Source organism: Euphorbia lathyris, chromosome 4 (assembly GCF_963576675.1).
Source record: "Euphorbia lathyris chromosome 4, ddEupLath1.1, whole genome shotgun sequence".
In the NCBI taxonomy this organism is placed as follows: Eukaryota; Viridiplantae; Streptophyta; class Magnoliopsida; order Malpighiales; family Euphorbiaceae; genus Euphorbia; species Euphorbia lathyris.
Window position 1 is genome coordinate 42,814,749 of NC_088913.1, and position 72,089 is coordinate 42,886,837.

Sequence of the window (72,089 nt, forward strand, 5' to 3'; positions counted from 1 at the left end):
ACTACTGTGATGTCGCATTTGTGACGAATTCATCACAAATGCGACAAGAGTTGTCGCATCTGCGACAACAGTTGTCGTATGTCGTCACAAATGCGACAGCTGTTGTCGCATTTGTGACGAAATGCGGCAACTATTATCGCATTTGTGACGACATGTGACAACTATTGTCGCATTTGTGATGAAATGCGATAAATTTAATCACAAATGCGACAATAATGGAAGAAAATTGAGAAAAATGGAGGAAAATTGAGGAAATTGAAACGATACCGTTACAGATGAAGAAAGAGGCAAGACCAGCGAGAAAAGCAGGCGTATAAGCTAAAAACATACAATTTCTACGGAAAATTGAATATAATACTTCAATAATCTCAAAAATCGGTAACGATTGGTATCAGAAATTGAAGAAGTTGAAAAGAAGAAGAAGAAACAGAAGAAAAAGAAGAAAGAAGAAGAAGAAGAAGAAGAAGAAGAAGAACAAGAAGAAGAAGCGGATGAACAAGAAGCGGGCGCATGAGCATGAGCAGATGGATCGATCGAATGGAACTAAAGGTAATTTTGTCCAAAAAGTATCTAATTTGGTGAGATGGAAGTAAAGTGGGTTAGATATGTAAATGGACTCCTTTAGTTGGGCTATATTTGTAATTTGTCTCAAAGTTTAAGAGCATGGGTGGCGTTTTTCAATCTAATATTTAGGTATTTGAAAATTTTCAATATTACAAATAATTTTTATTTTCTTCCTACTTTCATGTGTAAAAGAGTAATTATGGAAGAAAAAAATATCTATCATGCTCCTCTTTCAATTTGGAGTGCAATAAAAACTACCCGATATTCACAATCACCCACCTTCACTTACTATCTCCTTCAATTATACCTCAGAATAAATAAGGTTATATAACTACACTTATCTTCACTTACTCTAAAATACCCCGTTCAAACAAGCTATAAGGATGAGCGACAAATACAAGATTGGTCTGTTGGGGTCGATTTTACACTTGCGTACCTTTTTTTTTTTTTTGCTAAATCGAACTTACGAAAAAAAAATTCAAAATATATACATATCATCTGAGCGTTGCAGAACCAATTTTTACGTACCAGTATAAAATTTCTCAAAATTAAGATAGATTTAAAATATAAAAGTAAGATTGAGCCGTTTTTAACAAACTTTGAGAAATTTGTCGTCTATCATAAATTAATCTAGTTGAATATTGTAATTAAATACAAATTTAATGAGTTAATTAACCAATATGAATTTTAATTAAATATAACCTCAATAAGTTACTTTTGTATTAACAGGTCGGTTCCAGTATTTTAGAGGCCCTATGCAGGGTCGGTCCTAATATTTTTATGAGTTTTAAGCGAAAAAGGAGATAAAGAAACTTTTAATAAAAAAATTGTACTTGAAAGTTTAAAATAGAAGTTTTGGCCTATTTTAAACCTAAAATATCATATTATTTGATCATTTTCTATACCTTTAAAAAATTATTATATATACAGTAAAAAAATAATTTGGACCCCTTTTGGCTCATGCCCTAGGTAGGGATGGCAACATGAATATCATACTATCCGACCCTAATGGGACTACCCGTACCCTGTATAAAAGGGTATGTGACGAGTATGGGTTCAAAACCATTACCCGTTAGGGTAATGGGACGAGTATGAGAATACCCCAAGGGTACCTGGTACATCTTATCGGTCATAAATTTTTTATATATTAATAAATATCATTGTTTTTTAGATGTAAGATGTGAGATTTAAACCCCAACCTTTTTTTTTTCAACCATTGAGTGATACCACTAAGCTAATTTATTCTTATTAATCAAGGTTCAATTTGTTCCATTTTTAGATAGATGATTTATTAAATTTATACTTTGTTAAATTTGTAATATTTTTTGTTTTATTTATTGACTCTTAATGGGTAAGGGTACCCGCGGGTACCCGTGAATTAAATGGGACGGGTATGAGATGCGAAAAGCATACCCGTTAGGATAATGGGACAGATACGGATAATTAAAAAATAAAAGGGTAAGAGTTTGAGATTGACATTACTCGCGGGTACCCTACCCGTTGCCATCCCTAGCTCTAGGCGGTCGCACTCCTGGCCTATACTTAGGGTCAGTCCATAAATATTTGGACATTCTTATGAATTATTATCCTATTAAACTATAATTTTCATTTTGAAATTGTAAAAATACTCAACATAAAAAAATTGATCCGTACAAATTGTTATGTAGTTTTTTTTTAATAAAGATTGTTATGTAGTTAACTCAATATGTTATATTAAAAAAATCATTTTTATTAAATCACGTCATAAAATTTAAATACCAAGCACAACCCATATAAACCCACAAAACATACATATATTATTTTTAAGGATAATAAATGATTTGCGGTGGTCCACAAATAATCAGAAATTCTTATAAATATATTGTTGTCCTATAAGATTATAATTTTCATTTTGATTTTGTAAAAATACTTACTATAAAAAATTGATCTATACAGGTTGTTATGTAATTAACTCAATAATATAACTAAATTAGTGAATATTAATTGTGTCCTAAAAAATATTTTAATAAGTAAATCAATATATAATAAATTAGTTATTTTAGGTTGAATATATATTAACATTTTGGTTTAAAAAAAATTAAGATCATAAAAAATAATTATTAAAATTATATAAAAGTAATAATTATAAAAATAAAAACAAAACATATATGAAAAATAAAAAGTAAAGAACTTTATATAATAATAAGAATTATATTTTTCTTTATTACGAAAAAAATAGAAATAAAAGAAAATAAGAACAAATATCTTAAAGATTGAACTTCTTCCCTCACAAACAACTCCACTATATTTTTACTATCCAATTTAACGCTATATTTTACTATAAATCAAAGTCTACATACTTTTTAACTATATCAATTTTAATAATGATCAAATTTGAAACAATTTTGATCGGAGACTTTTATAAATCGGAGGTCGTAGGACGGCCATCTATGCGATCTGCTCCTAGAGCCGGTCCTATATTTATTAAATATTCAATCAAAATTTAATCAAATTACTAATTTAATATTGTATACCTTTAAAATTTATGGAGATAGAAGACCGAAACTACCCCTCTCACCGTGGTTCCAGCAGTCGGAGGAACCGGGTGCAAAAGATAAGAAAAACCTGGCCGACCCATCACAAAGATGACCCGACAAAGGTACGGCATTTGGCTGCTGGTGGCGGTTGAGTCTCGAGTATGAATTGTAGGCGGAGATTTTAAAGGTCGATAAAGACAAGAAATTTTCAACGAATAAAAGGCAGATACAAATATTATTATTTTTATCAATTAATTAAACAATAAATACATATTTAATCCTCAGGAAAATCATATTCAGTTTTCTCACACACAAAACACTTCCTCCCTAATCTCCTTCCTTCTCTTCTTTCCTCGGTCCAATTGCAAAGACTGTTTATCTCTTCGCCTACTCTTCACAGGCAATCTCTCTTTATGTCTCTACTGATTAAACTTCTGTTTGGTTTCCCTTTCTTATTGATTCGCTGAATCGCCTCTGTTTAGGCGTTTGATTAAACCGCTGGTGGAGGATCAATATTGACTTTTGTCTTCAATTTTTGGTTGATTCCAGAGATTGTGGTTTAGTTGATTGATAACTCTGTTGATGATCAGATAATTTCTATCGCCTTTTACATTCTTCTGAGTAGGAAAAGAACTTAGGTTTTTAGGTCGAGTTTTGTAGGCCGACAACTATAGACTTTTGAGGTTGGTGGGTTTTTACCGGTATGGGCCTGAGGTTTTCCATAGTTGATTCGTTTTGCTTTTCTTTGGTTTAGACCGCCTTTTTCCGATTTTCTTGAGGAAAAAGAAAACCACAAATTTCTTTGTATGACAAATAGGTTTCAGAAAATGTTGTGGTGATACTTGCTTCAGCGTATGTTATAATTATATTTGATTGGTTGGTTGATTTTGACTGGTGAAAGTTGTTTTTCACTCGAAGAGTGTTTACTCACTGAAAAGTACATAGTTCAGAAAGAAGCATACGAATCTCTAATTGCAGTGTATAGGGAGGGCTATTTCAAGGAATTAGGTATAGATTTTCTTTTTCTTGTGATGATGATGATCAAAATCATCAAGTGAGAGTTCGTGTGAATTTGGAGATACATATAATTTTTTTGAGAGATTTTGGTTTCGGCCTCTCGGTTTGTGAGTCTGATTGTGAAGGGAATTGAATTGATATTATTGGATTTTTTTTTTTGAAGAAACACTTCTTGTGGGTATTTGAGGAGCTTAATACAAACAGAAAATAGGGTTTTCTTTGGATTCTTTCATCTGATCATGTTCAATTACATTAATGGATAAAAGTGAGCCCGAACTAGTGCCACAATGGTTGAAAAGCGGTGGCAATGCAAGCCACCTATCTGCATCAGCGTTATTGCATTCAGGTAATAATGGTCGAATTGACACTTTTGTTGTTTTCCATTGTTGAGAGATTGTAGGAGTACAAATAATAAATGAAACCTTAAAAACTCGTCTTGTGTAGTCATACTTTTTTACATATGTTTCTGTTTGCCAGCATCTTTGATCTAGAAGTCATTTCAGATGAATAGATATAGCTAGTGTCTCCTAGTGATTTACCTTATTATTATGAAAAGGGGAAAGAGGCAACCGGGGGCTAGCTTGCTTTTTGAGAGAATATGTGGGTCTTGATTTCTGCAATTTCATTCTGTGGCCATTTTTAAGCCATAGCAGACCTTTTTCCCTCTTTTTCCACATCTCTTTATTTTGTTGGAATTTGCTCTCTGTTCCCTTGTTTTCGAAGAAGCTCTTTATTTGAATTATCTAATCCAACTTAGTAGAAACATTTTAGATTATTTAATGATTCTTCTAGTAGTTTTGTTCTGTTTTCAGCACCAAAACTAGTATTGCGTAAGGAGTCTTTGCTATCAAATCTATTACTGGATTCATTTCTGTTTTGTTTAATTAGAACTAGAAAAATTAGCTTAAGAAATAGGGCAAATCCACATTTCACGGTTTCTGCTATTTTTGCTATCTGTTTTTCTAAAAGTAACTAAAATAAGCAATTTTAATTGAATTAAATTTCAAATTGTGAAAAATCCAAAATAAAACAACAGGAAACAGGTCCTCAAATTACCAGATAAAACTATGTGTGATTTATTTTCTTCTTTTTTGCTGTAGATGATCATGCTTTAGCAAAGAAAGCACAGTACAGATCATCTCTTAATGGTAGTGACCGCTTATCAGTTTTGGAGAGAACCACTTCTGTCTTTTTTCGCCGGAGTTCTAGTAGCAATGGTTCTGCAAATTTGCGTGCTTCCAGTAGTTTTAGTAGAAGTCAACGTGATAGGGATTGGGACGATGTGAATGACTACCTTGATAAAGAAAAGTTGGTCCCAAGTAACTATAGGCACCATGAGCATTCTCATCTGCTGAGTAAATTTGACAAAGATAAGTTGCAACGTTCACAGTCTGTGAATGCAGGAAAGCAAGATGACACGTGGTCCAAGAAAGTAACTGGGAACTTGACTAATGTCAATAAAAATAGACAAAGCAATAGCGATGGCAATGGTCTACCCTTTAGGGTTGCTGGTATTGGTACTGCACATAGTACTGCGTTTGAGCAGGACTTCCCCTCTCTTGGAACTGAGGAAAAACAAGGCAGCATAGTAAGGGTATCTTCTCCAGTATTAAGTACAGGCATTCATACTGGAAATTCAGATATCGTTGACAGTGACAACCGGAAATTGCCTGTAATAGAGGTGCCAGCTGTTACAGGAAGTAGTACCGCTGAAGTTCCATCACCTCAGCAACCTGTTCCTCCAGCCTCAGCTACACCATTGCCAAACATCATGACAGGACTCAATATGGCTGAAGCATTAGCACAAGGCCCTTCTCGTGCTCGCACTCCTCCACAGGTGACATCGATGTTCCGCCTAAAACATTTAGCAATTCATTAGATTGAAAATCAGGAACAGAAGTTGATATCTCTTTCTATTTCCTATTGCAGTCAACTGCTGGGATACAGAGGTTTGAAGAACTGGCTATTAGGCAGGCAAAATTGATCCCCATGACTCCAACACCAAAAGCACTTGTAAGACTTGTTGCTACTTTTTTTTTTTTGCGTAAATTCGTTAATGAATGTGTAGATTTGCAGTAATCAGTACCTAATCTTAGTGATTGGCAAGACTTACTGCAGGATTTATATTTTCTGTTTTAGATGGACTTCTCTTGGCTAATCACTGATGCATAGAGTTTTGAACTATTATTGAGGAATGTTATTTTTAAAAGAAAATCTAAGCTGACATTTTTTGCCATCATTTGCATATTGCTTATTAAGTCTAATAAAACCATCCTGAAGATTAGTAGTGTGTATCTGGTTATGTTAACACGAGAATCTATATAAGTGATTTGAGTAGAAGTGATTGTTAATGTGATGAACACGTGAGGCTCTTATATAATATTTGCTACTTTGGCTGTCTTTCATGAAAATTGATCAGACAACAGTGTGTATTAGCCAGGCTGTCTGGGGGAGCTGTGATATTTGAGCCCTTTATAAATATTTTCTTGTCCTATGAACTCATTCTTTGTTCAATAAAGAAGTTAAAAGTAGCCCAATTCATCAGACAAAAAAACCCATTTAACTGGAGTATGAAGCTTAACTGCCACCAGAACATTCTATATTTCTGAATCAGAGGAAAGGAATATTACAACTATAGTTATCAATTTCATTGTAACCACACAAGGGTTATTTGAAAGTGTTTTCTTATTAAGTCTAAAGGTATTACAAGTATATATATATATATATATACAAACAACCATTAATACCCAACTACTTACTTCCCAACTACTTACTTAAATGCTAGCTACTAACTATATCTAATTAATATTGTAACACTCCCCCTCAAGCTGGAGCATAGATATTTATCATGCCCAGCTTGTTACAAATATAATTGACTCGAGTTCCTGGTAAAGCCTTGGTGAACACATCTGCTAATTGACTTCCGGTTCTGACATGTGGAGTTGTGATTGTACCATCCTCCAACTTCTCTCGAGTAAAATGACAGTCAACTTCTATATGCTTTGTTCTTTCATTAAACACATAGTTCTTTGCAATATAGATAGCTGCTTTATTATCACAATATAACTTCATCGGTTTTATCTGGTCAAACCCAATTTCGCCAAGTAGACGACGTAACCACACAAGTTCACACGTAGCCTGTGCCATAGCTCGGTATTCAGATTCTGCACTGGATCTAGAAACTACACTTTGCTTCTTACTCTTCCATGAAACTAGATTTCCCCCAACAAATACACAGTACCCAGTAGTAGAGCGTCTGTCTGACAAATCTCCAGCATAGTCTGCATTAGTGAAGCCTTCTGCGATGTGATGTCCATGATTTTGATATAACAAGCCTCGTCCAGGAGCTCCCTTTAGATATCTCAGGATGTGAGTAACAGCATCCCAATGCGTTGTCCTAGGTGAAGACATGAATTGACTTACCACACTCACAGGAAATGAGATGTCAGGACGAGTAATTGTGAGATAATTCAGTTTGCCCACAATTCTTCTGTATTTCTCAGGTTCTTTGAGTAAGTCACCATCATCAGACTTCAACTTCACATTGGGCACCATCGGAGCATCACAAGTCTTTCCCTCAATTAGACCTGCATCTTCCAACATATCTAAACAGTATTTTCTCTGATTTAAACAAATTCCTTTCCTACTGCGAGATACCTCTATTCCCAAGAAGTATTTCAAAGGACCAAGATCCTTTGTCTGGAAGCAAGTACCAAGGAACTTCTTCAACTCCTTAATCCGATCAACAGCATTTCCTGTAATTATGATATCATCAACATACACAACCAGAAGAATGCATCCAGAGCTAGAACTGAAGTAGAAAACAGAGGGATCATATGCACTTCTGTGTAAGCCGAATTCCATTATTGCGGCACTGAATTTACCAAACCATGCACGAGGAGATTGCTTCAAACCATACAGAGACTTTCTTAATCTGCACACCTTTCCAGACTCCCCCTGAGCAACAAAGCCAGGAGGTTGCTCCATATAAACCTCTTCATTCAGGTCACCGTGCAAGAAAGCATTTTTAACGTCCAGTTGATGAAGCTCCCAATTGTAAGTGGCAGTTAAAGAAATGAACAGACGGACAGAAGTAAGTTTAGCAACAGGAGAGAAAGTATCGAAATAATCAAGACCATAAGTCTGAGCATAGCCTTTAGGAACCAGGCGAGCCTTCACTCGAGCAACAGTACCATCAGGATTCATCTTAACAGTCCAAATCCACCGAGCACCAATTTTCTTCCGATCTTTTGGTAAGTCCACAATGTCCCAAGTGTGATTTTGTTCGAGTGCCTTCAGTTCTTCTTTCATTGCCTCTAGCCAATCAGGATGATTCATAGCCTCTGAAATGGATTTTGGAACTGCAATGGAATCTAAGGTAGCTACAAAACACTTGGAATGGGGTGATAAGGCATCATAAGAAACAAAGGAGGAGATAGGGTAAGTGCAAGACCTTGTACCTTTCCGAAGAGCAATAAGGAGATCAAGACTTGGTTCAGAGGAAGGTGTAGGATCTGGAGCCGAAACAGATGAGGTATCATTAGTGACTGGTCCTGGAGCAGGTGTCGTAACCGCAGGCTGCACACGCCTAGAATAAACGTGACGAATAGGAGGACGAGGGACAACCTGTTCACTTACAGTATAGATCAAAAAATCATCATCAGATGTATCAGCAGGAAAAGAGGGTGAAGGGGAAGATGGACGGAAGAAAGACGTATTCTCAAAGAACGTGACATCGGCCGACACAAGATAGCGCCCCAAGGATGGAGAGTAACAACGGTACCCTTTTTGACTTCGAGAATATCCCAAAAAGACACACTTGAGAGATTTGGGGTCAAGTTTGGAGACTTGAGGACGAATATCGTGTACAAAACAAGTACACCCAAAAATACGAGGGGCAAGAGAAAATAAAGATTGAGAAGGAAATGGAATCTGACCCTGAAGAACAGCGGACGGCATACGATTGATGAGGTAACAGGTAGTGGAAACAGCATCTGCCCAAAACACTTTCGGGACTTGCATTTGGAACATGATCGCCCGAGTGACTTCAAGTAAATGGCGATTCTTCCTTTCAGCTACACCATTCTGTTGTGGTGTAACAACACATGACGTTTGATGAATAATACCATGTTGTAGAAGGTATGATTGAAAAGTACTGGATAAGTATTCTTTGGCATTGTCACTTCGCAAAATACAAATATTTTTATTAAATTGAGTTTTAATCTCAGCATGAAAAGCACAAAAAACAGTAAATAAATCTGAACGGTGCTTCAAATGATAAAGCCATGTAACTCGAGAAAAATCATCCACAAAAGTCACAAAATAACGATAACCAAGTTTAGAAACAATAGGACAAGGACCCCACACATCAGTGTGAACTAAATCAAAGACAGACTCAACACGTTTATTTATTCGAGGAGAATATGGGACTCGATGGTGCTTAGCAAACTGACATGCTTCACACTCCAAAATAGAGTTCCTTGGAAGACTCGGACACATTTTCTGCAAGACTGGAAGAGATGGATGACCAAACTGACAATGAAGCTGCAACAGAGAGGAGCTTGTACAGGCAATTGGTCTTAGCACCGCTTCAGTGGAGTCAAGAACATACAACCCATTCACCAGTTTCCCTCTACCAATATTCTGTTTCGTCCCAAGATCCTGAAAAAGGCAATAATTTGGGAAGAAAACAACACAACAATTAAGGGCTTTGGTGAGTTGACTAACAGATAACAGATTAAAAGGAAATTGAGAAAGACATAAAACAGAGGATAAAGAGATTTTGGAGGTAGGATGAGCAGTTCCATGACCATTTACAGGAGCGGTGGCTCCATTAGCTAAAGTAACAGATGGCAGATTGGTATTAGAATCAAAAGAAGAAAGAATACCTGTGTTACCAGTCATGTGATCGGTAGCACCAGAATCAATAACCCAACTACGGGATGAGGTGGAGAGACAAGCAGCCCGATTACCTGTATTAGCCAAAGCAGTAGTAGCGGACTGGGAGGCACCATGATCAAGAGACAGTTGCTGAAGTCGAGCATATTCATCAACAGAGATAGTGACAGTAGGAGTAGAACACGAAGATTGAGGGGATGGTAGGATACCATCACCAGCAGCAATGTGAGCAAACTTCCGATTGTTACTTTTCTGCGGCCGACCATGTAGCTTCCAACAGTTCTTCTTAATATGTCCTTTACCGCAATGATGGCATACCTGAGGACCACTTTGAGAGATACGGTGAGTAGTGGAATTCTGAGGACCACTTTGAACTCCATGTGTCGCATTGCTCACCAGAGCCATTGTCTCTTGAGACATCACATAAGACGTCTTTTCAATATCCTTACACACAGGAAGAAGTCGACCATAGAGGTCAGCAAAGGAGGGAAGTGTCCCACTGGTCAATATCTGGCTGCGTGCTATTTCAAATTCAGGACCAAGACCCTCCAGAAATCCAAGAACAAATACACGATCATCATCCTCTTGCATCTGCTTAACATCGGCTGTCATAGGAAATCGAGTCCGCTTCTCCTCACAAATCTGCTTACATTCATTATAATACTGAAAGAAGGTGCGACCCTTTCTCTGAGGACGATAATATGAAGACAACAAGTTATGAATATGAGTCAAGTCTTGTTTACTAGCATACATAGACTCTAAGTATTCCCACATTTCTTTGACAGTATCACAATGAGTCACAATGTCATCAATAGTAGAGTCCAAAGTATTCTGAATCAAATTAAACAGTTTATAGTCTACCATCATCCATTTCTTCCTACTTCCCTGATCATCTCTAGGTGGAGGATTATTACTCAAATGATCTCCCAAATCAACACTATTAATGTACCGAGTAATAGTACGTTTCCACTGAGTGTAATCCTTAACTCCAGTCAATTTTCTGTCCGTAATTCGAGTGGTACCAACAGTAATTTCAGTCATGACTTTCTTATCCCTTTCCTCACTCATTGTCAATCCAAGCAAATGACAATTACCACCAAAAAATCAAAGAACACTAAAGGCACTACTAATAATTCTAACAAGACCAAGATAAAGTAGAGCAAATATAGCAGCCTCAATTGAACAGAAAAAAATCAGATCAGAAAAAATGGGACAAACCGAACACAAACCGGGGTAGCCACAAAGAAGGAGACTGACCGGAGTTACCAAAATCAGAAACTGACCACACAGACGGGCCGGAGATACAGAGGCGAGGCCGGGAGAAGAAAGACGGCGGCGATCGGAGCCGCCGCGCGTCGGACTTATGATCGGCGCGTGAGGCCTACGCGCGGCCTTTCTGGTTGGCGGAGTTGAGCGACCCGACAGATCGGCGGCAGAGAAATCCAATGGAGGGGGCGGTGAGATGAACGGAGGTGTTTGAAAAAACGACTTCCAACCCGGAGCGACCTTTACCGTTCAAACTCAGAGAAACAATTTCCTAAGCCAAAATGCTTGGCTCTGATACCATGTAACCACACAAGGGTTATTTGAAAGTGTTTTCTTATTAAGTCTAAAGGTATTACAAGTATATATATATATATACAAACAACCATTAATACCCAACTACTTACTGCCCAACTACTTACTTAAATGCTAGCTACTAACTATATCTAATTAATATTGTAACAGTTTGTAATTAATTTTATTAGATAATACATAGTGAAATACAATGTGCCTATGCATTCTGTTATGTAGTTCTATCTTGGAATACTCTTATGTTGCCAAATATTACATTCAACATAGCTCTTATTTTCTATTTTGATTTGTGCACATGCATATTTGTTTCATGTGTGTGAATCGTGAGTTGATGTAAATTAAAGGAAAATTAAACGATGAAGTTTTGGGAGTTTTACCAGCTCGATATGGGCTTCTGTACATGTAAATGTATACATCTGTTACAAGTAGCAACCCCTCTTCTCTCTATTCATGAAGCAAGTCAGATGAGTAATTTTGAAAAAAAAAATAAATACTATTGTTGTGATGCTATTGTTAGCCGACCCCGAATCATTTGGAGGAGGGTGATCGAGAGTGATAGGACGAGGGTGATCGAGAGTGATATGAGTTTACTGGGAATTGAGGAAAATATGGTAGTGGATAGGACGGAGTGGAGGGAGCGAATTTGTGTCGCTGACACGACTTGATTTCACGGTTTTATATAATGGTTCATGTTAGCCGACCCCGAATCATTTCGGGACTAAGGCTTTGTTGTTGTTGTTGTGATGCTATTGTTAAGATCAAGGGGCATTATTTGTGCACAATTTACAATCAGATATTCACTTGAGGGAGATGATCTTGTATAGAATATCCCTAGCTCTTATTTATCTGAAGTTGGTAATACTCATCTAATTGGGTGGATATATGTTGGTCGAAGCCCACTTCTATGTGAATGTAAACAGGTACAGTATGTGGAAGCAAGTTCTTCACTAAAACTTAATCACTATACTCACCTGATACTGTAAATAATTTAATTATCTGTTTTCTGGTTCCAAGACTTTTGATTAATATATAGAGTACAATAAATTTAATTTCATGTGTTTGCAACTTTGCATGTCTACTTGTAAACAAACTCTTTGTTCACTTAGCCAAATATTTTATGAATGATAACTGCTGAAAAGTAATTTTGGAAGTCATAAAGGACGTATCCTTTGTTATGTGAGGGTGTAGTTGGACTCTACACGAAGAAATACATACTTGAAAAGTATTTTGATAATTAGTATTGTCAATCCAGAAAGATATTTTTGGGTATTTTTCTTTAAATTTCAATTATGTGTTGAAAAAAGAAGGAACATAAAGAACCAATTAAAATGGCTAATTCTGTAATCAATTTGAGCCGTATATCTGATTTGCGTAGGTTTATACTTGTATGTAACGATGTTTTCATTTTGTAGGTAGTCAGTCCTTCAGAGAAATCAAAACCAAAGATTGTGCTGCAGCAAAATTCTCTCCACCTTTTGAATCATACCAATTCTCCTGCAAGACCCGACAGTACAAAAGTTTCTAATGAGAGAAGGCTTCAGGTTCTCAAACCAATAAGAGAACTAAATGGCGTTTCTTCAGCTTCCAAAGATGGCTTGAGCCCTACAAATGGAATCAAAACAGTAAATAGCCCTGGTGGGAGCTCTCCATTAGCCAATGCCGTGTCTGTTCCTGTGAGGAGCATTGGCAACAATACAAACCATGCTGCTGCTGAGCGTTATCCATCTGTTTTTCGTCCAAGTATAGAGAAGAGATCAACATTTCATGCACAGAGTAGGAATGATTTTTTTAACCACCTGAAGAAGACATCCTCTACGAACTCCACGTTGGTAGTTACATTGGCATCCTCCTCAGAGAAGTCTGGTGAATCAGTCTCACAAGTTACTGCAGCTTCAGTTTCTGAGCATGGAAGAGTGTCCTCATCATCTGATTTGTCTGATGTTGATAAAAGAGGCAAATCGGTTGATAATGGCGATGCTTATCATGCCCTTCATAAATTTGGCAACGAGGAGAAGGATTCAAGCCGTGATGTGACTCCTAACCTGGATGAGGAAGAGGCTGCCTTCTTACGTTCGCTCGGCTGGGATGAAAATGCTGGAGAAGATGAAGGTTTAACAGAGGAAGAGATCAGAGCTTTCTGTGAGAAGGTATTTTCTTTTGTTGCCTTGGATTATAGTGAAATGAAATGGTTGAAAAAGCTCATTTGTTGTTTACCATGTGCAGCACAAGTCAAAAATGGCTTCATCTAAAGTTGTTGGCAGCATCCAGCCAATAATTTGGTCGGGTTCCTGCAATAGCAATAGTCGCGTTGGTGTTTCTTCATGCACTCCAAGTTCATCTGACTCGGATTCTTGATTGGCAAGTGAAAATTGAATGGTGTTTTGTTGTGAAAATGAAATGTGATGTTGTTGGTAGGAAGTGTAAATGGTCCATTCCTGAAGATAATGTGATTAATTAAATTTTTCTAATCTTAGCATTTTCTGATGTGTAAAAGGTTGAGAAAAGAAGGTAGTAGTAGCTTTGTAAAAGGGTCTGGTCTGCTTGGGAATTATAGGGTATATGAAATTTAGAGATTGATTCATTTTCTCAATGGAAAAAGAAAAAGGAAGCAAGAAATTACTTATTATTTTCTGTTTCATTTTTTAAGTTTGAGGTTTTTCATCACCTGATACTCTCCAATTCATTAACTAGATAATTGTGTTAAAAAAGCCTTTTACACCGTTAGTTTGAAGAAGAAGGAGGAGGCGGAGAGAGAAGGGAGAGAGAGAGAAAAATAAAAAATAAAAAAAAAATTGGTTTTTTCCGTTTTACCTCTTGCCATGTCATCCAAACTAATGGTGTTAAGCCATTATTCGTTTTTCGGGTAACGACGTATAACATAGCCCTTTTCAGAGGTTTTTTTTGAAATACATGAAACCACGTGAAATTTTTTTTAGAATTTATCCCATCGTTTTATATATAAATAAAGTAAATAATTTATTAGTTTTTAGGCTTGTATATATTATACTAGTTATAATTTTTTGTTTGAGTTTAGACAAAATTAACTATAGAAATCATTCACTATTATTAATTAATTTACATTATCGATTAAATGAAACATTAAATAAAAGCCTAAACCATTTCAGAGTCTTTTAAAATAGTGCATTTTAGTCACTTTGTCTTCCAAATTTAAAGGGCAACTTATTAACCATCCAAACTCTCTAAAAATGATATAACATGTCTTATTTTTTTTAGTCGTGAAGATGTTGATCCATGAGAACCACTTACCTTTCAGTTGACTTTGCGGTAACGTGTCTTTCAGAAGAACGCTACATTGCATATAAGAAGTCAATCGAAAGACCATCGGTCAAGATCTTTTCCAACTAAGAAAAAAAATAAAGGGACTCTTATGTCACTTTTGGAGGGTTAAAGTGAGTAATGAGTTGCTCTTAAGTACAAAGAAGTAAAGCGACCAAAACTGACAATTTTAGAGGTTTCATATGGTTTTTACCTAAATCAAATACTTCTTAATTATTTTTTGTAATGTAATTCGTAAAATTAAAATTTATGAAAAAATTAATAATTAATTTTAATACATACTCTTTTAATAAAAAAAATAGTTAAATATTACATGAGTAAATAATTTATTATTCTGCACTTTTTTACGTAATAGACTGTTTAATCCTCTTATTTTGAAACATATTATATATCTTTTGTCACCTTTAACCCTTTGAACTTTTTTTTTTTTTGTAGATTTTTAACCAAATATATCTTAGCGTTTGGGATAGCTATAGTGCGATAAAAAAGACCATATTAATACGTTATTTTATGTCTGTCTATTTATGCCTAATATAATGGTTAAAAATCCTAAAAAACAAACAGAAGGACCAAAAGATTAACAATGACAAAATATATGGACATTATAATGTGTGTTTAAAAATAGGATGACTAAACAATGTGTTAGGTAAAAAAGAGATGACTAATAAATTATTTAACCATGTTACATTATTGATTTTTTTAAAATGTAACATGATAAGAGTGTTCAATTCTTTATATATATTGATAACATCGGGATATTATCCAAGGGATTAAAGGAGATATTTACCCAAACGACTGCGTATTCAACCGGTCTAAGAAGGCCATGGCGTATCAAGCAAAGACATCCGATGGGCGGATCACCGAGACTCCGCCACACGAGATTCGTAGTCAAACCTACGTTAGATCCGCCATCACCCTTCGATCCTCCAGCTGAACAGCTGAGCCGATTCCTCAATAAAGGCAATTAATGAGCTATTAATGAGCTAACGGACATACTTAAAGGAAACCAGTAACCGCCATTAATGAAGCATTAATGGAGACTTTCTAGTTACTAAGGGTTACAACTTCATGACTATATATAGCTTGCATCTCAAGCTATCAAGGTACACATTCTCACAATCCTAAAAACCCTACTTTGTCAATTCAGTTTATTCCTCCATACTCTATACTGACTTTGGCATCAGAGCTTCCCCCCGTCGAACCCAACGACGCCCCCACAGGGACGGAAGCTAATCGGAAATTCTCCACTAGTCATCAATTGGTGCGGTGAACGTGGAACCCTAACCAAATAAGGGTTTCGTTCACATTGTAAGACATGACGAGTGGAGGGTCAGATCCCACAAAAGGGATTGAAACACCATCGGTAACTCCATCAACCAATCCCTTAACAAACGCTGGCTGCGTTGATTCTGAAGCTCCTATGGTGCATGGTGAAGGAAATATGTCACCTGACTCGTTTCTTGAAATATGTGCGGGATCCATAGGAAGGGAGTTTGGCCCGGAGATGGAAAGCCGCTTAAGGTCGTACATAATTCCCCACTTCGACGTACGACACCAACTCCTGCGGCATCCCAATGGCAGAATGTAACCATAGGACCAAACGCTCGTGATTCTTCGTTTTTTCACTCCCAACTTGCAGATTCCACGGTGATTACTTCCATGGCAGCCAGCGACCTGCCATTGAATCGGCGACTGTTTTCTGACGGAGCAGAGGGGAGTCAGAGGAATGATCAAACTTTTCCTGAGGGATCAACCAACCCAAGGATTAACATTGGCGGGTCTCGAGCTCTTAATAACGCCAGGTCTAATCCCCCAGAAGGCGGACCAGAGGGTCGGAGACATAAAAAACGCAGGAAGACGAATGGCAGGGGACGATCAAAATCTCCATCTCGCTTAAAGCATAGAGCTTCCTGACGAGGTAGATCTCCTCCGCGCCCAGAGCGTAGGAATAGTAAGCGACCAGTTGAGGAACCTCGTCAAGATAGGCAACACCCGCCTCCGAATCAAAGAGCTAATGGTCAAGCTCCACCAGGAGGACGTGATGGGAGTGGTTCGCCATCGGATCCTTCATCTAATTCCAGTTCTTCATCTTCTCCGAGTAGATCCCCACGTAGAGGACGCTCCAGGGAGAACCCCGGGAATATAGCGGATCTAATTAGAGACGAAGTGCGCCGCCAGAATGAAGAGAATATGAGACATAATCCATTCGCCAATCGGATTCGCCCTTTACAGCGTGGACCGAAGCTGAGGAAACGGATAGGCATTTTAAAATTCCTAATATCCCAGTCTATACGGGCATGGACAACCCTGAAGCCCATGTCAGGAAATACCGCATGTTGCTCAGCCTTAACCGAGCCAGTGAAGCGGTATTATGTCGGATGTTTATCACCACGCTTGGCGGAACCGCTTATGATTGGTTCCAATCTTTACCTCCTGGATCAATAGACAGTTGGGATCAGTTTAGTAGAGAGTTTTGTGCAAAATTCGCCGGGTGCATCCCTCCAGTGGTCAAATCGCGGAAGCTTTTTGAATTGAAACAGAAAGCAAATGAACCCCTTCGAGAATATGTAGACAATTTCAACAAATTGTGTATACGAATTGTTGATGTGGATGTCTCCATGGCGGTGGAAGCTCTAGTGAAAAACACCACGTGTAAAAGCTTGCAGGAAGATCTGATCAGAAAGAAGCCCAGAGATATGGCAGAATTGATAGAAAGATGCAAGAATTTCATGGAGGTGGATGACATCCGCAGGGAGTCAGTATCTCCGCCCAAGAGGGACAAGGAAGAATCTCGTAGACGGGATAAAGAGAAGGACAAACATCCTGACTCGTCATCCAGAGGCAGGCGTAGAGGCTCTAAGAACAAATCGGCATACGTACCATCGTTTACACCATTAAACGCCTCCAAAAGCGAAGTGCTGATGTGGATAAAAAACAGCCAGCACAAACGGAGCATTTCATACCCCGAACCAAAAGGGGGGAGTACACCAACACGGGGAAAAATCCCAAAAATTATTGCAAGTACCACATGAGGAATGGTCATGATACAGATGCGTGTTGGGAGTTGGCCAGGGAGATAGAAAGGCTTATAGAAAGGGGAAAGCTAGACAGGTTCGTCCAAAATGATAACAAGAAAGGAGATAATGATAAATCAAGGGATGATCAGAAAAAGAAGGCAAAGGGGACCATCAATGTCATAGCAGGCGGACCAGGATATTAACTTGTGCTGAAGAGGGCAAAGACCACCGATCTGGATAGGGCATCACTCAATCGCCCTTTTGCGGACGTAGGCCCAGAGGTTCCCCCTCACGTAGATGCTCTAGTCATTACCATGATGGTAGAAGGATGGGAAATGAAAAGAGTAATGATTGACACTGGAAGTTCGTGCAATGTCATTACAAGAGGAGCATTCGCCAAACTTATGGTCGATCCTGTCCAAGTGGAAACCACTATTGTGGACATCCTAGGAGTAACAGGGCACACAATCCAAACGAAGGGATAGGTAACGTTAGATTGCGAGTTGGCAGACGAAGATCAAATCTGGAAGGGAGATCTGGAGTTCTCCATTATAGATGGTCAATTGGCCTATAATATCATCCTGGGTCGGCCTTTCATCTCCGAAGCAGCGGCTCTCATCTCCATCCGCCATATCACCATTTACATCCCCACGGCCAAAGGAGGAGTAATGGTCAGAGGAAATCAAAAATTTGCTCAGGAGACATATTCGGCATCCTTGATGATTCGCCCACAGTCTAAAGATGACGAAGAAGAGGAACTTGTCACAATGGCTCTGGGTGAAACAGAGATGTACCTTATGGCGGATGAAAAGCAGGTACGAATTGCTAAAGGGCTAAGAGGTGAGATTAAGGAGGCTATTACAAAGGTTCTCCATGAGTCAGAAGATGTTTTTGCATGGAAGGATGAGATTCTACCAGGGATTAATCCGGATGTGATCACTCATAAGCTCAATTTTGCCGAGGACGCTGTCCCAATAGCACAAAAGCGGAGAAATCATGGTCCTGAAAGACAGAAAGTAATAGAAGAGGAGATTGCTAAGCTTAAGAAGGCGGACGCCATCGAAGAAGTACTTTACACACAATGGCTGGCGAATGTGTGCTAGTAAAAAAGGCAGGCGGATCATACCGCATGTGTATTGACTTCACAGATCTTAACAAAGCTTGTCCCAAAGACAACTACCCTCTACCGTGTATTGATATTCTAGTAGATGGGACTGCGGGACACGCCATGTATTCCTTCACTGATGTGAAGTCGAGTTATCACCAGATCCCGATGGAGCCTTCCGACAGAATCAAAACTTCATTCATGACGCACCAAGCAACCTATTGCTTCAAGGTCATGCCCTTTGGGCTTAAAAATGCAGGAGCGACCTATCAACGTATGATGAACAAAATATTCGAAGAAAGCAAAGGTAATAACTTTTCTGTCTACGTGGATGATATGATCATCAAAAGTTCCACTGTAGAAAAGCACGCAAATGATATAAGAGAGATCCTAGGTGTACTCCGACATCACAACATTAAACTGAATCCAGAGAAATGTACCTTTGGGACGACATATGGAAAATTCTTGGGATTTATGATCAGCCAGAAAGGAGTGAGCCCAAATCCGGATAAAGTTAAAGCAGTCCTGGATATGAAAACACCACAGAACATCAGAGAGGTTCAACGCCTGAATGGGCGTATTGTGGCCTTGGGCAGGTTCATCTCCTGTTCGGCCCGCAGGTGTTAACCCTTTTATGAGGTGATCAAAAAACAAAGACATTCGAGTGGAATGAGGACTGTAAGCAAGCTTTCGAAGGGATCAAGCGGTTTCTCACGGAACCACCTCTGATGAGTCGGCCCATGAAAGGTGAGAATCTCTACATGTATGTTTCAGTTACAGATAAAGCTGTTTGCACAGTCATGATCAGAAAAGAGGATGGATAGCAGTATCCAATCTATTATGTGAGTAAAGTGTTAAAAGACGCCGAGACCAGATACTCCAAATTGAATAAAATGGCACTGGCCGTTGTCACCACCTCAATACGTCTCAGGCCCTACTTTCAAGCACATACTGTCATAGTCCGCACAAGCATACCCATGAGGAAAGTATTGCAAAAGCCAGAAACCTCGGGGAGATTGATAGAGTGGGCGAATCGCTTAGGCGAATTTGATGTTCGTTACGAAAGTCGATCTGCCCTGAAAAGTCAAGTCTTGGCAGACTTTGTGAATAAATTCACTGGAGAAGGTATGAATCTCCCCAAATCTAAGGTTGAAGAATGGACGATGTATATAGATAGGGCTTCTTCGGCGCAAGGCGCAGGTATAGGCATCGTGATCAGAGGCCCCCAATATATAAAATTGCATTACGCATCAAAATTGGACTTCCTCGCGACCAACAATGCAGCGGAGTACAAGGCCTTAATATTGGGACTACGCCTGTTAAAGGAAATCACTTCCGAACGGATCGTAACCTATAGTGATTCCAAATTAATGGTCAACCAGGTAATCAAATTCACTGAAAAGTCAAATATGTCGAAGAGGTTAAGAAATTATGTCGAAGAGGTAATCAAATTTTGAGGTGAAAGATGACATTCTGGCCAAATATGTCGAAGAGGTTAAGAAATTGCTGAACCACCTCGAAGCCAAAGAAACCAAGTGGGAACTGATCCATCTGCCCCGAGGATCAAACACCGAGGCTGATCACCTAGCTAAAATGGCTTCAAGCAAGGAGCATTTGGTGGATCTACAGTGCCCGTTCGAGGTCAAAATAGCCCCGGCATTCGCCTCAAAAGAGGCATCCTTACTTGCATCCATCGAAAGTGATTGGAGGTCACCAATTCGCCAGTACCTGATAGATGGAACTCTATCCCAGGACAAAGAAGAGCTCGACGGACGGTAAGGAAGGTCGCCTATTTCTCCGTGATAAATGATTGGTTATACAGAAAGTCTTTTGGCCACCCCTGGTTGAAATGCATCGTGACAGAAGAGGGACAACAGATCCTCAAAGAGTTGCATGAAGGCACATGTGGAGCCCATGAGGCGTCTGCCTCCATTTTAAAGAAGTCCCGGTTAGTAGGATTTTATTGGCCCACAACGGAACTTGATGCCCAAAAGTTAGTGGAGTTTTGTCATAATTGCCAGGTGCATGCAAACGAATCACACACAGCTAAACACCATCAAAGGCCCATCATCGAAGGTCGGCCCTTTGCAGTTTGGGGAATTGATATCATTGGTCCCTTTCCTCCTACCAAAAGACAGAGGAAGTATGTGGTTGTGGTTGTGGATCATTTTACTAAATGGGTAGAGGCCGAAGCTGTCTCCTCTATCAACACCGAACGAATGGTGGAGTTCGTCAAGGATAATATCGTTGGAAGGTATGGGGTTCCCCACACGATTATCACTAACAATGGGACGCAATTCAATTGTGGAGAGTTCAAAACTTTCTGTGAAAAGCTGGGGATCACCTGGACAGGTCCATACAGAATAATCACCAAGATTGGATCCGCCACATTTAAACTTCAAGACATGGAGGGGAACACACTGCCACGTACGTGGAACATCCAAAACCTCCGCAAATATTTCACCAGAGAATAGAATGTAATCAAGGTCTTGAGTACTCTTTTTCCTTTAGTAAGTTTTTATCCCATGAGGTTTTTCTTATTAAAGGTTTTAATGAGGCTCACATGTAAGACCCACTTGCTATAATAAGGCACATCGCCATTCAATAAAAAGAAACTTTTGTCCTATCAATTCTTTTTTAAGTATTTTCTTGTAGCAATATAAATATTCCAGATTAAAAAAGAAGGGGGGGCAACAAACGCATTCCCACACATAGGATAATGCTATCATGGCATAACCTACTTTCTCACTCAAAGATAGGAGAACAATCTCAACGGCGGGTCTATCTACCTCAAAGATAGGAAACAAATTGATCCCCGTCAGAGATAGAGTTAAAACATTTTTCAGACGTGAGATCTTTACACTCTCGTACACTCCGGATCTGTAAAATCAATCTCGGGATGAGCAAGTTGAACATACGCCATGATCCACTCGCCATAATAGTAAGCTCGTTCCCCTGCCAGGATCTCTGTGTCGAGTAAGGCAGCCTTATGCTCTTTAGCATCCGCATCTATCTTCTCCTTCAATCTAAGGATCTCAGCATCCTTACTCTCATTAAGAGCAACGACAGAAGCAGCGTTCGCGTTGGCAACAGCGACCTCCTTCTCTAACCTTTCTATGGTTGCCTTGTCCGCCACTCTTTGAAGGAGATCCGCTTCCATGGCGCGCATGCGGGTGTATACCTATCAAGGCAAAAGCCAATTCAAACAAAAGAATAACAACAAACTCTCCCTCAAGGAGATCACTCTTTCATCCAAAAATGCAAATAGAGATAGAAGAAACTTACCGTAAGAAGCTCTGTTTTCCCCATCTGGACATGGGCTGATCCCGGGATCTTATTTTGACTCTCCCATACCTCGCCTAGTTGACCAAGAGCTTCGTCCAGATCATTGATGATGGATTCATTCCTTATAGATCCTTTGTCACCATATTTGGCGGACCAGTAACCTCCTAAGTCCGGCTTCACCATCTATGCAAGCATTAAAAAACAGAAAATAAGATCCAAGTAAGAGAAGAGAAAATGATAAGATAGACGCACCTCTTCAAGCCTCGCCATTGGTTTCTCGACTCTTATGGCATCCGCTAGTAGCTTCCCTCCACTGCTAGACACAGATTTCTTCTTCTTTGGGAGAGGAGGATCAACCATATCGCCAGCAGGACGCTTCTCATAACTCTTACGGGGATTCGCAATCTGCCCCTTCTTTCTAGCCTCTTCCTCCTTCTGTTTCTTTTGTATCTCTACAAGGGCGCGACTGGCCTCAGACAAACCCCTGACAAGGGAACAATAAAATAATCAAGGTTCAAGGAAAAACAAAGTTACCTTCATCAAGTTGTGTAAACTTCACGTAAGTGATCTTGTCCCCTTCCCGGCGGATCAAGGGAATGTCATTCATCATAAAGTCCAAGGCATCAGCGTATGTCCAGGCATCCGCCTTGATACTTTTCAGGAGATCCGCCACTTCCTCGTCACTGTCCGTCAATATACGCATGTCTCCATCCATATGCAAATGTTTGGCATTCCAAACCGACGGAAATCCTAGAGATTCGCCCTCTCTTATCTTTACAAAGAAAAATCTTTCATCCCAAAGATGGACATTTGACATCTTACCGCAGAAGGGCGAATAAGTTTTGAATTTAGCGAAAGTGAGGAAAGATTCGGCCTTTCGCTTCGTCGATTTGTGAAGAGACTGAAAGACACGAGGGTTACATACTACCCCTAAGTTTGAAGCTAAATAACAATCCAGAGCTAGATCTAACCAACCATTTGGATGCAGCTGGCAGACAGTGATTCCAAAGTATGCCAAGATGTCCGCCATCATCTTAGGAAGAGGAAGCCGGAACCCTCTTTCTACATGACAACTATACACAGACAAATATCCACTTGGCGGACAAGCGGGTCACTGATGAGCAGCCGCCAGTTTAGTCTCGTAATTCTTAATCCATGGATAGCGATCCGCCAGATTCGCTAGATCCGCGTTGCTCATACGAGACGGAGTGGACTCCGCACGTGGTGCCTTTTTCCTAGACGGGACTGAAGAAGAAGCCTCCATCCTAGAAAACTGCCTAGAATCTATTGCCGGAGCAATGCGAGAAACGGCGACGGGAAGGTTCTGAGTCCTACTTAAACGAGTTCTATAGTTACTACACATCGAGTTACACAACTCGGCTAGGTCGCAACTGGGAATACCTTCGGAAGAATCGGAATTTTCCGAAGAGGTAGTCCAGCTAATTACAGTTTCAGAGGAAGTGGTCAAATTAAAGAGTTCGAAGGTAGACTCAAAAGAAGAAGAACTCCTAAACATTCAGAAAACAGAGCGAAAGGATTCACTTACATGAGAGTTAAAGGCTTTGAGGATTCTGAACTCCGGAAAAAGCTCTATAAAAAGCTCAAAGGAAGACGAAAGAGAAAGACGCAAAATGAAGTAGAAAGAGAAAAGGGAGAGGGAATAAGGTGTTTTCTCTTCCCTCGAGCAGCGCGCCTATGACATATGTCACCCAACGAATGGCATTGAACAGAGTGGCCATCAATGCGAATCATCATGACGACGCGCGAAGAAGCTCAAAAGCCCTAAAGGACTTTAAAGGAACTTTAGGGGGGCTTCTAATAACATCGGGATATTATCCAAGGGATCAAAGGAGATATTTACCCAAACAACCGCGTATTCAACCGGTCTAAGAAGGCCATGGCGTATCAAGCAAAGACATCCGATGGGCGGATCACCGAGACTCCGCCACACGAGATCCGTAGTCAAACCTACGTTAGATCCTCCATCACCCTTCGATCCGCCAGCTGAACAGCTGAGCCGATTCCTCAATAAAGGCAATTAATGAGCTATTAATGAGCTAATGGACATACTTAAAGGAAACCAGTAACCGCCATTAATGAAGCATTAATGGAGACTTTCTAGTTACTAAGGGTTACAACTTCATGACTATATATAGCTTGCATCTCAAGCTATCAAGGTACACATTCTCACAATCCTAAAAATCCTACTTTGTCAATTCAGTTTATTCCTCCATACTCTATACTGACTTTGGCATCGGAGCTTCCCCCCGTCGAACCCAACGACGCTCCCACGGGGACGGAAGCTAATCGGAAATTCTCCACTAGTCATTATATATATATATATATATATATATATATATATATATATATATAGAGAGAGAGAGTGAGAGAGAGAGAGAGAGAATTTGTATCTGACTAACAAGGGAGGCTTTAAAATCCTTTAAAATATACCTTTAGAACTATAATCTAGTTTTGTATACGGTAGACCCGCGAACATGAAATTCAGAGACCCGAGCAGTAAGTCGAACTAGTGTGTTTATGATCCAAAAGTCCCCGAAAAGATTGAAAAGTGATTCTAAATGTGTTTAGAACCAACTTGTAATAGAAATAATTGGATTTGGAACCTGAAAACGATTTCTGGAAGTTTACAGTGACTTTAGAAACTTGAGATACAGAGAATAAATTGTATTGAATTCGATTCTTATTTATTAGCCCGTGTTTATGTGTTTGGTATTGTATGTAATCACTCAAAACAATGGATTCAAATAAAAAATCTTATTTCTTTTCTTCTTCTGTAACTTTTCTTTTTTACCAAAAACTATTCATCTCTTCAAAATGGCAGTTTCTGCCCATTTTGTTCGAATTTGGACAGAAAAACTGTCATAATTCGAATTTAGACAGAAAAACTGTCATAATTCGAATTTACAAATGTTGAAATCTATCCCTCGTAGTTGACCGGCTACAGGATCGCCGATCGGCTACTGACATGACAGAAATAACGTTTTATCTTTGAAAAATAATAAAGTTAAACCAAATCGATTCCATAAGTTAAAAGATAAGGTTCACATCCTGACTCGAGTTCCCGTACAACGTGACATAGAGTCCACTTACATAAACCGTAAGCAGGTAATATAATCTCATCATTAGGATCAGAAAAAGTCCGTGCTCACGACTGCAATATTCTAGGATACAGGGCAAATTGGATGCAAGATGGCGATGCGAGACTCTGCCAACAATGTTCTCTAGTACTGCTCTATGTGTCTTTCCGGTGTAATGGACGTGTCCAAGGCGACTCAAGGAGGTCCTGACATGGTTAAAACAAGAAACTTCTCCAATATTATTGTGGAATCTGACTCTCAAGTGGTAGTTCAGGCCTTTAATGATCCTCCCGATGTCTTTATAGAGTTAAGTGTTATTATCCAGCACTGTCAGTTGCTAGCTAGTCAGTTAGATGTTATTTGCATCTCGTTTATTCATAGACAAGCTAACTGAGTTGCTCATTGTATTATAAGGGCATCTCGGTCTCATGTCATCCTTCATATTGGAACTTTTCCCCCATTTGTTTGGACTTTTATTCTTAATAAGGTAACATGATTCGTTGATTAATTGAATTACCTTTATTCTTCAAAAAAAAAATGGATTTTTTTTTTTGACTTTGAGCATTATTACATGCATGTGTACAAAACTAAATTAAAAGTATATTACAGTAAAACCTCTATATAGGAATACTCTATATAGTAATAACCTCCATTTTGTTATCAAAAAAACTCGGTCCCAACTTAGGCCAATTATAAATAGGAATAACCTCCCAAACGTTATTTGTTATATACTTTTCAAGTCTCACCTTTAAAAACTATGTCTCTATATAGTAATATATATATATATATATTAAGAATTCAAACTAAATTATAAAATATTAAAAAAAAAACTATTGAAATTATCTATGAGCTGGAAACACGTACTATACTTGAAATTATAAATATTTAGTATTCTCATTAATGTTTATATTTTTCCCTTAAAACTCTTCCAATTATCTATATATATTGAAAACCTAAACTCTAAATTAAAATTCTAAATATTTAATTTGTTCCATTAATATCTATTGTTATACATTATATATAAATCATGCATGCCTATGATAATCTTAACCGATTTCAAGTGGTATAAATTCATATTCCTTAACCATGCCTCCAATTTAAAATTTTATGTGTTGAAATTTCTTATTATACCAAACTCTATTTAGTAATAACCTCCCAATTGTTATACAGATAGCCCGGTCCCAAATGTATTCCTATATAAAGGTTTTACTGTACAAAATATCAAAATGTGGTGTTAAAGCACACCACATTTTAACACCACGTGATAAATAGAAATAGAATAGAAATAAAATATTCTACAAATGAAAGTAAAAAACTTCTAAAAAAAATATTAGTGTACTTTTGTAAGGTAGAGGCTATTCTTACTTTGTGTGTTTTTACCATTGGATAAATTTTGTGATTTGCTTCACACCACCCCTTATTTCCCACATACCGCCCCTAAATTACACTTTTGCCCTTCCCCTTTATATTTGAAAAATTAAGTTCAAATTGACATTCTAACTCCCAAACACATTAATTCAAACTCGAAAAAGAACCCGAACTAATTATGGCTGGACGTGGAGGTAGAGGAAAAGCAGTAGTTTTTGTTAATTTTTTTTAATTTTTTTTTTTTTAGTTTTCTGTCCCGAAAATCGGGACAGAAAATCGTATGATTTTACTCATGGCGGGTCCAGGACACGCCATGAGTAAAATCAAGGCGGGTCCAGGACCCGCATTGAGTAGAATCATGGCGGGTCCAGGACCCGCCTTGATATGTAGGATGGCGGGTACCTGGACCCGCCTGCAAGAAAGATCGGCGGGTCCTGGACCCGCCATGTTTTGAAGAACGGCGGGTGTTGGACCCGCCGTCAAGAGAGAGCGGCGGGTCCTGGACCCGCCGCTACGAAAACGGGTCGGTTTTCTGTCCCGATTTTCGGGACAGAAAACTAAAAACTAAAAAAAAAATTAGTAGTTAGCGTATTGTTTTTTGCATATTGTTTTTAGAAATATTTAGCGTATTGTTTTTAGAACTTTAGCGTGTTGTTTTTAGAAATATTTAGCGGATTATATTTATAAATTTAGCTTGCTGTTTTTAGAAATTTAGCGTATTGTTTTTAGATTTTTTTTTATAAGTAACTGTTGAATGTTTATTTTCCAGCGTGACATTTTAGAGGGTTTCGGACATCGCCATCCTTCTAGACGTGGCGTCACAGCCTCTGTTCGGAGGGAACGAGGAGCAGAGAGGCTCATGGCAGATGCTCAAAGGGCGCACGTGACAGTGCAGCGGCCCATGAGTGACGATGAGGATTATGTTACCATGGATGATGGTGAGGATTTTCCAGAGAGCGACCCTAGCCCAGTTCGTCGGGCGACGAAGGGGAAGGGTGGTCGCGCCGAGTCATGTGGTAAATAATTTACATTTTTCTCATATTTTTTTATTAATTTACTTTAGTATAGAAAAATTGTTTAAATGTTATGCGTTTAATACTATTGTAGGGAGTAGTAAGCGCTCGAGGAATGTTGTAGACGATGACTGGGTTGTGACGGATCCGGTCCCCGGTGGACCAATTGATGGTACTGTGATTCCCAGCTTCTTGGGATATGTCGCTTCTACCATATGGATCAGACAACTGAGGTCGGAGCTCAAGGGCCACACTAGAGGGACATTCTGCAGGAAATTGAATGACTGGTATAAGAGAGCTCGTCCAAAGGTTAGGGCGCTTATACGGGGATCGCAACTATGCACCTCCCATCTACCATGTACACACACATTGATATTCCCCTTATATGTGCTTTTATGGAGCGGTGGCAGCCAGATACGTTATCATTTCACATGCCATTTGGGGAGATGACGATTATGCTGTATGACGTCTGGGAGATTCTATGTATCCTAGTGGAGGGGCGACTGGTGTCTGCTAGCATTGGTGGGGAACAGCTTCAGTCGGTAGTGATGGAGTTGTTTGGGGTGACTAGAGGTGTGCTGCTAGAGTCCCATTGGAAAGGTGGAGGGGTATTCTGCACTTCAGTTGTCTCTTTATGCTCTGTAGGTCGGATGTCTGAGTTTGAGGCTATCGGGTGGATGTTTTTGATGTTCGGTTCCACCTTGTTTATAGACAAGAGTGGCGACCGAATCTGACCCGCGTGCGTACTAGAGGTGCATGATGGGATAGAGGATGTGGCTAGATACTCCTGGGGCACAGCTACACTAGCATACCTATACCGGCAGCTAGGTGTTGCTAGTAGAGGAGATTGTGGACATATAGCGGGTTGTCTGACTCTTTTGCAGGCATGGATATACGAGTATTTCCCATGTTTCAGACCTCAGCGAGAGGGACTCACACCCCATCCGGACGCTCCCCGAGCTCGTATTTGGATCCCGATACAGCAGCCCAGGACAGAGACTCGGTTGAGAGATTTGCATCGCCGTCTTGATAGATTGACAGCGGCGGAGGTACGATTTCTACTTGTACAGTAATAAATTTTTTAAAATATATTAATTTACTTTTATAATAATTAACTTGTTACATTTGTAGGTGATGTGGATGTCATACGGTCCTGACATAGTGATCCGCACTCCTAGGACTATCTATAGAGGATGGATACGATACCAGGCTGTCATGGAGCCGTATATGCCTGATAGATGTCTCCGTCAGTTGGGGTATATCCAGATTGTACCCATGCCGGCTTTCAGGGGCATGAAGGTTGTACATCCTTGGAATAGCAATCGGTATCGGTTAGAGCATCCAGTTGTGGTTGCTGACGATAGTTGGGGATTTTTCCCAGCAGCATCTACGCTCATATTGATGATATACACTCTTGCTCAGATTCCATCAGCATGTGATGAGACGTACATGGAGTGGTACACTAGATATTCACATCCACACATCATGCCCGACATGGATGCACACCCACCGACGGTTCACACTCGTTCGAACAGTGAGCTTGTAAGTAATTTTGATTTTATCTGTTAATACGAGTTTTTAACAGTAATATTAATTAATAACATTTTGTTTTGTTTTTTGTTTTTGCAGTGGGTTAATCGGTGGGCTACTGTGTGCACTGGCATGTTAGCAGCTCTTCGACGCGTAGATGAATAGACGTCAGAGGTGTGGGCGGAGGAAGTGGATAAGCTTATGCATGATTGGCATTTGGCCAAATGATTAGTGATGTTTAAACAGTATTACTAGTATGTTTATTTTAGTTGTTTCAATTTTACTAAACAGTATTGTCAGTATGTTTATTTTTAGTTGTTTCAGTTTTACTAAACAGTAATTCCAATTAAACAGTAATTTGAGGTTCAGTAATGACATTAAACAGTAATTCAAATTCAAAAATTTCACTCAATAGTAATTCAAATTCCGAAATTTCACTCAACAGTAATTTGAATAAACAGTAATTCCAATTAAACAGTACTTTCACTTAAACAGTAATTTCACTTAAACAGTAATTTCACTAAACAGTAATGACACTAAACGCGATATCCTGCAGCTCTAGATATTCTATCTCACTGTGCTCGCCAATATGCATACAAAAGGTCCCATCCTTCAACGCTACTGTGACGACATATGTCCCAGTTAATTAATATTGGCGGCACTGGAAAATCTCTAGATAAATCCAGCCGAATATAATGTTCGTACCCACGACCTAAATGAGCAATAACAATTTCTCGTTGTGGTTGTGTAGCAGTTGCGGGTGCATACAGAGGTAGCACAGTACCACATGAAAATAAGCTCTCTCCATTCCCATATCCGAAAAAATACAGCAGCATTGTATAATGACGCAATCGGATACAGGTCATCATAAGTTAGCATCCAATGTTCCCTTGTACAATTCCCACCATCCCAAGCAATCCGCTTAACTGCCGCTGCAATCCCATCATAGTAAATTGGCTCGTATAAAGTACGTTTAGCAATTATTTCATTCACTATAGCCGTTCTAACAAAATACCAACTCTCTTCATCACCGAATACTCGGTCTGCCACAACACGGAACCCACAGTTACCATCACCCTTGACATCGAGATATGATTCAATATAAGGCTTTATGATTTCAACGATTTTGTCATAATTATGGTAATAAGTAATATCACATTCAGTGGCAGCAATACCTATAATAATATAACTCTGGACTTAATAAACATTTAATAGTAAAAGGAACACAATTGATTATATACACAATTATTACCTAAATTAAAAATAATAGTAAAAAATACATGCTGATCGGTTAGAAGAGCGCCCACGACTCCGACCCGAACTGGAAGACCGAGCCCGTCCACGATGACTGTCACGGTACTCCCACGCACTGGGCATATGTTTGGTTGATAAAGATCCTTTCGGTCGTCCTCGAACATCGGCTTTGACTTCCGGTTCACAATATCTAGCTTCGTCTGGATGAAGTTGCCGGTGAATAAATTGAGAAACATTGCGTATAAAGGTTGGATCGCTTTTATCGACCTCGTCAACAAGAGAGTGAAAGTATTCCCGCTCCCCGGTCCTATGAACATACTCCAAAATGACACTGGTATCAGGTTGACCAATGACAAGTGTTTTCTAAAATGGATGTATCTTGGAAATACTTACCGATTTACGTGAACGATACGCTCGGCTAAGCTCGCATGCGCACAAAATCTGGTAAGAGGTCCTCAACCTATGATCACAACGTTCATCCGCTTCATAACTCAACTTTTGGATTCACAAATATTTAGCACCAAGCAACTCCAAACAATGGTGGGACACTTTGCACGTCAAGTATTCGAACGGAAATCCGGAGTGCGATACAAGCTTTTTCTGTCTTAAAGATTCAAGAGTGCCCCTGAAACGAATAAACATGTAGTATCAATCAAAATATATATTACTAAATTCAAATATAATAATAACAGTAAGGAAATGGAATAAATTTGTACTTGATTTTGATGACTTGCAAATCAATTTCACGGTGAACCTTGGCCCAAACTGTATCGAGGGATCCAGTAGAGGAATTCAGCCATTTCTTTAAAGAAGAGTGTTCACTCTGCACTCTACAGGTTGTTGTGTTGCCAAAATGTAAGAAATCTTTAGTCCACGCAACAACAAACTTCTCTTTGTGGACTAACCATGTATTCTCAACATAAGCTACCACATTACCTATCCTTCCCATTGTATCCTTCATCTTGGCCACTTCCAACTCATATTCATCTACTGTTTGAGAATTTATTATTTTCTTCCATCTGCCATTCTTGAATTTTGAAGCAAATTTCATGTCTTCATCCATGAGTTTGTAGACTCTGTTTTCTACATCTTTGTTAATATGCCAAGTACATAACATGTGTGCAGAATCTGGGAATACCTCTCTAACATGCCTCATCAATCCCAACTCTCTATCAGTCAAAATAACTATTGGGTTCATGTCAAACCTAATCAAATTCCTCAAACACTCCATAACCCAACGATAGCTAGATTCGGTCTCATCCTGCATAATCGCATAAGCGATCTTGAAATTGTTGTTGCATGGAGTCATCCCAACAATTTCAAAGAATGGCATTCTGTACTTGTTGGTTTTGTAGGTTGAATCTATGCCAATATACCAGTGGTACGTCCGTAGTAATTCAACGGAAGCTGGATGTGCCATAAATACATGTGTTAATACATTAGTTTCTGAATCAGCAAGTGAAGCATGATAATACTTGTTCATGACGGCAAGATGGAAAAACTGACTAATCATATCTCTACCCTCAAACCCATCATTCCTCAACCGGTCTCTATAATTGTATACATGCTTTATTATTGGGTTATCTTCTGGATGTTTCTTACGAAGTGCCGTCATAATAGCACACGGCTTTGCTTGATATGAACTCATGTCACGCACAATTAGCTTCGCTGCGGGACTAAGCCCGCTTATTTGTCGGTGTCCATCCGCATAAACCATCATTTCATGATTATGCGTACTCTGCTCCCCAACATTAGCAACGATCTGCCAACCCGAAAAATCTTGCAACTGCCTGACTTTTAGCCGAAATGGACAGCCGCACGCTTTAGTTTTTGTTTTCCTACTTAAACCATCTTCTAAAGGAATAGGCAATCCTCTATACCGTTCGCCACATGAACATCTCAGAAGAGTTTGTTTACCTCCGTGTTTATGCGAAGAAATAACGAGCTCGAAACCATTTTTTATTGCAATGTTTTTCGCCCATTGAATTGCTTCCATACTTGTTTGAAATAACGTGCTCGTTATGAAATAAGGACTATAATCGATTCCGTCTCCAACCCAAACTCTAGCTGCCTCCTGAAAATACATGCAAATACATATAAAAAATTGTCAATTACATTTAGATTAGGCGCTAAACGGGTTCGTGGACCTCCAGCACATAAGCAGGCGGGTCCAGGACCCGCCAATATGTAAAGGGAGGCGGGTCCAGGACCCGCCTCCCTTTAGTAAAGGGCGGATAACGGACCCGCCCCGCTTTAGACGAGGGCGGGTCCAGGTCCCGCCCTTTTTTTAGTACAGACGGGTCACTGGACCCGTCTTTACTTGAAACAGGGCGAATCCTGGATCCGCCCTCGTCTCAAGCGGTGCGGGTCCGTGACCCGCCCCTGATGAAAATTAAAAAAATAAATATTAACTCTACAAAATTAAAAAATTTTAAAAATACTTTAGATTGTTACCTCGTCTTCGGAGTTTTCGTGTTCCGACGTTCTCGGATCCATAATTTTTGCTTATGTGCTTTGTTCGGGAGAGAGAAAGAGAGAGAGGAGGGTGATTTCAATTTTTTTTGGAAAATAATGGAAGGGGCATAATGGGTATGTAGGGGGCGGGGGCTGTAAAAAGTGAGCGGTATACAGTAACACCCTAAATTTTTCATCCCATCATCTGATGGTGAAAAAAACAAAATAAGACTTACTCTATAAAAAAACAAGGGTTAATACACATATTTGCCCCTGTGTTTTCGCGGAAAAACAGATTTACCCTTAAATCAAATAAACCCACAAAACTATCCCTGAATTTTCCATAAACCTGCAATTATATCCTAATCTGACGAAGCTGCTAAACGGCGATGACATCAAACCTTCTTGTTTCCAAAAAAATTGGATGACGACAATCAAAATTCAGTTGGTTTCTTATTGTTTTCTATTGCTATTGCTTTTGAATTAATTAGGAGGTTTAGACGCCATTTTATTAGGTTGATTGAGCTCTTATGAAAATGAATTTTGACCAATGTGTTCTTCTAACTTGCTTTTAATTGAAATTGAATGTGCATATTTTTTTCTGTTTGTGATTGGTTGCTCTTTTCTGAAGTTTTTCTAGAGATAAGAATGTTTGATGTCATCGCCGTTTAGCAGCTCCGTCAGATTAGGGTATAATTGCAGGTTTATGGAAAATTCAGGGATAGTTTTGTGGGTTTGTTTGATTTAAGGGCAAATCTGTTTTTCCGAGAAAACATAAAGACAAATATATGTATTAACCCAAAAAACAAAGTAAACATAGAAGACATTTTTTTTTTTGTAAACATTGTTTCAAAGAGATACATTGTTCCAATAAAAGAACAAGAATTTTTACATCAAAATCATATTTAATTATTAAATTACAATTAAATTATACTGCAAATTTAATTTTAAATATATTATTAAAATAATATCACAAATAAAATATAATTTTATACTGTAATTTGTAAATTTTAAATCCCAATTCTTAAATTATAAATCTGAAAATTAGATCTTAAACTTTTAATTTATAAAATATAGTTTTCAAAATATATTAAAAACAATGATTTAGTTAGTTTAACATTATTTAAATCTGAATTGTTATATAAATTTTTCAAAAAGATATATATCATTGTCATTGTGGGCTGGAGGATCAAGGTTAAAGAGGCTGAAGCCCTGGCCCAATACAAATATGTCCATTATAAATTTATAACAGCTAGACAAAACCCCTAACCCCAAAAAACTGGTGCCGCCCCCTGCTCTCATATTCTCTCTTTCTTCTCCTCCACCTCGCCGATTCGCAGGTTTAATGGCTTCCAATCCTTTATTTTGCTTTTTTCTTCATTCTATCCGTCTCTGCCTCTATGTTTTTCGTCCGCATACTGATTTCTATCCTGTAATGTGTTTATTTTTTGCAGGTAAGCAATGGCAGCAGCTGTAGCGGTAGCGGTTGCGGCGCCTGTAACACCAGTTAACCCTGATCCCACTCAGCCTAACATCGATGTCAAGCTCTTCAACCGCTGGACCTTCGATGATGTGGAGGTTTTCTATCTCGTCTCTTTTTTTCCCCATCATTTTGTGTTTCGTCATACGAATCGCTTCTCAGTGATGCTTCATTAAGTAATATCGGTAACGAGTATCTAATTGATAAATCAATCTGTATTGGCATGATGTTGTGCGGTTCAATTTTTGATCTGCAGTTCTAGGTCAGGTCTAATTGTTAGTTTAGTGTCAGTTGTTGTGTTTCGCTCTTCTGTGCTAGATTTGATTTTTCGTTAATGTGTACAATAATTTTCCAACCTATTTTTTGAAATCATAACGAATTGGTGATTTGCACTTTATTTGGTCTGTCTTCCTCCATTGAGTTAGAATCCAGTGATGATATCAGCGAACTTGTTACCGCACTGCTTTGTGCTTGAAAGAATTTTAGTTATATTGACTCATCTAGGTCTATTTTGCTTGTTATATTGATCCATGTACTGTTGACTGTATGTTTCGCAATTGGACTAGAGCACTGGACGGAGGATAACCTTTGTTGGATATCCAATTTAACACTGAGTAATTTTCTAGCTGGATTCCTGTCATTGGTGTATTCACTTGAAATCAGAGTATATGTCATATTGATCTAGTATCTGCATTTAAATGGTTAGTTTTATGTTACCAAGTGGTATATCTTTGACTCTTATCTACTTGTGAACTGTGTTCGGCTCAAGAATATCAGGCAGCTGTTTGGGTTAAGTTTTTATTCTTATTTTCCTGTTAAATGAATTCTATGCTTTGTTTCAGGTTAATGACATGTCCTTGAGCGATTATATTGGTGTCCAACAATCCAAGCATGCAACTTATGTTCCACACACTGCTGGAAGGTACTCAGTGAAGCGCTTCAGGAAGGCCCAATGCCCTATTGTAGAGAGACTTACGAACTCACTCATGATGCATGGAAGGAATAATGGAAAGAAACTAATGGCAGTTAGAATCGTGAAACATGCCATGGAAATCATTCACCTTCTGACTGACCAGAACCCGATTCAGGTTATCGTTGATGCTGTTATTAACAGGTATGTGATTGAGGAATTGGCTAGCTCTTCTCTGATGAATAATTGAATCTCTACTTTATTGTGCCATTTATACTATAGTACATTTATTTACTTTTTGAAGACTATTATGTGTTTGTATAAGTGTCCATTGATATCAGTATTTTTCTATTTGTCAATTTTCAATTATACAGCGGTCCAAGGGAAGATGCCACACGAATTGGATCTGCTGGAGTTGTTAGGCGTCAGGCTGTGGATATTTCTCCACTAAGGAGGGTAAATCAAGCTATTTATCTCCTTACAACAGGTGCACGTGAAGCTGCTTTCAGGAACATCAAGACTATCGCAGAATGTTTGGCCGACGAGCTTATCAATGCTGCCAAAGGTTCCTCAAACAGGTTTGACATCTATGTCTCTACTCACACTTAGGGTCTGCTTGGATGAAGGTTTGACATGGTTAAGTGTCTGCTTGGATGAAGGTTTGACATGGTTCATTAAAGGGAGGGGAGGAGTGGTTATTTAGTGAACCTTCAGATCCCACCAATTTGGTGGGACCGAAATTGGGGTTATTTCAAGGTTTTCTAACCTTCCTTTAACCCTCATTTAACCATCACCTCCATTTGAACTCCTTCACAAGCAAGGTTAGGAAAATAACCTACCTTTAATTAACCTCCTCCAACTCCAAAACAAGCAAACCTGTATGCTTATTATCTACCTTGTTACTGATACTGACTGTATTTGTTCCTACTTTTTCAGCTACGCCATCAAGAAAAAAGATGAGATTGAAAGAGTTGCCAAGGCCAACCGTTAAAGACAAGTAGTCTTTAGCAGAACGGCATGTGGAGTGGAAGGATATTTTGTGCAACTCAGGATTTTTTTTAGTGGTCTGTTTTAAACTCTTTTGAACATACTAAATGATGTTCTGATTAGTTGTTTTGAAAGATTTGCTATATTTTTGTTTGGATTTTCTTTTTTAAAATTAAGAATGAGTTAGTGACTTCATAATATTCTCAAGTTAAAATTCGCCCTTCTGATTCATATTGGTATGTGGTATCTGCGTGAATGCTAAAATTTCTCCAAAATCTCTCCCCACATTCATATCAGTAAGTTGGGCCTGCACAAAGGTTGAATGGATGAACTTGTTCCTAGTATGATCTCTATTTTGAAATTCTGAGCCATTCATTTCACACAAATAGTCTAGGTGCTCCTATGTAGTTCTATGTTGGTTATGGTGTCAAAATTGTGTTATATTATCTCTATGTTTCATGTGGTAATGTAAATCGTCTCAGAAATTTCTATCCCTTTACAATAGTTAGTGCCGATCTTAAGAAATCATGATTCTTCTGCCTTCTTTGTATTTGTTTTTGTTAATAGTCTTAAAACTAGAAAACTAATAAATTGAGAGAGCTACTGTTAAGTAGATGCTAAAAAGTTAAGTGGGTCGAAATGTATTTTATTTCTGTGGACTGAGCGCATCAAATGGGTTTTATTTTGTTTAGAAGCTTTCTCTACATAAATTCTAAAAGAATATAAGGGGAGAAACTTCTATTTTAACAATAGAAGAATTTGATTTTATATATTAGTTTCATTAACTAGTTAGTTTATATCTAGTATTATGGAAATATCAACTTCATCATCAAAAGAAATCGCATGGAGGCTGAGGGGGACAAGTTTTGAAGGTAACATTGATCTAAATCTGAGAATTAGAGAGAGAGAAAAGAGAGCTATCATACTAAAGAAAGATTTCTAATGAGAGAAAGCTTAAAGCTTGGGTTTTTAAGTAAAATTCCATACTTAAAGGCTTAAGGCAATAAACTAAGGGTTTTAGTGTTGAATGGACTATGAAGTTGATTTGGGGTTTGGACTCATGAAAGCAACCTGGTTTAGAGTCTTGGGGTGTTTTAAAGAGGTTTTTGGCACTATTAATGAAAGCAACTCGTGATTCAAAGTATTTACTTATATGGTTTTTGGAATCTCTGGAAGTACAGGAGATCACCTCGCTATAGGCATTGCCAGTTCATTTAAGACTTCCAAGGCCAATCGCCTATCAACCAGAGGCGATCGGTCACCTCTTGCTCACCCACTTTATATCTACTTATTTTTACTCTGTAAAACCTTCTAAACAAGTCTGATCTATGAATTCTAGTAGGAAAAGTTAGACCTTAGGCTTGGATAAGTAAGAGGCGTGAATAAAAGGGGGTTGTCTTTCAAAATGCCATTTTTACGTATTTTCGAAAGGTTTAAAATTAGGGTGGTTAAGAAAGGTTTAAATGCCATTATCAGTATTGTTTGTGTAGAGGTTTGGACAAGTAGCATCTTTTAAGGTCTCACGTTCTTAATGATCGTTTTTTAGATCGTTTACATTCTACACTACGTAACTGGGATCAGAATAAACGATACTAGTAGGTAAAGAGGGCTATAAGTGTGTTTTGGAACTGCTGTGATGTTAAAATAAACAAATTGGTAGAATAAAGTGTTTGAAAGCAAAGACAAGCCATTTTTAGGATGATAGTTGATCGCCCCTGCGTTATGGGTGATCGACCATTACCTCAAAACTTCGGTTCGCACTATAATTTTCAATTACCAAGTTATCACTTCACTCTGAAATCAACATATACACCCCCACATATAGGTTAACTACATGCTTGGATGCATTGTGATGAGCAAAAAGATAAAACCAACCTGATAACATTGTGATATTATCCCAAGGATCAAAAGGGATATTTGATTAAAGAACGCCACGTGTTAGTCGCCTGATACAGGAATTCCACGGCGTATCGAAGTAAAGAGATCCGATGGGCGGATCACCTAAAACTCGCCAAGAATGACCTGCTGGCGAACCTATGAGGCGGATCTCCATAAGCTCTCAATCCGCCATGAGAACGGCTGAGCCGATCTTGCAATAAAGACCATTAATGAGCTATCAATTAGCTAACCGCCAACTTAAGGGTAACCAGTAACCGCCATTAATGGGGCATTAATGGAGACTTTCTAGTTACTGAGAGTTACAACTTCACAACTATATATCTCCTATGTCTCAGGCTATCAAGGTACACATTCACTCACCCTTTGTCAATTCAGTTTGCTCTCTTGTTCTTCCTTACTGACTTTGGCATCAGAGCTTCCCCCCGTCGAACCCAACGACGCCCCCACAGGGACGGAAGTTAATTAGAATTTCTTCACTTGTCATCAATTGGTGCGGTGAGCGTGGAATCCTTAATCAAATAAAGGGTTTCCATTCACGTTAGAGAGAATATGACAAATGGAGAGCAGAACCCCTCCTCAGGGGTTGAAACACCATTAATAACACCATCAAGTCAACCAGTAACTAGTGCTGGGCGCACTGATCCAAATGCACCCACAACACAAGCTGAAAGTAGTATGCCACCGGATGCTTTCATCAACATGTGTGCAGAAGCAATAGGAGAGAAGTTTGGCTCTGAGACAGGTAATCGCCTACGGTCATTCATGACCATTCCTCCATTTTGGAGCATGGCGCCTACATCTACGATATCTTCTTGGCCTCAGATGACTCTAGGACCAAATGCCCACAATTCTTCATTTCTCCAAGCCCACAATACGGAATCCGTGGTAACTTCCACGGCGGTGTTTGGAGAACGACCGATCAATCGAGAATTATTCCCTGCTGGCGCATGAGGAAGTCAAAGGAACGATCAAGCTCTTCCTGGCGGATCTGCAAGCCGTGGGATAAATCTAGGCGGATCAGATATCCCAAGGCGACCACGGTCGAATCTCTCCTTGGGTGGATCAGAAGGGCGAAAACACAAAAAGCGTAGAAAAGAGAAAAGTAGGCGGTCCGAATCACCTTCGCCCCGAAGACCGAGATCCTCCCGCAAAGGCAGATCACCCCCATCTACCGGACGTAGACAGAGCAAAAGGCCAGTAGAGACACCACATCCAAATGGGCCACCGCCACCACCACACCAAGGGAATGATGGGCACATTCCTTCAGGAGGCTCTGGAGGGGGTAGCGGTCAAGCTCCCCTGGGCGGACAGGGTGGAGGAGGTGGAGGTGGAGGAGGAGGTGGATGTGGAAACGGAGGCGGACGTGGAAGCAGAGGCGGACGATCACCCTCGGATCCGTCTTCGGGATCCAGCTCTTCATCTTCTCCAAGCAGATCTCCACGGAGGGGCCGCCCAAGGGCGGGTCCGGAGAATTTTGACGACAGAGTTCAAGCTGCGGTGCTCCGCATGAATGAGGAGAATGCCAGGCATAACCCATTCGCCAATAGAGATTCGCCCTTCACGGCTTGGATCGAGGCAGAGGAAACGGATAGGTATTTTAAAATACCTAATCTCCCAATATACACGGGTGCTGACAACCCAGAGGCCCATGCTAGAAAATACTGAATACTGCTTCGCCTCAACCGTGCAACTGAACCAGTGCTATGCAAAATGTTTATCACCACGTTAGGAGGTCCCGCTTATGACTGGTTCCAATCTCTACCTCCTGGCTCGATAAACAGTTGGGATCAACTAAGCAGGGAGTTTTGTGCTAAATTCGCCGGTTGTATCCCTCTAGTGGTCAAGTCACGGAAGCTTTTTGAATTAAAACAGAAGCCGAACGAATCCCTTCGAGAGTACGTAAACACTTTCAACAAATTGTGTATACAAATTATTGATGTCGATATCTCCATGGTAGTAGAATCTCTGGTAAAGAACACAACTTGTAAGAGTTTACAGGAGGATCTAATTCGAAAGAAGCCCAGCAGCATGGCAGAGTTGATAGAGCATTGCAAGGACTTTATGGAGGTGGATGACATTCGCCGCGAGTCACTATCTCCGCCTAGAAAGGACAAAGGCAAATCTCGCCACCGAGATAGAGAAAAGGACAAACACCAAGACTCCTCCTCTAGAGGCCGGCGAAGGGGTTCAAAAAACAAATCAATGTTTGTCACGTCCTTCATGCCTCTCAATGCCTCTAAGAGTGGAGTACTCATGTGGATAGAGAACAACCAGCACAAACGGAGCATTTCATACCCCGAACCAAAAGGGGGGGAGTACACCAACACTGGTAAAAATCCTAAAAATTATTGTAAATATCACAGGAAAAATGGCCATGGCACAGATGCATGCTGGGAGTTAGCCCGGGAAATAGAGCGTCTCATTGAGAGAGGCAAATTGGATCGGTTCATCCAAAATGATGGCAAGAAGGGAGATGGTGATAGATCCAGAGATGACCCGAAGAAGAAAGGAAAAGGGACCATCAATGTCATAGCAGGCGGACCTGGGTACCAACCAGTACTGAAAAAGGCAAAGACCACCGCTCTTGACAGGGCATCACTAAATCGTCCCTTTGCAGATGTAGGTCCGGAGATCTCTCCTCATGCAGATGCCTTGGTCATTATTATGATAGTGGAAGGCTGGGAGATGAAAAGAGTGATGATAGATACTGGGAGTTCGTGCAATGTCATCACAAGAGGAGCATTCGCCAAACTAATGGTAGATCCGATCCAGGTGGAAACCACCATAGTAGACATCCTGGGAGTGACAGGACACACCATTCGCACGAAGGGCCAAGTAACGTTAGATTGTGAGCTAGCGGATGACGAACAAGTCTGGAAAGGCGATCTGGAATTCTCTATCCTGGATGGTCAGTTAGCCTATAATATGATCCTTGGGCGGCCTTTTATCTCCGAAGCGGCGGCCCTTATCTCCATTCGCCACTTAACTCTTTACATCCCCACGGCCAAGGGAGGTGTAATGATCAGAGGGAGTCAAAAAGTAGCTCAGGAGACATATTCAGCATCATTAATGATTCGCCCCCAGTCAAAGGAAGAAGACGGAGAAGAACTCGTCACAATGGCCTTGGACGAAACAGAAATGTACCTCATGGCAGATGAAAAGCAGGTACGGATGGCTAAAGGGCTTAAGGGCGAAATTAAAGAAGCAATCACTAAGGTTCTCCATGAAGCAGAAGACGTCTTTTCCTGGAAGGATGAGATCCTCCCCGGGATTAGTCCAGATGTGATCACTCACAAACTCAACATCGACAAAGATGCAGTCTCGGTTGCCCAAAAGCGGAGAAACCATGGCCTAGAAAGGCAGAAGGTGATAGAGGAAGAAATCACCAAGCTCCAATGGGCGGACGCCATTGAAGAGGTACTTTATACACAATGGCTGGCGAATGTCGTTCTAGTGAAGAAAGCAGGCGGATCCTACCGCATGTGTATTGACTTTACAGATCTCAATAAAGCTTGTCCAAAGGACAACTACCCCTTGCCATGTATCGATATCCTCGTAGATGGAACCGCGGGACACACTATGTACTCCTTCACTGACGTGAAGTCCAGCTATCACCAAATCCCGATGGAGCCCTCCGATAGAATCAAAACCTCGTTCGTGACTCATCAAGCCACTTATTTCTTCAAAGTCATGCCCTTCGGACTTAAGAACGCAGGTGCAACCTATCAACGGATGATGAACAAAATATTCGCGGAAAGCAAAGGTGATAACTACTCCGTCTATGTAGATGATATGATCATCAAGAGTACCACTGTGGAAAAGCATGCAGATGATGTAAGGGAGGTACTGGGCGTACTCCGGCGTCACAATATCAAACTAAACCCAGAAAAATGTACCTTTGGTGCAACGTATGGAAAGTTCTTGGGATTCATGATTAGCCAGATGGGAGTGAGCCCAAATCCTGACAAGGTTAAAGCCGTTCTAGAGATGCAAGCGACACGGAATATCAGGGAAGTGCAACGCCTTAACGGGCAGATCGTAGCCTTGGGCAGGTTTATCTCTTGTTCGGCCCGCAGATGCCAACCCTTTTATGAGGTCATCAAGAAGCAAAAGGTGTTCGAGTGGAATGAGGATTGTGAGAAGGCCTTCGAAGGAATCAAACGGTTTCTCACAGAACCGCCCTTAATGAGTCGGCCCTTGAAAGGTGAGGATCTTTATATGTATGTCTCGGTTACAGATAAAGTTGTTTGCACGGTCATGATAAGAGAAGAGGACGGCCAGCAATATCCAATTTATTACGTGAGCAAAGTATTAAAGGATGCTGAAACCAGATACTCCAAGCTTGATAAAATGGCGTTGGCTGTTGTCACCACGGCAATCCGCCTTAGGCCATACTTTCAGGCTCATACTGTCATAGTTCGAACAAACATACCATGAGGAAGGTATTGCAAAAGCCGGACACTTCAGGAAGATTGATGGAATGGGCAATCCGCCTAGGAGAGTTTGATGTACGATACGAGAGCAGACCAGCCTTGAAGAGTCAAGTCTTGGCAGACTTTGTGAATGAATTCACAGAAGAAGGGATGAATCTCCCAAAATCTCAGGTCGAGGAATGGACGATGTAGACAGACGGAGCTTCCTCAGCAGAAGGAGCGGGTATAGGGACTACGCAGCAAAATTGGATTTCATAGCAACCAACAATGCAGCGGAGTACGAGGCCTTAATATTGGGACTACGCTTGCTGAAAGAAATCACTCCCGAGCGGATCGTGATCTATAGCGACTCCAAGTTGATGGTCAACCAGATGATCAAAAACTACGAGGTAAAAGATGAGGTTTTAGCCAAATACGATGCCGAGGTTAAAAAATTGTTGGATCACATTGAAGCTAAAGAAACTAAATGGGAATTGATCCATGTACCACGCGGTTCAAATACCGAAGCAGATCATCTAGCTAAAATGGCTTCCAGCAAGGAGAACTGGGTGGATCCACAATGTCCATTCGAAATTAAAGCAGCTCCGGCCTTCGCCTCGGAAGAAGTATCTCTACTCACAACAGTAGAAGGGGATTGGAGGTCTGCCATCCGCCAATATTCGTTAGATGGAGCAGTACCTACGGACAAGGAGGAAGCTCGGTGGATAGTCAGGAAGGCGGCCTATTTCTCTATAATAAACGATTGCCTTTACAGAAAATCTTTTAGCCATCCTTGGTTAAAATGCATTTTGCCAGAAGAAGGACAGCAGGTCCTCAAGGAGTTGCATGAAGGAGCATGTGGAGCCCATGAGGCATCCGCCTCCATCCTAAAAAAGTCCAGGCTAGCAGGATTTTATTGGCCCACTGCAGAACTTGATGCACAGAAACTGGTGGAATCTTGTCATAATTGTCAGATTCATGCGAATGAATCTCATACTGCAAAGCATCTCCAAAAGCCCATCCTGGAAGGTCGACCCTTTGCCCTCTGGGGAATTGACATCGTTGGACCATTTCCTCCTACTCGTAGACAAAGAAGGTATGTGGTAGTAGCCGTAGATCACTTCACCAAGTGGGTGGAAGCTGAAGCTGTCTCCTCCATCACTGCTGAGAGAATGGTAGAATTCGTCAAAGAGAATATCGTGGGAAGATATGGCATCCCACACACGATCATCACGGATAATGGAACGCAATTCAACTGTGGTGAGTTCAAAGCTTTCTGTGAAAAATTGGGCATTTTGAACAGATTCGCCTCCGTGTATTACCCACAATCCAACGGTATGACTGAAGTCACAAATCGGACAACCGTAAAAGGAATAAAGAAAAGACTGGGGGAGCATGATGAGAAATGGGCGGATCAGTTAACAAGTGTCTTATGGGCGTATCGTACTACTCCTCGCACGGCCACAGGCGAAACCCCATTCGCCCTTTCTCATTATGTGGAAGCAGTAATCCCAGTCGAGATATTGGTTCCAAATGACAGAGTTGCATTCTATTGCGAGGAGGACAATGGTCAGAGATTAAGAGACAGCCTTGATCAAGTGGAAGATAAGAGGGACAAGGCATATGTGCGTATGGCGGCTTATAAGCAGCGGATCGCAGCTTATCATGACAAAAACGCCAAACTTGTCGAATTGAATGTGGGAGATCTCGTGCTCCGCAAGGCAGACAAAATCCAATCAAAAGAAGGGAAGGGCAAGCTAGGGCTCACCTGGACTGGTCCATACCGCATAGTGGACAAGATTGGGTTCGCCACATTTAAAATCCAGGACATGGACGGAAATACACTGCCACGCACTTGGAATCTCCAAAATCTCCGCAAGTACTTCGCCAGAAAATAGAATTTAAACAAGGTCTTGAGTACTCTTTTTCCTTTAATAAGCTTTTTTCCCATGTGGTTTTTCTTGTTAAAGGTTTTAATGAGGCTCACATATAAGACCCACTTGCTGTAATAAAGCATATCTTCTATCAATAAAAGCAATTGTTCTATTGTCCATATTCTTTTTAAGTATTTTCTTGCAGCAATATAAATATTCCAGTCTCAAAAAGAGGGGGGGCATCAAACGCTCTCCACATTAAAAAGTACTGCTATCTCATAGCTACTTTTTCTCCTCAAAAATAGGAGAACAATCTCATGGGCGGATCCATCTGTAGATAATCCCCATTCGAGATAGAGTTAAAACGTTCCTTGGACGCAAAGTCTTTACACTCTCTTACTCCCTTCCCAAAGAAGGGTTCACAAGTCCTACAGGCGGATCACTTCACCTCAAAGATAGGTAGCAAGTTGATCCCTGAAGGCAGCTTTACTTCCTCTAAGGGAATAAAACAGCTTCAAACCTTCACAAAGGTTCGCACAATGGAGTATGGCTGGCCACCTACTCCAAAATAAATCCTAACAGCCTATATATATATATTTCCTTACGCAAACGCAAAGGTAAAATAAATAGCAAACATAAGGATTAAAATTTTGTATTCAAGTTTTACAAAACATAAACATCAAGTTACAACAGGAGCATTCTCCTTAACATTCTTCTCGCCAGAAGCATCTGCTTGAGAAGCTTCCTTCTCGGCAGCCCCAGATACGCCCACCAAGGAGACCTCCTTTTCCACGGAAGGTGTTCCCCCAGGAAGAGGGGTGCTATCAGTTATCGGCTCCTCACCTGACTTCGGAGGCACTTCCTCGAGGTCCACTAGCTTAACGTTGGTGGAAGGTTTGCTTTCCTCGACGGGTCCCTTCATCCATTTCCGAACATAGTCACGGAGGTAGTCCTTGATGTCCGGGATTTTGTTAAATTTAAGAACATCTTCTGGGTCTGGAACGGCGAACTGCGGATCTGTAAAATCTAAGGGTGGGCACGGTTCGGTTAACCGGTCCATTAAGCAAAAAAATTAACCGAACCGTTATCAACGGTTTTTTAACTATCCAAACCGAAATCGGTCCATATCAATCGGTTAACCATACAATCGGTTAACCATTAATTTCGGTTAGGTTTTTCGGTTAACGGTTTTTAACCAATTCTCACCAGTTAACCAAAAATCAACGGTAAACCATAATTTTTACCCAAACCTAAATTTTTAAACAATATTAAAATACACATTTCAAAAATTCAAACGAAACGAATTCATATAAAAGTTCAAATTCAAACATAAGTACCGAACTAAAAAACAATCCATCAAATTTACATTTAAAACATGAAGAAATGTAAATAATATTTCGTTAAAGTGCTTATTACAACATTAATCCATCAAGTTTACATTTAAGTATAATCTATGGTATATATTTATATTAATATAGGTTATAATCTATGTTAAAGACTTTTTTTTAATCTTATAATCTATGTTATATAATTATATATTAATTTTTTTAAAAAAATTGGTTATATTTATTAAACGGTTCGGTTAACCGTTAACCACGGTTTTTGAAACTCTAACCCGAAACCGAAACCGAAACCGGTAACTATATATTTTTTAACCATTAAGTAAACCACCGGTTCGGTTAATCGCTTTTTCCGGTTCGGATTATCGGTTTTCGGTTCGGTTACCGGTTTGATCGGTTTTTTTGCCCACCCCTAAAATCGATCTCCGGATACGCCAGCGCGACATACGCCATGATCAGTTCGCCATAAAAGAAAGCTTTCTCACCAGCCATGTACTCTGCTTCTTCTAAAGCATTCTCATGCTCCTTAGCATCAGCCTCAATCTTCTCCTTTAGCCTCTTTATTTCGGCATCCTTAAGGGCCATGGCGGACGTGGCAGATGCAATATTCGCCCTAGCGTCAGTAATTTCTTTCTCCAACTTTTCTATGGTAGCCTTATCTGCCACACCTTGAAGGAGCTCAGCTTCCATAGCGCGTATGCGAGTATACATCTGTCAAAAACAAACAGTTCTGTCAAAATGAAAGAACAAAGGTACAACTTTTTCTAAAAGCATCCATTCTAGCAAGGGGACCTACTGTAAGGAGCTCCGTCTTTCCCCTTTGAGCATGGATTGATCCAGGAATCTGGTTTTGATTCCTCTGTACCTCGCCCAGCTGACCCATAGCCTCATCTAGGTCATTGATAACCGATTCATTCTCCAAAGACCCTTGGACACCATACTTGGCGGACCAGTATCTGCCTAGGTCAGGCTTCGTCGTCTGCACGAAAATGCAAGGGTCAAAACTTAGATTCCAAACATAGCTAACAAATAAGAGATAAGGACAACCTACTTGTTCCATATCCACCACGGGCATGGTGGATCTCATGGCGTCCGCCATAAGCTTTGGTCCACCAGAAGCTGCAGGCTTTCTCCTTTTTAGAGGCGGATCGGCCACTGTCTCTGCCAAACGTTTCCCAGTATCCTTTTGGGGATTCGCCACTTGAGCTTTCTTACGAGCCTCATCCTCCATCAACTTCCTACGCTTCTCTGCAAGAGCGTGATTGGCCTTAGATAAACCCCTGCCAAGGAAAACAGCAAAGTAATCAAGGTTCAAAAAGAAAACGAAGTTACCTTGGTCAAATTGTGTAATCTTCGAGTAAATGAACTTGTCCCCATCCTTGCGAATCAGGGGAATATCGCTCATCATGAAATCTAGGGCATCAGCATATGTCCAGGCATCCGCCTTGACACTTTTCATGAGCTCCGCCACCACCTCATCACTATTCGTCAGAATCCGCATATCTCCCGCCATATGTAAAGGTTTGGGATTCCAATATATTGGGAAGCCTAGAGGTTCGCCCTCATTTATCTTCACGTAAAAGAATTTTTCGTCCCAGCAATGGACGTTGGACATTTTGCCACTAAACGGCGAATACACTCCAAATTTTGCAAAAGTAAGAAAAGACTCCGACTTTCGCTTTGACGATTTATGAAAGGCTCTGAAGATACGTGGAGTGTACACTACTCCTAAGTTCGAGGCCAGATAGCAATCTAGAGCTATGTCTAACCAGCCATTAGGATGTAATTGGCTAGCCGTAATGTCAAAATAAGCAAGGATGTCCGCCATCATCTTGGGAAGAGGCAGTCGAAATCCTCTTTCTACGTGACTAAAGTACACTGTCAAGAATCCGCTTGGCGGACAGGCGGGTCATTGATGAGCCTCCGCTAATTGGGTCTCGTAGTTATTTATCCATGGGAATCTACTCGCTAGATCCGCGGCACTCATACGAGACGAAGTGGACTCCGCTCGGGGTTTCTTTTTCCAATGTAGGGTAGCAGAAGGAGTCCTCCCAGAAAAACACCTAAGACCTACGGCCGGAGCGGTTTCAGTGATCGGAGTTGAGAGGTTTTGATTACTACTACCTGAACGAGTTCGACCATGATTACACACCGAGTCAAGCAACTCAGCTAAATCGGAGTTAACCGTACCTTCGGAGGAAGTAGAATTTTCCGACGAAGAAGAGGTCCAGCTAAATACAACCTCGGAAGGAGAGGACAAATTGAAAAATTCAGAGGTGGACCCAGAGGATGAAGAAGAACTTCTAAACATTCAAAACACAATATACAGAGCGAAGAGATGAACTTACATGAAGAGTAGAAGATTAAAAGATTCTGGAAATACTCCGAAGAAGCTCTGCACAAAAGATGTGAAAGAAAATGGTGAAGAAGAACGAATGAGGAAGAAAGAGAAAAGGGAAAAAGAAGAAGGCGTCTTCTCTCTCCTTGGGTGATGCGCCTGCTACACGTGTCACTCCATGATTAGTATCGAACAGAGTGCTCATTAATGCAGGTAATCATGACGGCGCGCAAAGAATCTCAAAAGCCCTAAAGGACTTTAAAGGAACTTTGGGGGGGCTTCTGATAACATTGTGATATTATCCCAAGGATCAAAAGGGATATTTGATTAAAGAACGCCACGTGTTAGTCGCCTGATACAGGAATTCCGCGGCGTATCGAAGTAAAGAGATCCGACGGGCGGATCACCTAAAACTCGCCAAGAATGACCTGCTGGCGAACCTATGAGGCGGATCTCCATAAGCTCTCAATCCGCCATGAGAACGGCTGAGCCGATCTTGCAATAAAGACCATTAATGAGCTATCAATTAGCTAACCGCCAACTTAAGGGTAACCAGTAACCGCCATTAATGGGGCATTAATGGAGACTTTCTAGTTACTGAGAGTTACAACTTCACAACTATATATCTCCTATGTCTCAGGCTATCAAGGTACACATTCACTCACCTTTGTCAATTCAGTTTGCTCTCTTGTTCTTCCTTACTGACTTTGGCATCAGAGCTTCCCCCCGTCGAACCCAACGACGCCCCCATAGGGACGGAAGTTAATCAGAATTTCTCCACTTGTCATCACAACCTTAAAAAGAGTAAGACTATCAAAATATGAAAAGGAGAAATAAGAATGAAGGAACCTGTGAATTCTAATGAATCAGCAAATAATTTGATAAAGTGATGAGCTTTAATTGTGTTTTGTTCTATCCATCATTCATTTCGACATTCGTGCTATAATGAATAAAGGTAAAGACAATAATAATTAGATCCGTCATTTTGATCGCTATTTGTTAGATCGGGTTGACGATAAATTGATTATTGAAGTTTGGGATCAACTTCTCATAATAGATTTTAAATGGACTATTTTATATATTTTATACTCAAGATGAGTTGATTAAAATTTATTATGACATATTGAAGATACTTCCAATAACCGATAAATGATTGATTATTAATAATTGATTGATTGTTGAAATTAGGGATCAATTTTCTATAGTAAATATTAATTAGCTATTTCATATTCAAAATGAGTTGAGTGATATTTATTGACATCTCGAAGATATTTCTAACAATTAATCGGATATTGAATTTGAATTGAAACTAATCGTGTTTTATGGTTTTTTTGTAGCATTCCCACTCTCTATATTTCGTATTTGTCTGCCTTGGTAGAGGCTCTACTCAATTTTGAGTAGAGAGGGGATATTCCATTCTTGTGGGGACTTGGGAATTATTCTCAGTCCATTTGTATATCAATAAAGCTCCTTATTTCTCATTCTATTTGCTTATTAAAATTATTACTATTTTCCACTCTACTCTTGTATTTACTGTTTTATTACTATCATTATTGTTGAAACACCTTTCCACATGATTTTGATTTGACAAAATTATTTAAGTTAATCTCATGATTAAGACAATTAAATTTAAGTGCTTTGATTTAATTGTACTAATGTGTTTGTTCAATATTGAGTATATTAATAAATGAGAACAGAAATAAAAAGTAAGATAGAATGAAGTCATCATGAGCCACAGAAGCTGAGTAGAACACAACTCAGCATCATAGAAGAAAAGTCTTCTTCAGAACAAACGCTTGAAGACGAAGCTGACCGAAGAAGCTGAGTGGAACGTAACTCAACCTCGTCAAAGGAGATCTTAAAGCCAACGTCAATTAAGTCAAGCTGAGTGTTCATCAGGACAGCACCAATGATCTGTTAACTAGAAGACAAAGCCCGAAAAAGGTCTGCACCAATTCAGAAGCCTCAGAATTACGCCAAGAGACCTTTTCGAGACGTATGGATCACCTGGCATTTGGCAAGAAGACAAACCTGGCGCTAGAAGATTAAACCTGGCGCAAGAAGGCAAAACTGGAAAGCCTGTCGCCTGCTAAATTCAGACGACAGGATTGACATGCGATTCTGAATGCTGACCAAATGAATGACGCAAGAAGACCGTTTGAATTCAACGGATAAGTCCGAATTCAAATCATTGGAGCTTCAGAAATTGCTATAAAAGGACAAGTTCATCACTTGGATCCTTTGCCGAAATACAAGAAAGCACAGACAGAAAAGCAAATCTTCACAAGAGTGAAAATCCAAAGTAGAAGCTGTCTACATAGAAAAAGCAAGTTCTTACACCCAAATCCAATCTCTGTGTAAAAAGTCTAGAGTGAATTTGTATTCATCTAAAGTGTTCTTCGTTTGAGAGAAAAAATCTTGTATCAATTGTAAAGGTTGAGAGATTGAAGCTGAGTACTCGGTTTTAGTATTCAGTGGTAGAGAAAATCTGAGTGTTCGGTTATAGCGCTCAGTAGAATTGAGTAGACGAATAGAGGACGATACTCTTGCATACTCAATTGCTTTATAAATGGTTTGTGCTCTACCTTTAAAGAGCTCAGTAATGGATTGAAAAAGCCCGGAAGGATTCTCGGGACTGGACGTAGGCGGTGAGGCCGAACCAGGATAAGACTGCTGAGTAATCTCTAACCCTTCTCTTGATATATATGTATGTGTTGCTTGCTTAAATTACTCAGTATATAATTTGTATAAGCCGACGCTGAGTAATCAGAGTGCTGAGTTGGAAGCTGGCCTTAAGTGTTATTTCCAAACTCACAAGTGAAACAGTTCTAGTCAGCCTCTGACTAAAGCTGTCTTACATCACGCTCAGCCTTGCTGACTAAAACTGAGTGAAGTTATTTAAAGAATTAAATTAAGTCAGCATAATTAAGTGAAAAAGTTACATTAGTTCCTAACCCCCCTTAGAACTAATCTATTACATTACACGGGACCAATAATTATTCCCATTAGGGGGCAATGGAAGAGGAGGTGGTATCAACATGCTCAGAATGATAAATGCACGACTGGAGTCGATGCCCAACGTTGATGACACACAAGGTATAAGGAATATCATGCAGAAAATTTATGGCATAGCTGTGAGGGAGGTGTACCTTCCTAACTTCTAGAAGCTGTAACCTCGGCAATTTGACCAGCAGTATCTTTTACCTTATAATTTTAGAATTCATGATTTTGCTTTGTTTCCAGGAGAAGGATAGTCTACTATGGAACATGTTGCACGTTTTACATTTCAGTGTAGTGGTTTAAGCGTAGATACGAACTTTGACATGTTGCGTTTGTTTCGCGGTTCACTTATAGGTCCTCCATGAAAATGATAAATGTGCAAGGTAGTAAAAGAGGGAAAGAGAATAGAAAACCTAAAGGGAGATGATATTAGAAAAGTTTGAGGTAAATCTAAAATTAAAAAAAGTTAAAGTGAATGGTTGTATTAATAAACCAAACACCAACAAAATGAATGAAACATCATCTTTTCCTCAACCTCCAAAACAATTGGGTCTTAGTGATTTAAGAAACACAAACTCTTTAAAATTTAATTTAAAAGCCTAATAGAAAAATTGATGGAGATGGTATAGTATAGAATAAATATATAATTGGTCTTTGGTAATAATCTTTAGAATAACTTATCCTATAAATTAAATAGCGAGATGGGGAAAATTTAAAGTTAAATGTTTATAATTAATCAGGAAGGAAGGCACTTAAAGTCAAAGCTTAGATGCGTCCTAGTGTATTAGAGAGGGAATTGACCAAAAGAAACATTAAGTTTTGTGAAAAATGCATGGAAAAAGTACAAAATTAAACCTTGTGGTTTACGTCATTTTCAAACATAAACTATGCGGTTTAAAAATTTATAAACTAGTACCTTGAGGTTCAAACCGTTAGCAAACAGATGCAAAAATACTAACACCGTTAGAAAAGTGATGATGAATCAATTTTGATCAAAAGGTCAAAGGTTAATTTTGTCTTTTCATTTCTAATTTCATTCCTTTCACTTCTGTCAATCCAATTCTCAAAACCTTTTTATCTTTCATCTCCACCCTGCACCATCACCTACGAATCAAAGTAATCCTCCCACCTCATCACTGCTACCGTCGTCGGAGCTATGCTAAAGCATTGGTTTGTCCGTAACAACTTCTTCCTTTTTGGGCTACCTCGATTGCAAATATCATAAGATTTATGATTATCTAAAATTCTCAATTTTCATCGAAAAAAGATCATCACCATCTTCAAATCGTCAAAAGCCTTTTGTTTTGACAAGCTTCAATAGTGAATGAAAAAACCATGTACCAATTGGCTTGGTGTTCCATATACCGTACTGTATCAAAAAGAATGCATTAGAGAGTATGTCTCTTGTTCCTTTGCCGTACCATCAATCATTTTGGGTTTTGGTATGGATTCAGAAGGAAGTTCAACATGTTTGAATTCTTCTTCATCTTCTGCTTCGCAAGGGAGTGGTATTCTAGCGACAGATTGGATGGTGAGAATTGAAATGGAGGGGGTGGAAGAACTTGTTGATTTAGAAAATTCTACAGTTGTCAATTTGGGTATAATTTTAAGAATTGAGTCTTGAAAATTTCGATCGTTTAATCCTGTTGGTCCCGTGTGATTAGTTCCAAAGGGGGGGTTAGGAACTAATATAACTTTTTCGCTTAATTATGCTGACTTAATCAATTCTTTAAGTTACTTAACTCAGTTTTGGTCAGCACGGCCAAGAAAGATGCAAGACAGCTTTAGTCGAAGGCTGACTAAAACCGTTTTACTTGTGAGTTGGGAATTAACACTTAAGGTCAGCTTCCAACTCAGCACTCTGATTACTCAGTGTCAGCTTATACAGTTTATATCCTAAGTAATTTAAGCAAACAGCACATACATATATATTGAGAGAAAGGGTTAGAAATTACTCAGCAGATTTATCCTGGTTCGGCCTCACCGCCTACGTCCAGTCCCCAGAGTCCTTCCGGGCTTTTTCAATCCAATACTGAGATCTTTAAAGGTACAACACAAACCATTTACAAGTAGTTGAGAATGCAAGAGTACCTTCTTCTATTCGTCTACTCAACTCTACTAAGCGCTATAACCCAACACTTAGATTTTCTCTACCGCTGAGTACTAAAACCGAGTACTCAGCACCACTCTCTCAATTTTTACAATTGATACAAATTTGTTCCTTCTAGATGAAGAACACTTTAGATGAATACAAATTCAATCTAGACTTTTACACAGAAATAGGAATTTGGTGTAAGATTTTCTTTTCTTGTTTGAATGTGCTTTGTATGTATGCTCTTTTCTTTTTGTACTTCGGCAAAGGATCCAAGAGTTAGACTTGTCCTTTTATAGTGAATTTCTGATGCCTCAATCATTTGAATCCGAATGTATCCGTTGAATTCAAACGGCTCCTTGCGTCATTCACTGGTCAGCATACAGATATTGCAGGCCAATCCTGTCGTCTGAAATTATCAGGCGTCAGGCTTGTCTTCTTCCGCCAGGTTCGTCTTCTAGTGCCAGTTTTGTCTTTTTAGCCAATGGCCAGTTGAGCCATGCATCTCGAAACTATCTCCGTGCGTAATTCCAAAGCTTCTGTATTGGTGCAGACAGTTGTCGGATCTTGTCTTTTTGCAAACAGATCATTCGCGTTGTCCTGACGAATACTCAGCTTGACTCTAATAGACGTTGCCTTCGATCTTTATCTCTCGTGAGGTTGAGTCATATTCTACTCAGCTTCTTCGGTCAGCTTCGTCTTCAAGCATTTGTTCTGAAGAAGATCTTTCTTCTATTATGTTGAGTTGTGTTTCACTCAGCTTCTATGCCTTACGCTGACTTCATTCTGTCGTTCCTTTTATTTCTGTTTACTTATAATTATACTCAACATTAAACAAATACATTAGTACAATTAAATCAAAGCACTTAAATTTAATTTCCCCTTAATCATGGATTAACTTGAATAATTTTGTCAAATCAAAATCATGTGGAAAGGTGTTTCAACAAGCTCCCCCATTTTGATGTTGGCAAAAATATTTAATTGTAGAACTCAGCATTAAAGTTCCCCATGATTGAATCACTTTTCATACTTCTGAAGTTTCTCCCCCGTAAGGGTTGCATCTGTTGACTTAAATTAACTCTAAACCTTCTAAGATTTAATCGAGCAAAAATAAGACATGGTTTTACTGACTTAGTTCAATTCTAGACCTTCCAATATCTAATTCAGATGAGCCTAGGCCAGCTTTCAGAAGATTGTCAATACTTGGAACATATAGTTATTACTCAGTGTGGCACATATGTATCAAAGTTATTGTATAGGTATCAGAGTTATGTGTGCTGAGTATATTTTACTTGTATTTTCCTTATGTTCACAAGATTTTTACTTTGTTCAATGATTGGTTTAAGTATGACAGATCGGCATAGAATCATAATAGGTAAGCATCGCATATAGATAAGTTAGTTTGGATAAAAAGATGCTTATAATAGATAGTCAACATAAAAATAGAACATGCCAAAAGTTACAAGTCTAGGACTATTCGTAATCTATCTTTTCATGTTGACTTGAACTTGGTGGGTTTTGCCTTTGCCCTTGGCAGATCTTGGTTGCTGACTAGGAGCATAAGATGGACCAGGCTTCTGCTGAGTTATCTCCCTTTATCTCTGCTGAGTTCCAGCAGCGCGTTCTTTCTCCCTCGTTTTGCCATTATCGGGATTGGAAGGAGGAGGAAAGAAGATTCCCTGCTGAGCAGCATGAGATAATTTGGATGAGTATAGCTGAAGTTGACTCATACTCTCCCGAAGACCGTCGAAGACTGCCACGCCATCAGCCATAGTGGAAGCATGGATCTTAATGTTGGCACTGAGCATACTTAAGAGATACTCTTGAGATTTCCGGATCCAAGTGATAGATTCTGTCAGTTTGGCATAGGATTGATGATACATCCTGAGCATGGTAGTGTCATGTTGTTGACGTTGAATGTTTGTGTGCCGAACCTGCTTAAGGGTAGACTGAGTGCATTGCAGAATCTCATTAGTCTTCACGAGGTCAGTGTCCATTTCCTGTGTATTCAGGTTGAGTAGGCGAACGGCTTCTCCAATCTGTTCGATGGAACACTGGGAGGAGGAGATAAGCTCACGAGCTCCGGTCAGCTCAGAGGTCAGCTGGGAGAAGTGTTGATTTACCTCAGCAGAGGTTGCATATGTCGAGTTCACAGCTGATAAGGCATTGAGTTGACCTTGGATGGCGTCCATATAAGTTACCATCATCAGCTGGAGTTCAGCTAGCTTCACTATTGATTCTTGCTTGGGTTGTTAAGATTGAAAGGATGTCATGACACTCAGTAAGTCCTTGAGACCCTTGATTTCAGTTAAAAGTTGAGTGACAGAAGAGAGTTGTGTTGGCTCAACATTAACAGACCCAGCAACATCGGCATTGGTTTGATGAATATCCTGAAGTAAGGCTTGAGCTGAGTCAATGATTCTTCGTCCAGACTCAGTAGCATGCAAGTAAGCATAGGATTCATCATGTTGTGGTTCAGAGGCCGGAATATGAGTAGCACCGGATGGAGGAGGTGTTTGGTGCTGTCCAAAAACAGAGGTGCCAGCGTTGTCAGTGGCTGGACTTTTATTCAGGTCAGCATGAGGAGTTGACTGGTTATCATTCTGCGTTGAAGGATTTGGAAGAGGTGGATCCGCAGAAATATTGACTTGCTCAGGGTCAGTCTGAAGCTGAGTATTGGCAGAAGGTTGGGGTAGTTCAGAGCTGACTTGAGCAGGATTTTCCTTTGCTAACTCTTTGTCTTGAGCAGCAGGAACTTCGAGCACTTGCTCGACAGAAATTTGACCCTCAGGAGCTTTGGGATCGGCTTGTTCCTCAGCTTGAGAAATAGAGGCTTGCTTTTTCTTGAGTTGGTCGGGAGTTGGCTCAGTGACCGTGGAGAAAAATTGAAACTGAAGTGTGGCGAGGTCAGTGATTGGTTCCCTTAGTGGAGAATCGTCCAGAAGGTCGATGACTGGAGATTTCTGAGCCTTTCATTTGAGTCGTTTGCCTGTGCTGTCCTTATTTATTGGAGGAGAGGGATCAGCAGCAATGGAGTCAAGGGACTCAAAGGCTGAGTTAATACCAAGGTCGGCATCAAGGCCTTATACCACTTTATCCTTCACTGGCGACTTTGCACTAGGGCTGGGCACAGTTCGGTCCAAGTCGGGGATTCATGAATCTCCAGTGTTGGATTGAAATTCGGAGATAAATAAAATGAAATCTCCAGAATTGGATTGAAAGAATAAATCTCCAGAATTGAATTGCCCCAAAATTTCAGTCCAGTCCAGTTCGGGGATTCGGAGATTCGGTTCCGGTCCAATCCAATATAATTTTTCGGTGATTCGGATAAATATCTAATAGTTTAAGTCCTAAAAAATAAATTAAAAATTTAATTTACAAAATAATAAAATATAAAATTTTATTATCTTACATAACTTGAAATAAATGATATTTTTTTAGGAAGTAAACAACATTCATTAAAAGTTACAGTAGACAACAAGGCTAAAAAAACCCGATAAAATCAAAGTATTAAAAGTTACGGTAGACAACAAGGCTAAAAAAACCCACAAAATCAAAGTTACAAAATAACAAATCCATAAAAACAAACAACCTTTAATTCAAAAAAGACAACACTTCATTAGCAAAATCTCCCTAATCATCATCCCAATTTGTAATTGAATCTTCTTAACGCAACAAATTCCTTGTTTTCCAAAGCAAAGGCAGTAAAAGCCAAACATCAATGTAAACATATAAAATTTGTAATTGAATCAACAAATGTTAAATTAATTAGCTTTCACTTCAATAAAATTAATCAACACACTAGCAAAAAGTAAAAGGAAAAAAATATGCTTACCAAAGTGCATTTGATTCGGTCAAAAAAACCTTAGATATCCAATTGAAATATAGATAAAAGAGATGATGCAATTTCAGGATCAGAACTAATTTCTACAAATTAAATAACATTTATATAGTTAGTATTCATAAACATTTAATTAAAATAAAACTATGAAATATAATTGCTAAGTAAATATTACCTTCTTCAATAGCTTCAAGATCTTCAACTTCTTCTTCATGCTTGAAAGCTTGAGTTGAAGTTTTCAACCAATCTTGACAACAAATTAAAACCGCAGTTGTAGCAGGAGTTAAAAAAACTCATAAATTGATCCAAAGTTTTACCATTTGTGCTAAACATAGATTCAGAAGCCACAGTTGAGCATTGAATTGCAAAAACATCTTTTACAACTTTGGATAAAGCAGGATATCGCATAACATTAACCTTCCACCACAATAGATATGATAAAATAGAAGCATAAGACGACAAGATTCACTTAAAGAATCATATACAGAATAAACACAAAATTAATTCGGCAAACACAAAATTACAATGCGATTCAAGGTCAATCATGATTCACCAAACAATTAACATGATTTGAGACCATAATATGCAAATTTTTCCCAAGAGAATAAACAGGCATTCCAAATTAAGACAGTTCATACTGCGAAATGGACTAAAAAAAGTAAATAACACAAAACATGTTCAATTGTTCATATGAATTTCCACTATAAATTATTGGAGATTTGTGAAGAAATAGTCCGAAGAGTGATTCTGTATTCACGAGCCAAACATTCTTCAAGTGACTGATATCTCCCTTCTCTTATATGCATAATTTCACGAAGATTTCCTCCATTTTTTGTAGCTTTATAGGTCCCTTATATTGATGTTTATATTAGAAAGTGTAGGTGATGTTTGAAGTTTATTGCTTAGCTATAAGACCCCATAATACCCGATTGAACAAGAGGTGATGAGATGGGAAAGGTGGGAGTGGCTGTCTAGAAAATTTTCCATGGCTGAAAAACCAGGTGAAGAAAATTTTCCTAATTGATTTTCCATGAGAGGAAGCTTCTGTGAATTAATTAAGAACTATATCTAATACCCTAACATATAAAACTTCAAATATAACACAGAACATATAAAACTTCAAATCTACACAATGTACGCAACATAGAGTTTAGAAATTGAAATATAAAAGTTCAGAGTTTAGAAAACTTACCAGACTTTAGATCGGTAAAAGGTGGAGGTGGCGGTGTGCAAGGTGGAGGTGGCGGCGTGTGAGGTGGTAGCAGCGATGGAGTGCAATGGAGGAGATAGAACCGTAGAAAAAAATCGAAGCAGAGAGAATGGGGTAAAGAAGCACGAGATTCTATTTTATAAAATGTTTAAAAATTTTAATATTTAAAACTTCTAATATTTGTTACTTAATTAAATGGTTAATAAGAAGTAGAATTGGTTTAGATGGTTAAGGCGATTAACAATAATAATGTTATACCTTATTAATAAATTATAAATTTATATTATTGTAATTAGTTTACCAAACCTTACAAAATATATAACTATATATTATATAATATTTCTCTTTATATAAAGTTAATGTATGAAATATAAATTTATTATTGCTAAACTTTCGATTATTTCAGTTCGGTCCAATCCAATCCAATCCAATTCGGTTATCGGTCCGGTCCTGGATAAATTTCGGTCCAGTTCTTTGACGAAAAGTCAACGGTCCAATCCAGTTCGGTTCTTCAAAAAAAGTCAACGGTCCAGTCCAATTCCGGAGTTTTTTCCTCGGATATTCGGTCCGGTCCAGTATCTCCGGGATCCGCGCCCAGCCCTACTTTGCACTATGCTCAGCTTGGTTAGTTTCAACTCGTTCACTTTGCTCAGCAGCAACATTCACATTCGACTCAGCCGATCCTGTCTTGTCAGCTTGATGCTGGCCTCCAATATCACCTAGTTCTTCTTCTTGGTCAATAGGAGTTTTCTCAAGATCAATTTCTTGACTTCTCACAAAGTGCGAGTCTTCAGAGATTACAAAGTCAAGAGGAGGTGCATCAATCGGTTTCAACCCAGAAGTCTTCTTCTTCTTTTTCAAAGGTTGCTCAGGGATTTCCTCACTTTCTTCCTCCGGCTCAACTTGCCTTTTCAGTTTCTCCGTTGACTTGGGTTCAACTTGAGTTTGTGCAGCATCAGCTTTGCTAGAGATTATTCTCAGCTTCCTTGGAGCTGTGTTGACATCTCTTACGGACTGGTCAGCTTTTCGCTTCTTATCTTGCCTTGTTCGGTCAGCGTGTTCAACCATTACCTTATTTCCTTTCTTGGTTGGCACATCCTGTGCTGCTTCAACCATATTATCCCCTTCTTCATTTTCTTCTGCACCTTTCCCTTTCTTGGATTTAATCGGCTGATTATAAGCTAGTCCAAACAGCAGTGCCGCTGTGATTTCTGTACCCCAAGTCTCAACTTCTTCGACCGTGCTTACTTGATAGTCCTGAAGAATTTTCGTGATGAGGGAGCCCATCCTGAGTTTCCCGGTGCTCCATTGAAATGTGCCGATAAGAAATACGGGCATGTTGAGTGGTTTGTAGGTCAGCATGTGCCAGATGAAGCACTGTTCAAAGTTTGAGGCCGATGAGGAGGAGTTGACCTTTGGGAATAGGAAGTTGGTCAGGATGTAATGAGCCATTTTCTGAGGTTGACCCATGCACGTGTTGTCTATTTCTCCCTTATGGGTCTTTGGCTTACAGAATTCAATAGGATAGTCAATTTTGGCGTGGTCGTTCGTTGTTCTAAATTCTGTACCTTTGGCCGGCAGTTTTAACAGAGTTGCTAGATAGGATGGAGTGATCGTGATGTCCTTGCCTTTGACTTTGGTCACTAAGTGGTCAACATTGTCCTCGTTAACTCTGAGGTTTGTGTAAAATTCCCTTACCGGGTGTGGATAGGTGTTACCGGGGAGAGAAAAGATTTGGATCCAGCCGTTTTTGGATATCCACTCACAGAAGGGTTTCTCAGCCTCTACGAACCCTTTAGAGAACCAACGACAGCGGAGTACCTCACAACCCTTGACGGTGTTGTATACAGGGAGGAATACATTTTCCTTAGGCTGCTTCTCCTTCTTCTGTTTCTTGGACGGAGTTGCTTGGTCAGCTTGAGGGTTCTTACCGGAGGTGCTGACCTTAGATTGGTCATGCTGAACATCCCCTTGAGACTCACTTGAAGTGATGCGGACATCCTAACTGGACTCAGTAATAACACGCGCCTTGGCGGATCTCATCTCGGCGTATCCACAGAGGTTGTATCTAAGAGGGCGGATCCCCTGGACACGCGAGCGGGGCGGATCTAGGCGTACGCCATGAGGTGTACCAACAAATACACTGGGCGGATCTCAAGATTACTTCCTGCCGAAGGAATTCACCAATAACCTCTGACGCTCCGTACCTGCACCTCTGTACCTGTTGTCTAGGCGCATTACCTATTTTACCCTTTTATTGTTAACCATATTGTAACCCTAATAGGGATAGCCCCTGTCCTTCTATTTATCTTTTGGAGGTTGTATTTAAACCCTCATTTTGTAAGGATAGTGCAACTTTTATCAATCAACTATCATTTCTCTTTGAGATTAAGGTTTATACCTTTGTTATCGGGATTCACTCCTTCTAGTCTAGCTAGAGAAGAAGATCTTTGTTGGTTTACGATTAAAACCTCCATTTATCGCTTTCAATCTGTATCAGTTGGTATCAGAGCCAATCGTTTCCTGACCCGAAACTTCTTTTGGCAATGGTTCAACCCCGACAACCGCAAGATTCCATGGAAACCAGTGACCGGAGATATGAGGAGCTGAGAGAGCACCTCGCAGAACAAATCCAGGCCAGCCTTGAGCGGCAGAAACAAAACGACCAACGATTCCAGGAGCTAACCGCTTCCTTGGAAAACCTCAGATTGGAGATCCGTGCAGTGCTCAGGCCAGCCGCCGGGGAGTCCGACCAGAGGAGGGAAGGTGTCCTTGAACCACGACCCCAAAGGCAACCCACGCCACCTCGACTGCCATTGACAAATGTCCAACTTCCACAAATGGGTCCTAGGGATCCTGAGGTAAGAAGACCCAACTTTGTCCTTGTGCATAACGCTGATAGCGATAGTGATGATTTTGAGGATCTTGGGAATAATGGTGCCTTTAGAAATATGAGGGATGTTGGTCTGATTGATAACAGGCGTGTGGGTATGGCTAGGGCAGAACCAGACCTAGGAAACTTTGATAGAGATGACGCCTTTAAGCTAAAAATAGATTTACCATCTTTTGGTGGCGAGCTGGATATAGAGGGATTCTTAGATTGGTTATCGGAAGTTGAACGTTTCTTTGAGTATGCTGGGATTCCTGATGAGAGGAAAGTAAGGCTGGTGGCGTATCGCCTGAAGGGTGGCGCATCAGTTTGGTGGGATCAGATGAGGGAAGAAAGAAGAAGAGGGGGCAGAGATCCGATTAGATCTTGGCTACGGATGAAGGCGATGCTGAGGGAGCGGTTCTTACCGCCGGACTACGAACAGTATATCTACAGCTCCTACAGAGGATGCTCTCAAGGGACCCGAAGTGTCCATGAGTATACTTCTGAGTTCTTAAGGCTTTCGGCGAGAGCCAACCTGTCTGAAACTGAAAGCCAAAAGACCTCTAGGTATCTAGAAGGGTTGAGATACAATATCCAGGATCGTATTGGCACACAGATGGTGGTTAGAGTACAAGATGCTAGGAATTTAGCCCTCAAGGCTGAGTCCCAACTGACCGGGAGATCCAGGAGATCCGCCACTACTGAGTATATGCCTGGAGGAAGAGATAACGTGAAGTCTTACGACAAAGGCAAGCAGGTGGCGAGTGCCAGTGGGGCCAAGGTTAACAGTGTGGGAAAGGGATCCGTTGGAGATACTAGACCATACAAAGAAGCACCTATACCACCCAAGAGCAACAATCCGTATGCAAGGCCAGCACCTTTCAAATGTTTTCGGTGCAATGAGCCAGGACATAGATCCAATGAGTGTCCTAGAAGGAAGAGCGCCAACATGGTGGAGAGGTACGAAGATGACTATGACGACGAGGATGAAGTATTTTGTGAACCCTTGGGAGAAGATGATGAGGTGGCGGGTGAAGAGAGGTACGCCATTCATGTGGTACGGCATTTGTTAGTCTCCAGCCGGATAGAGGGCGATCAAAGGCACCGACTATTCAGAACCCGCTGTCTTGTGAAGGGCGGGCGATGTAATGTGATAATAGATAGTGGGAGCCAAGAGAACATTGTGAGTAGCAGCGCCGTTCAGAAGTTCGGGTTGTTGGTAGAGGCGCACCCTGATCCCTACAGGGTGGGATAGATCAAGAACGTGGGCGAGTTGAGGGTGACCCAGAGATACAAGGTACCGATTGAGATTGGTAACTATCATGATGAAGTCTGTTGTGATGTGGTCGATATGGATGCATGCCACCTATTGTTGGGCCGACCCTGGCAGTTTGATAACAAAGCCACCCACGCCGGAAGAGAGAACACTTACAGATTTGTGAAGAATGGGGTGAAGTTTGTCCTTACACCAATGGTGAGAGAGCCAAAGGCCGACGAGAAGTCTACCTTGGTAGTCTGTCCTACACACAAATCGTTTGTCAGCGAATGTGAAGAGAGCCAAATGGTATACGTGGTAATGGTTAAGGCGAATCACGAATCCGCCCAAAGGGACGAAAGGGAAATGCCAAGTGAAGTGACCCGCCTACTTGGCGAGTATCAAGATCTGTTCCTCGACGAACTGCCGAGTGGGTTACCACCTTTGAGGGACATCCAACATCATATCGATCTTGTGCCCGGGGCTAGTTTACCAAGCCTCCCATATTATCGAATGAGCCCAAATGAGAATGATGTCATGAGACAAAAAGTGGAGGAACTCATCGAGATGGGATACGTTAGGGAGAGTATGAGTCCTTGCGCTGTTCCAGCTCTACTTACACCGAAGAAGGATGGGTCTTGGCGGATGTGTGTTGACAGTAGGGCTATTAACAAGATCACCATCAAGTATAAGTTCCCGATTCCAAGGTTGGAGGACATGTTGGACCAACTTGGCGGATCTCGAGTCTTCTCTAAGATTGATCTCAGGAGTGGGTATCATCAGATACGAATCCGATCTGGGGATGAGTGGAAGACTGCCTTCAAGACAAGAGATGGATTGTATGAATGGTTAGTTATGCCCTTCGGGATGACCAACGGCCCTAGTACTTTTATGAGACTGATGAATCAGGTGCTTTGCCCCAGTAATTGGGAAGTTCGTAGTTGTGTATTTCGACGACATTTTGATCCACAGCCAGACCTTGGCGGAACATGAAGAGCACTTGCAGACCGTGTTTGACCTGTTAAGGAAACACCAACTATACGCCAACACCAAGAAGTGTGACTTTGTCATGGAGAGCTTAGTTTTCCTTGGATTTGTGGTCAGTGGGAATGGAATCCAAGTTGATGGGGAGAAGGTAAGAGCCATCCGAGAATGGCCTACCCCGAGGAACGTGGGGGATATCAGGAGTTTTCATGGGCTAGCAACGTTCTATCGCCGATTCATTAAGAACTTCAGTTCCATAGTGGCCCCGCTGACAGAATGTTTGAAGAAAGGAAAGGGGTTCGAGTGGGCGGACGCCCAAGAAGAGAGCTTCGCCTTGATCAAGGAAAAGCTGAGTACAGCGCCAGTGCTGGCGTATCCCGATTTTGACAAATTGTTTGAAGTTGAGTGTGATGCCAGTGGAATTGAGATTGGTGGTGTCTTGATGCAAGAAAAGAGGCCCATTGCCTACTTCAGTGAGAAGCTCTGTGAGGCACGGCAAAGGTGGGCAACGTATGATCAAAAGTTTTATGCTGTAGTGAGGGCATTGAAAGTATGGGAACATTACTTGGTGGGAAAAGAGTTCATCCTCTACACTGACCATCAAGCTCTCAAATACCTGGGAAGTCAGAAGCAACTTCGAAGCGCCATGCACACCCGGTGGTCCGCCTTCATAGATAAGTTCCCCTATAAGCTTATCCATAAGGCGGGAAAACAGAACATAGTGGCGAACGCTTTGAGTCGGAGGATTGCACTAATAAAAACAGTCAACCTGGAGACCGATTGTTTCGAACACATCAGAGGAGAGTACCTGGCGGATCCTGACTTTGGAAGTATCTGGGAGAAGTGCCAGCGCCAACCTGGGGATGGGGCGTATCACTTAATGGATGAGTATCTAATGAGGGGCAACCAACTTTGTTTACCCTACACTTCTATCCGCGAGAAGGTGGTCCGAGATCTACATGGCAGATCCCTGGGGGGGCATTTTGGGCGAGACAAGACATATGCAGCAGTGAGTTCCCGTTATTTCTGGCCCAAAATAAGAAGAGATGTGGCGTACCTGGTAGAACGATGCTATATCTGCCAGACCGCCAAGGGACACGCTACAAATGCTGGCTTACAGCTGCCCTTGCCTGTACCATAAACCATATGGGAGGATCTGTCCATGGATTTTGTCCTAGGGTTACCCAGAACTCAGAGAGGCATGGATTCCATCTTTGTGGTTGTTGACCGGTTTTCGAAAATGGCACACTTCATACCATGCCGTAAGACTAACGACGCCTCAGCGACTGCCAAGCTATTCTTCAAAGAGGTTGTCAGATTACATGGTGTACCAAAGAGCATTGTCTCAGACCATGACACAAAGTTCATGAGTCACTTCTGGCGGACCTTGTGGGCTCTTTTTGATACTTCTCTGAAGTTTAGTGCCACCGCCCACCCTCAGACAGACGGACAGACAGAAGTGGTCAATCGGACTCTGGGAAACTTACTGCGCAGCAAATGTAAGGATAAGCCCAGGATGTGGGACGTGGTTTTAGCACAAGCTGAGTTCGCCTACAATGGATCTGTACACTCGGGAACTGGGAAGTCACCCTTTGAGGTGGTATACACTAAGACCCCGAATCACGTCCTTGATATAGCCCATTTTCCCAAAGGAAACGTGACTGCAAACCAGCTAGCCAAAGACTATGTCCAGATGCACCAAGAGGTGAAGGAGACTCTTGAGGAGAGAAACCAGAAACTAAAGGCTAAGGCGGATGAGCACCGCAGGGACCTATAGTTCGAAGTGGGAGATGAGGTTATGGTACACTTGGGAAAAGAGAGACTCGCCAACGCCACAAGCAGCAAGCTTCGACCGAGAAAGTACGGGCCATATAAGATCACCAAGAAGGTCAATGCCAATTCCTATCACATAGCTTTGCCAAATTGGCTTGGTAAATTCTCACCGGCGTTCAATGTTCGTGACCTTAGCCCGTGGAAGTCAGATGGCCCTTTGGAGAACAACACCGACAAGCCAGTGCTGAATTCTTTTAAAGAAGGAGAGAATGATGCGGACATCCTAACTAGGCTCAGTAATAACACGCGCCTTGGCGGATCTCTTCTCGGCGTATCCACAGAGGTTGTATCTAAGAGGGCGGATCCACTGGACACGCGAGCGGGGCGGATCTAGGCGTACGCCATAAGGTGTACCAATAACTACACTGGGCGGATCTCAAGATTACTTCCTGCCGAAGGAATTCACCAACAACCTCTAACGCTCCGTACCTGCACCTCTGTACCTGTTGTCTAGGCGCATTACCTATTTTACCCTTTTATTGTTAACCATATTGTAACCCTAATAGGGATAGCCCCTGTCCTTCTATTTATCTTTTGGAGGTTGTATTTAAACCCTCATTTTGTAAGGATAGGGCAACTTTTATCAATCAACTATCATTTCTCTTTGAGATTACGGTTTATACCTTTGTTATCGGGATTCACTCCTTCTAGTCTAGCTAGAGAAGAAGATCTTTGTTGGTTTACGATTAAAACCTCCATTTATCGCTTTCAATCTGTATCATGAAGTCTCTTCAAAGTCCTGCTGAGCAGGAGACGGAGGGTTTTCATCGGAGCGATTGTTATCGTAATGGCACCGGAGATGTTTTGTGAATCACCAGACATGATTCCTTGAGAAAATTTTGAGGGGTTTTGGGATTTAAGAGAGAGAGAGATTGAATGCCAGAAATTTCGAGTGTAAAGAGACATGAGTGGGAATTCGTCCACTATTTATAGGAGTGCCGAGTTGATCTGATAGGTCGGAATGGCGGTTTGACATCGAGATGATCAATCGACAGATATCCCTGGCATTTATGATACATTCGGTGCATGTGTTTTCTAATTATTGCGCTTACGTCATCCTAGGTGGCTATTTAATGTGCGTGCTAGCATTTATTGTTTTTACTGGCTTTGCTCAGTATCTAGAATACTAAACGTTTGTGTCATTCTGAGTGCACAGTTTATCGTAGAGGAAGTATTTGTGTGCTTGGTAACTCAGCTTATGATAACCATTCAATACGTATGTCTACTCAGCATAAGGTGATTTTATACAATTCATATTAGCTCAGCATGCAATAGTTACGCATTAAGCACAAATCACTCAGCATGGTAATCACTCATCATTCAATTAAACATAGATTTTTATTGAGGAGGATTAGACATACTGATAGCTTCCCTTAGTATGTTAAATTGCTCACGAGCCAGAGGCTTCGTAAAGATATCTGCAAGCTGTTCATCGGTCGGTACATAGGTCAGCTTGATCTCACCTTTGAGTACATGGTCTCTAATGAAGTGATGCCGAATGCTGACATGCTTCATCCTGCTGTGTTGGATTGGATTTTTGGATAAGTCAATGGCACTCTTATTGTCGCATTTGACTTCAATTGTATCAGTTTGTACTCCGTAATCCTCCAGTTGTTGCTTAATCCATAGGACCTGGGCCACACAGCTTCCAGCAGCAATGTATCAAGCTTCAGTTGTTGACAGGGCCACTAACGATTGCTTCTTGCTGAACCAAGATACTAGACAGCTTCCAAGGAAGTGACAACCTCTTGAAGTACTTTTACGCTCTAGCTTATCTCATCCATAGTCAGCGTCAGTGTATCCAATGAGTGTGAAGTCATTTGTATTTGGATACCATAAACCTGCATTAACTGAGCTCTGCAAATATCTAAAAATTCTTTTTACAGCTATAAGATGAGATTCCCTGGGGTCAGCTTGGTATCTTGCGCAATAATATACTGAGTACTGAATGTCAGGCCTACTAGTAGTAAGATAAAGTAGAGAGACAATCATACCTCGATATAACTTACTGTCTACTGACTTACCTTTCTCGTCAGCGCAAAGGACAGTGCCAGTATCCATTGGGGTAGATATGGGCTTACATTCTTCCATATCGAATTTCTTTAACATTTCTTTGGCATACTTAGACTGACTGATGAAGATGTCGTTCTTCCCTTGCTTAATTTGTAGTCCAAGTAAGAAGTTGAGTTCCCCCATCATTGACATCTCGAACTCAGTTTGCATCTGTTTACTAAATTCTTTGCACATAGATTCATCAATAGCACCAAAGATTATATCATCTACGTAAATTTGTGCCAGCAGGGTATTTTTACCCTTTTTCTTAATGAATAAAGTTGTGTCAGCTTTTCCTCTGACATAGTTCCTGGTCAGCAGGAAACTGGTCAACCTCTCGTACCAAGCACGTGGTGCTTATTTCAAGCCGTACATGGCTTTCTTGAGTTTATAAACGTGGTTTGGAAATTTTGGATCTTCGAACCCTGGAGGTTGACTAACATATACCTCTTCGTTTATAAATCCATTAAGAAAAGCACTTTTGACATCCATTTGATATAGTTTGAAGTTCATGAAACTAACATATGCACATAATATTCGAATAGCCTCTAGCCTAGCAACGGGAGCAAAGGTCTCACCATAGTCAATGCCCTCTTGCTGACTATAGCCTTGGGCTACAAGTCGGGCTTTGTTCCTGACTACATTGCCTTGCTCATCTAATTTGTTTCTAAAGACCCACTTAGTTCCTATGGTCTTTTGATTCCTAGGTTTTGGTACTAAATCCCATACCTCATTTCTCTTGAATTGATCAAGCTCTTCTTGCATAGCATTGATCCAGAATTCGTCATGCTCAGCTTCAATGAATTTCTTTGGTTCATGAACTGAGACGAACACAACATTGCTAAGATATCTCCTGAGTTGATTCCTTGTCATCAGGTTGTTCTCAGCAGCATCAAGAATAGACTTCTCCGAGTGCCCTCTTGGAATTTTGATTTCTTTGGGTAATGTTGAGTTGTCAGCAGCAGGTGTTTCAACAATCTCTGCAGTTTTAGATTGGTCAGCAAAGGTAATTTCAGGTTCGTTTTTACCTTTGGTCAGCCCGTGTGGTAATGACTCAGCGGCTCCATTTTGGTCAGCGGAAGCTGAGCCTGGATCATCTTCGGCAGACTGACTTGACTTTCCTGCAGGGTCAGTTTCATCGAACTCGATATGGACAGACTCTTCTACGACTTGAGTTCGTTTATTGAACACCCTATATGCTTTACTGTTAGTTGAGTACCCTAGAAAGACCGCTTCGTCAGCTTTAGAATCAAATTTGGCAAGGTTGTCTTTTGTATTAAGTATAAAGCATTTGCAACCAAAAGCACGAAAGTATCCAATGTTGGGCTTTCGTCCTTTCCAAAGTTCATAGGGGGTTTTCTTAAGAATAGGTCTAACCAAAGCCCTATTGAGTATATAACATGCTGTGTTGACAGTTTCACCCCAGTAATACTTTGGAAGCCTATTTTCACTCAGTATTGTCCTTTCTATTTCAACTAATGTTATGTTCTTCCTCTACCCCACCCCCATTTTGTTGAGGAGTTCTAGGAGCAGAAAAATTGTGGTCAATGCCGTTGGCCTCACAGAATTCATCAAACTGTTGGTTTTTGAATTCTCCGCCATTATCACTACGGATGTGAGCTAATTTTAATTCTCGGTCATTTTCAAGTTTTCTGATCAGTGTTGAAAACATCTCAAAGGCTTCATCCTTGCTACTCAACAAGAGTACCCATGTATACCGAGAGAAATCATCTACAATGACCAAGGAAAATCTCTTACCGCCCAAGCTGAGTGGCTGGACCGGTCCCAAAAGATCCAAGTGTAGCAATTCCAATGGTCATTTGGTTGAGACAATATTTTTACTTTGAAAAGACTTTTTAGTTTGTTTACCTTGCTGACAAGCATTGCATAATTGATCTTTCTCAAATCTAAGTTTGGGCAAACCCTCAACTAGTTGCTTTCTTGCTAATTTGTCAAGGAGATCTATGCTTACATGACCAAGTCTCATATGCCATAGCCAGGAGTTATCCTCATTTGACACTAAGCATATGTTTTTCGAAAAATTATTTTCTAAACTCAACATGTACACATTGTCAACACGAGGGACAGTTAAAATCAAATCGTTTGTTTCTCCCTCGAGTATTCGACACTCAGTGGCATCAAATACAACCTTTCTACCGATGTCACACAGCTGAGCTATGCTCAATAGGTTATATTTGAGACCCCTGACTAAGGAGACTGGCTCAATAGTAGGGTTACCTCCGATAGTACCTGATCCTACTATCTTACCCTTTCTATTGTCTCCGAAGCTCACACTTCCACCTCGTTTACGCTCAAGTGTGATGAATTGAGTTTCATCACCAGTCATATGCCTCGAGCATGCGCTGTCAATATACCAAAGCTTTGACTTCTCCACGCACCTCAAGCTTACCTGCATTTTAAACTATTCATCTTTAGGTACCCAATTCTTTTTGGTTCTCGTTGGTTAGCATGAATAGGTGAAACATCATATTTTGCTTTGTGACGACATACATTTATGGTGTGGCCATTTTTACCACAGAAGTCACAATAAGTTACCCTTTGAGGGTGATTTTGTTTATGGTCAGCACGGTTGTGCTGAGCATGCCAGCATACCTTAGCGGTATGGCCTTTCTTTCTGCAGAAGTCGCATTGGACATTCCGCCAAGTATACCAACACACATCAATGATGTGCCCTCTTTTCCCACAACAGTCACACTGACTATTCTGCTGAGTGTACTGTCTATGCTGACCAGTACCTCGATACTCAGCATTGGGATAGAACCTTTTCTTAGCCGATGTACTCAGCTAGTTCTGTATGGTTGTGATATTTTTTCTCAGCTTCTTAGAGTCTGATTGGACTTTAGAGACAAATCCATGCATTATTTTTAAGTTTTCATCTTGTCTAGTGTTGTCCTAAAGGAGATGTCGGATGTCACTCATTTTGACTTCCTCGATCTCATCACATCGCCTGCTGAATGCTCTAATTTTCTTATTACACTTTTTAGTCAGTGTATAGAGATCACTCAAGGCGTTAACCATTTCATTTCTGAGCAAAAGAAGAGATGTTACCTCATTGGAATGGTCCTCTTGGTCAGTGTCATCTGAGAGGTCAGCTTGCTCAGATTGGCATAGGCCAACAGCTTCGTTAGCCATGAAACATATGTTCGCCGACTCAGTGGCACCAGCTTCTGATGAGGTTGACTCATCACTATCGCTCCACGTTGCCACCATAGCTTTTCTGCTACCTTTCTTATCTTTCTTTAGAGTGGGACATCTTGATTTAATGTGCCCAGTCTGATGGCATTCAAAGCATGTGACTGGCTTCGAGTTGTCCTTCTTGTGCCGACTGTCACTGGGCTCAGGTTTATATTTGTCGCTTCTCTTAAATGGCCTCTTGCTGTTCTTATCATTCTTTCTGAACAGATTCTTCATCTTTCTTGTAAACATGGCTATTTCCTCATCATCTGATGAGTCAGCTTCGGTTGAGTCAGCTTTCATGACAAGTGATTTTTGTTTCTTATCTTCTGACTTTTCTTTGGATTCAAAATTCTTCATTGAGATCTCATGAGTCAGTAGAGATCCGATCAGTTCGTCATATTTGTACGTGGTCAGGTCCTGAGCTTCCTCCACGGCTGTTTTCTTAGCTTGCCAGCTCTTGGGTAGACTTCTCAAGATTTTCTTCACCTGCTCTTCTTCTGTGAATTTCTTTCCGAGTCTTTTCAGCTCATTTATGATATTGGTGAATCTTGCATTCATTTCAGAGATGTCTTCATTGTCATTCATCTCGAACAGCTCGTATAATCTCATATGTTGGTTCACCTTTGACTCATTGACCTTGCTGGTACCTTCATAGGTCACTTCCAGCTTCTTCCATATTTTCTGTGCTGATTCACAACCTGAAATTTTGTTGTACTCTGCAGCATCTAACGCACAGTGAAACATATTGATAGCCGAAACATTATTTTGTAATTTTCTAAGGTCATCTTCTGACCACTCAGTTTCACTCTTGACAACTTTCTCGTTGTTTACCATTTTATAAGGCACAAACGGGCCTTGAACTATTGCAAGCCATGCACTCATGTTTGTGGCTTGAATAAAAAATTTCATCCTGTTCTTCCCGAATGTATAGTTTGATCCGAAGAACAAGGGAGGCCGACTAATTGATAATCCCTTAGGGAGTATCTGTGTTGTTTGATTTCCAGGAAGGAAACGAGTGCTGTTCTCAGCCATTTATAGGGATCGGCTCAAGATAGTTACATCTTTGAGTAGTGAGCTACTGTGCTCTGATACCACTTGTTGGTCCCGTGTGATTAGTTCCAAGGGGGGGGTAGGAACTAATATAACTTTTTCACTTAATTATGCTGACTTAATCAATTCTTTAAGTTACTTAACTCAATTTTGGTCAGCATGGCCGAGAAAGATGCAAGACAGCTTTAGTCGAAGGCTGACTAGAACCGTTTTACTTGTGAGTTGGGAATTAACACTTAAGGTCGGCTTCTAACTCAGCACTCTGATTACTCAGTGTCAGCTTATACAGTTTATATCCTGAGTAATTTAAGCAAACAACACATACATATATATTGAGAGAAAGGGTTAGAAATTACTCAGCAGATTTATCCTGGTTCGGCCTCACCGCCTACGTCCAGTCCCCAGAGTCCTTCCGGGCTTTTTCAATCCAATACTGAGATCTTTAAAGGTACAACACAAACCATTTACAAG

At 40.3% G+C, this 72,089-nt stretch overlaps 2 protein-coding genes across 2 annotated transcripts; both read left to right on the forward strand.

Moving 5' to 3' along the window:
- The first annotated feature begins 3,368 nt into the window (after positions 1 to 3,368).
- On the forward strand, positions 3,369 to 14,193 carry LOC136225861 (uncharacterized). Its single transcript, XM_066013998.1, has 5 exons — positions 3,369 to 4,443; positions 5,198 to 5,934; positions 6,027 to 6,110; positions 12,983 to 13,717; positions 13,794 to 14,193. The coding sequence occupies exons 1-5, from the start codon at positions 4,353 to 4,355 to the stop codon at positions 13,923 to 13,925; spliced, it is 1,779 nt and encodes a 592-aa protein (XP_065870070.1). The 5' UTR covers positions 3,369 to 4,352; the 3' UTR covers positions 13,926 to 14,193.
- Positions 14,194 to 34,203: 20,010 nt separating this feature from the next.
- LOC136227017 (small ribosomal subunit protein uS7) lies at positions 34,204 to 36,599 on the forward strand. Its single transcript, XM_066015749.1, has 5 exons — positions 34,204 to 34,331; positions 34,446 to 34,569; positions 35,314 to 35,585; positions 35,756 to 35,959; positions 36,318 to 36,599. The coding sequence occupies exons 2-5, from the start codon at positions 34,453 to 34,455 to the stop codon at positions 36,370 to 36,372; spliced, it is 648 nt and encodes a 215-aa protein (XP_065871821.1). The 5' UTR covers positions 34,204 to 34,331; positions 34,446 to 34,452; the 3' UTR covers positions 36,373 to 36,599.
- Positions 36,600 to 72,089: the final 35,490 nt, after the last annotated feature.

Excerpts from the sequence above, each read along its gene's own strand:
- LOC136225861 (XM_066013998.1), top strand. The coding sequence starts at position 4,353 with ATGGATAAAAGTGAGCCCGAACTAGTGCCACAATGGTTGAAAAGCGGT. Across the intron at positions 4,444-5,197 it reads ATCAGCGTTATTGCATTCAG|ATGATCATGCTTTAGCAAAG; the intron begins GTAATAATGGTC and ends TTTTTGCTGTAG. Across the intron at positions 6,111-12,982 it reads CTCCAACACCAAAAGCACTT|GTAGTCAGTCCTTCAGAGAA; the intron begins GTAAGACTTGTT and ends TTCATTTTGTAG.
- LOC136227017 (XM_066015749.1), top strand. The coding sequence starts at position 34,453 with ATGGCAGCAGCTGTAGCGGTAGCGGTTGCGGCGCCTGTAACACCAGTT. Across the intron at positions 35,586-35,755 it reads GTTGATGCTGTTATTAACAG|CGGTCCAAGGGAAGATGCCA; the intron begins GTATGTGATTGA and ends TCAATTATACAG. Across the intron at positions 35,960-36,317 it reads GCCAAAGGTTCCTCAAACAG|CTACGCCATCAAGAAAAAAG; the intron begins GTTTGACATCTA and ends CTACTTTTTCAG.